The 72,089-nt window shown below is 39.2% G+C and overlaps 2 protein-coding genes and 2 pseudogenes across 3 annotated transcripts; 2 read left to right on the top strand and 2 right to left on the bottom strand.

Moving 5' to 3' along the window:
- Window positions 1-8,224: 8,224 nt before the first annotated feature.
- Window positions 8,225-11,767, bottom strand: LOC121753686 (beta-1,3-galactosyltransferase 7-like). Of its 2 annotated transcripts, none has more exons than XM_042148925.1 (11): window positions 11,530-11,767; window positions 11,330-11,429; window positions 11,079-11,140; window positions 10,812-11,005; window positions 10,686-10,749; window positions 10,153-10,225; window positions 9,951-10,071; window positions 9,773-9,860; window positions 9,561-9,686; window positions 9,138-9,247; window positions 8,225-8,832 (listed from the first exon to the last, which is right to left on the bottom strand). In XM_042148925.1, exons 1-11 carry the CDS (start codon window positions 11,616-11,618, stop codon window positions 8,684-8,686), a joined length of 1,176 nt encoding a protein of 391 aa, XP_042004859.1. In that variant the 5' UTR covers window positions 11,619-11,767; the 3' UTR covers window positions 8,225-8,683. The 2 variants fall into 2 exon arrangements, with proteins under 2 accessions (XP_042004859.1, XP_042004860.1); XM_042148926.1 differs by having other exon boundaries at window positions 11,549-11,753.
- Window positions 11,768-29,713: 17,946 nt separating this feature from the next.
- LOC121756529 lies at window positions 29,714-34,191 on the top strand (annotated as a pseudogene).
- A 2,210-nt stretch (window positions 34,192-36,401) lies between these two features.
- On the bottom strand, window positions 36,402-38,439 carry LOC121755142 (protein terminal ear1 homolog). Its single transcript, XM_042150420.1, has 4 exons — window positions 37,996-38,439; window positions 37,266-37,352; window positions 36,967-37,129; window positions 36,402-36,872 (listed from the first exon to the last, which is right to left on the bottom strand). The coding sequence occupies exons 1-4, from the start codon at window positions 38,394-38,396 to the stop codon at window positions 36,720-36,722; spliced, it is 804 nt and encodes a 267-aa protein (XP_042006354.1). The 5' UTR covers window positions 38,397-38,439; the 3' UTR covers window positions 36,402-36,719.
- A 13,694-nt stretch (window positions 38,440-52,133) lies between these two features.
- Window positions 52,134-64,395, top strand: LOC121754646 (annotated as a pseudogene).
- Window positions 64,396-72,089: the final 7,694 nt, after the last annotated feature.

Raw genomic sequence — 72,089 nt, 5'->3', positions numbered from 1 at the left:
TCTGATACAAAACATATGCTATAGCTGTAGTCAATAGTAATCGATCCTGAAACACTAAGTAAACGATTAGTAACTTCAAGACAATTATTAATGCAGTAACATAACCGAATAGAATCAAAGACTAAAGAAGAAAATTGAGTTTTGATATGGCTCAAGTTGCACCAGGTACAACTACACAGATCTATATAACCGGCCCTCAATTATCCAGCCAACTCCGATTTGCACCAAGGGAGAACACAGATCGACCGCAGTCAATCAAGGCAAGTCACACCGAAACCCTAGATCCACCACCGCACATCATATACTTAACCAACCGCTTCACACCGGCTACTACAACAACAACGCTCAACTCTCGGAAGATCTCCTTCCAACCAGAAACCTACAACCAGTCCAAAATACAAGACCAAAAACCAGAGGTTTCCACACAAAGCCACACTACACCTCACACCTTGCACTCACACCAGAGATGAAGGAAGAGATGAGAACTCTCAAGATTACACAGAGAGAAGGCACAACAATCTTAGGAAGAAACCCTAGATCAGAGAAGAAGAAGAAGAAGAAGAAGAAGAAGAAGAAGAAGAAGAAGCATTTTGTTACGGACGTCCTCCGTAACGTGACCGGCTATCTATCTTCTCGGACGGATAAGGTGATCAATCCTTCGACAAGCTCGAAGGAAGGCTCACGGATTTGCTGAGTCACAGACGTTCTCCGATCAGCAGCAAATAGGGAACAATAATTATACTAGATACTCAAGACAAGTTTAGGGAAAATATTATATTGATTGAATGAATAAAGTGATAACAATAACTCCTATTTATAATGCTACTAACTTAATGAACAAGAAAACAAAGATATAGAAAAAGATATGCAAATCCCTAATATATCTAAACTAAATATTAATAGTATAAGACTCGTATCAACTCCCCCACGGTTAAAATCCACCTTGTCCTCAAGGTGGGAACCACGAACCAAGGACGAGAGTTGAAAGCAAAAGCTTTAGCTAGACGTCTCCCCCTGGATCAAACACATATCGAGCAGCTGAATGTCTCCATTCATCACCTTTGTCAAAAGTCAACAAAGGAGACCCAATGTGGTCGGCAAAATTCCACGCCACAACGACAAGCTTGTCCACGCCTCCAAGAATGCTCAAACATGACGTGTCATTGTGCGGAGGGATCAACCTCGCATCGGTGTCGAGCGATGTTGATCGAGGATTCAGACATGTAGCATCCATAACATGCAAATCCCCATAGATAAAGGCAATCTCCTTCAAATGTATTGGAAAGGACGGTGCAACTTTATTTCCAACTAATGCACATAGATAAGCTCCACCATTTTCACTAAAACAATTCCCAACAACATCGGGAGATGTCATTCGAGCAGCATCGAGAGATGCGACGACCTTCTTCACTTCCTCAATGGAATCAACCTCCTCGTCGCCATCTAACAATGTTTCTTCCTCTCCACTGATATAGGGGCTGCACGGCGGAGAGATCATAGCTGGTGGAGACAGTTCATCTAACAATCCGCCTTCCCCTCCGCTGTCGTCGTCGGGGCTGCAAGACGGAACTGTTGGGGGCAGATTCGAAGATGGGACAGCAGCTACAGCGGGCAGTGACGCTGCTGCACGGCAGTGGCTTGTCATGCTCAAGCAAGATGACGAGCGTTGTGGTGGTGGCGGCGGGACAACAATGACAGTTAGTTGTGAGTTGCTAGATGGGTCGTGGTGGACATCAACGTCCTCACCATATCCAACAGAGTCACAATCATAATCAGGGTAATATATGGATGCGATCTCTTCATAATCCAGGTTACCCATCGACACCCCAGCGCCCGGCGGGTCCCAACAGGATGGTTGGCGAGAAGGCTCATTCTGCAGCTGCAGAAATTGACGAAGCGGGAACCCCCTGTACGTTGGTGGCGGTCCATAGTCGAAGGGATGATAGTGCTCGGGCAGTTGATAACGAGTTTGGTGGAGGTGGTACGGGCGGCGTCTATCCGGCTGATATGGAGGCGACGGTGTGTACCTGTCCGACTGGTGGTGTTGTGGCCGCCGGTACGTAGGCTGGGTGTAACGCCGATGCCGCTTGTCCCAATCAGCGCGTCGTTCCAAGTTTGCGACCCGGCGATCCATCTTATCGAAGCGCGCATTCAATTGCTCAAACCCTAGCGTGATCGGGTCCGTCGATTGAGGCCTACCTCCAATCTCGCCGATATTCCGCTGACGCGTCGGCCCCAATTGCAGTGTTTCAGTCACCGGCACTTCGGACTCCATTAGATTTCGTTTTCACAGATAATGATGAGTTTCGGGATGAAAGAATATGGAGGATTAGGTGTGGCCGTGGTGGTGGAGCTGCGGCTGATTGTTTTTCTTTCTTTTTTTTTTCTTTTTTTTTCGACGGGGGCTGGGAAATAATTTGGGGGATACGGATGAACGAAGACGGAGGATGAGCACGGGATGAAAGCACCAGTTGTTACGGACGTCCTCCGTAACGTGACCGGCTATCTATCTTCTCGGACGGATAAGGTGATCAATCCTTCGACAAGCTCGAAGGAAGGCTCACGGATTTGCTGAGTCACAGACGTTCTCCGATCAGCAGCAAATAGGGAACAATAATTATACTAGATACTCAAGACAAGTTTAGGGAAAATATTATATTGATTGAATGAATAAAGTGATAACAATAACTCCTATTTATAATGCTACTAACTTAATGAACAAGAAAACAAAGATATAGAAAAAGATATGCAAATCCCTAATATATCTAAACTAAATATTAATAGTATAAGACTCGTATCACATTTACACCGAGAGAGTAGAGAGTGAGAATGAGAGAGTAAAGTGAGGCGGTTGAGATCCAAGGGAGTATATATATGGAACAGAAACAACACCCAATCACATACTGACACGTAGCTAGGGTTAGGAGCTGGGTCAACAAAGATGGGTTGTGGATATTTGGCCTAGGACTAAACACTTGGGCCTCCTGCATATAGGCCACAATTCTACGGAGAAAAGTTTTTTAACATTATTCTCTTACTTAACAATTTCTCCATTTTAACTATTTATTATTATTTTTATAAAATAAATGCATAAAAATAATTGGGACTGTTAAAGCGGGATGGAGTACGATGTAAAAGTATTTCCTTGTATTTTTTTTATTACAAAGTGTTGATTAGAAAGCAGTGAAATGTTTTTTCGGGTTTCCAACATAAAATGTTGAAATTTTATCGTCCACTACTAATGGCATGAATTATCAAGCTCATAAATGCATATGCCCCACTCTCATTGCCGACTTTACACATGATGTCTCTCATTTCAACTTAGGAATTAGAAGTTCACTTCATTGATAATTGTCACATAGTATGCGTCCTTTTCTTCTCAATTTTTTAACAATTCTACAATGATGCCGCTTGTGATTTCCTATATTACGTAGAAATTCAGATCGCAAACTATGATTAGTATAAACCTTCCAACTTATGTTAACAATATAGTAGAGTGCGCGGCAGTAACAATTAAAATTTTTTATAAACATTGGTGAAATAAAACATAGTCAATCACGAAATTACATCTCCACCAATTACATCACACCATAAGAGTTATAATCTTGGTAGTTAACGACATCAAGATTTACATGCACAACCTTAAGTGCATTAAAACATTTAATTGGAAATTATAAGTATATTCTTAGTATCCATCTTTCGATATTGTATATTCTTGATCAAGGGGCATAGCCACCATGACCACCACCTTCACCTCCCCCTGCGCCGCCACCATATCCGCCGGCATGCCCCCCACCCGCGGACGCACTACCGCCACCACCACCGCCCCCTTCACCTCCACCATGGGCACCTCCTGCACCACCACCACCACCAGCACCTCCACCATTCCCATATCCCGAACCCGAGGCGCTTCCCTCCCCTCCGGCGCTCGCACCTCCCCCACCGCCACCATGACCCCCGCCGCCACCACCACCGTATCCTCCAGCAGCGCCTCCTCCACTGCCGCTTCCCTCACCAGCTCCTTCCCCTCCCCCATATCCACCGGCATGTCCACCACCGACCGCCGCACCGCCACCGCCACCGCCACCACCTGACCCTCCGCCGCCGCCATGAGCTCCACCAGCTCCGCCGCCGTATCCTCCACCCGCTCCGTGCCCTTCCCCACTCCCACCGGCGTAACCCCCTCCAGCAGAAGCAGAGCCACCGCCACCGCCAGTGCCGCTGCCGCCGCCGCCGCCACCAGCAGCACCACCGCCGGCGCCGCTACCGGCACCACTTCCGGCACCACCAGCGTAGCCATGATCCACGGCAGCTCCACCGCCGCCGCCGCCTTCACCACCGCCTTCACCGCCGCCGTAGACACCGACTTCGACGCCCAAACCAAGTCGGGCGGCGGAACATATTGCCTCAAACAAAACTATAAAGAAGAGTAGAGAAATAAATTTGTTTGCAGCCATGATTTTGAATTGTTAAATTGATAATTTAGTTGCATGCATGAGCACCTATTTATAGGCAATATGTAGAAAGGGTGCGAAAGTGGTCCATTAACCAATCACGATTGCTCTTACTAGTGAACTTTTGCTGTCTCCCACATCTGATTATCAAACTCCATTTTTTATTTTATTTTTTATATAATTAGGTAATTAAATAGTAGGTTTTAAAATGGATAAATTCTAGTAATATATCTCTCTAGTTTACTACTCCTATGGATTATTTCCTTTCTTAATTCTCTCTTAAATTTGACTATACCCGTATTAAATCTACAAACTTATACCCCTAATATAGCGCATTATTAGTAGTACTAGTAGTATTTTTTATCTACAAAATGGCCTAACAAAAAGTTTGAGCTTTAAAATTATGAGCCATCCATTAAAATGATCAGAGACGCGTTTTTTAGAGGAATTGTGAGTTTATACAAAGAGGTACAGTATAACAGTAATGTGTTTCTGGAAGACAAGACACTAATATACTCCCTCCGTCCCCGAATAAGAGTCGCTAATTTCCTTTTTGGGCCGTCCCCCATTAAGAGTCACTCTTTATTTTTACCATAAATGGTAGTAGGTCTCACATTCCACTAACTCACTCCACTCACATTTTATTATAAAATCAATATAAAAAAGTGGGTCCCACATTTCACTAACTTTTTCAACCAACTTTTCTTTACATTTCTTAAAACTCGTGCCCGGTCAAACAACGACTCCTATTAGGGGACGGAGGGAGTATGATATATAGAAAAAATGGCATTTTGTTAATCAGATCTTAACATGATCTAATTTATGCACCAAGTGATTAGTTTATAGTACTACATATTATAAGTACAACAATGTTTGTATGGATAATCATATATTTTTAAGGCTACTTGACCTAATTTAAGCACCAAAAAGAGTAAGGTGTGCTTTCCAGTGTAATGGAGTGTTTACTTAAACCATTTATAAGCTTTTAAAATATAATACTATTAAACATCTTATAAGTCGTAAAAATAAGCTCCAACATATAATAATTTTTCGAAAAAATAATAAATTCTTATAAGATATAATTAATTTATAATAGTAATAATATGATTTGCTATTTCTAACATTTACTCTTTTAATTGTATCTATCTTCATTGTTCTCTCTATAATTAGGATTTTTTTTTTCTCTAAATCCAGATACTAGGAGTCTGAGACAACTTATAAGCTCTCAATGTCTTATGAGTTCATGAAATTTTATAATATGATTTTGTAATTTGCAATATGTCGATACAAGCTTTGTTGGAATGAAGAGATACGTCAGATAGAAGGAAATAATCAAGGCTACAATAAAATATATATATATATATATATATATATTTAAGAAAAGAAGAAATTAAATCAATCTAGATCAATCAAAGTTTATAAAATAAAAAAGATTATTTACTTTTCTTGTTAAGGTGGATAACCTTATATAAAGAGTGTTGGATGTAAATAGAATTAATTATCTAATCCAATAAAAAAATTCCTTTAAATATTTTAGTGTCTTTTATTTTTCGGCATCCTATTTTTTTACTTTTAAATCAAGCTTAGCCAAATAACCACTGATTAAATTTATGAGGTGTAAGGTGGAACTTGATATTATTTAAAAAACTTATTTGAATAATTAAGTTTTTGAAATGGTATAAGTTTTAATGCAAAATTGATAAAGTATGAAAAATAAAAAGAAAGTGTGTTAATAGAAAATGAGTCTCACCTCATTATAGAGAAATTTTGTAAAACAAAACATTTCTATTTGGGCCAAAAAATTTATAATCTTGAAAAATTTTGTATGAAAAAAAATACCCAACGTGTAGTTTGAGTGCAGGTATGTTTGGAATTCAACTCAAATGTGGATATAGTACGAACCATAAAATTACGTACTTGTGTTACTAAGGCCACCCGCAACGCGTCACGCGAGTGGCTCGTAATCCGTCACGCAGGGACGAGACGGCGGCGAGACGCGTTGCAGCGTCCTGTCTCGTCCCCAGCCCGCCGAGCGTCCCGTCCCGCCGAGACGGATGGCGAGCCGTCTCGCCACGCGCCCGCGCGACGTGGCGCGCTCCGGCGCCATGCGTGACGCCCACTCACCGGCCTGCGAGTGGGCATCGTCAAGCTGACGCAATAAATTATTGTTTTTAATTCGAATTTAAAAAAAATAAATAAATAAAAAATCGAAAAACGGTAATATTACTGTTTTTTCGACCGTTTTTTTCTTTTTTTTATTTTTTTATTTTTTTATTTTTACTCTATAAATACTCTCAATCCATCCTCATGCGAACACTTCTCGCATGACGCCTCCCCAATACCAAGCTTATCTTGCCGGAATTGAGTTTATGGCAAGACAACTTGGTATTCCGCCTCCAGGTGGCTTCAGTGCACCTCCACCGCCTTCGGGGGATGATTCGCCGGCGGAGTAGTTTTTTTTATTTTCTATAAAATTATATTTTAAATTATGTAATTTTTGTTTTTTTAGGATTTTAATTATGTGTTTTTTTTATTTTTTTGAATTTTAAGTTGTATTTTTATTTTATGTTGTAATTTTATTTTATTTAATGAAGTGTGTTTTTTATTAATTGAATTTGTTGGAAATAAAAATAAAAAATGAAAATGAATGAATAGTAATTTAAGAGATGGTTAATAGACGAATAAGAGATATAGGGTTACAGGTTCTGTCTATTGGTTAGTAAAAAGTACAGTGGGGCTCAAGAATAGTAATTTAAGAGACGGTTAAGGGACGGATAAGAGACAGCGTTACAGATGGCCTAATAATGAATGAATTAAAACAAATGTATACATACTAATTAAGTTTATGGTACTAATATAATTAGTACATTTCGAAAAGAGTAATATTTTTGGCACTGAGTTGCATAACTAGTGGATAAGCACTTTTTCCCTTTACCACTAGGATATCATGATGGAATTCCAACTCAAATTTATTCGTTTCCCACATATATTATGGATGAATTAACATGATCACAGTTGCAATTTTTGACTTTTATCACTACTTACACATGTGCTATGTTGCCTTTGCCTCATTCTGTATGTTTTGTTATTTATAATGTGATATTGCTTAATCTTCAGCATTTATGTACTCAAACCATGGATGAATTTATATGTAATTCCTGAAAGAGTGATAAAGTATCCTTCCCACTCTATGTAAATACAAGCACCATCAAATTTTGAAATCACCAAGATCATATCAATTATCATCATAAGAAGAAGAGGAATGATTTGTTGACATCAAATACTGTCCGCAAAAAGGGGTTTAAGCTGAGTTTATTTAAACTAAGAAATTGAAATAACAATAAGTAAACTAAAAGTAGACAAAAGTTGAAATTAAATCAGGCAAAAGATATCTCCTAGGATATTAATTTCACTAACTATGAATAAATTTATCATGGCTATGATATCTTATGGCAACTTTGGGAATTACTTTGACGTTCACTAATGTATTATATACCTCCTTTCGGACAATCAAAATTGTTGATCACTCGTATCAATGAGTTAGATCTAGTGGTAGAGTGATAATGTCTGATACCAAAAGTCTCAGAGATCAAGTCCACCGTGACGCAGCCTAACAGGTCAAGACAGTTGTTCGAATGTGCAGATTAATTCAGTTTTCGAATTTAGAAGCAGAGATGGTCTAATAGGTCAAGACAATTTTTTACTCGTCCGGAGACAGGACGATGGATCCAAAGCCCATCCGTGGCCCCGGAAATGTCGTGAAAGAAACGTAGATGAATAGGTAACACCCCCAATTACATTAAACAAAACTATAGCCATAAAAGCAAGAAAATTCCAACCATGGTGCTTCCACAAATAGAGTGAAAACACCACCACCACATCAACCAACTGGGATGGCGAATACAGCCGGCGGTAACCCTACTAAATTAATAATCAACAAGAAGACCGTGTGCCTCTCGAGTCTCTAAACAATGTATACATGTATTTCACCTCCCATTTCAAAAAAGAAAAACAGAATCCAGTAAGGAGAAACGTCTTGTACTCAAATTTGCTCCTTGTCTATACATATTCAAAGAAATATCTTCACTGGGAAATAGAATCTTGCTGTGTGGTGATGGTATTGATATTTCTTTGTCTGCCTCAGCAAGTCAGCATTGCTACGGGCCTTGTACAGTCTACGTATATTTCCTTTTCAATTTTTTTTCTTCTCTTTTTCCTTTTGAGAGATCCTACAGTAAAGCATGCCAAAGGGCCTCTTCTCCTTCACCACATCGTTCGTGGACAAATTTGATCTTTTCTACTGATTTGCAGATTCCACTGCAGCTCCAGTCAAACGAGGCAATGCACACATTTCCTGCTTGTGCTTTCCATTCACAATCTGCACATTGGCAATGCGAAAGAATAAGACTGAAGTTCGAGTATATACAATATAAGTCTTGAGGCATTATTAGTCGAGAAGTTTTTTTCGTCTGATATTACACAGAATCCTCTATCAAATTTTTTTGCATCCCACTAGAAGTTTCTTACATTTTTATTTATTTTCTTCAATTCCAATTTCTTATAGTTTTGTTTATGAGGGTTGACTATATGTAGTTAAAATCACAAAATATGTAATTTGGAAGATCCGAACCAAATTAAGCTCTCACATACCGGATGTAGAGGAGAGGTTAAAGAAAACAATACCTGGCGGAGTACCACAACACATGTTACGCTCGTCAATGTGCTCGACTTCAAGGCCGATAAACCAAGAACCAAGTGACACATCTTCATTGGCATACTTGTGCAGTATGTGCCTACAAATTGCAATTTTTTTTCAGTGTATTGTATAGTTCGAAAGCAAAATTAAAGCTCGACTACAAAACCACACATCTTCATATGCTTATCACGGCATCTATAAACTAAATATAGAAAAAAAACGAAAAACTTCAACTTCAGAAGACAACAAATTATTTTAGGTCTTTTTAACTTCATCAAGAGTATACACGAACAGTTTCGTTTCAAAACATGTAGGTTTTGTTACTCTAACTTTGTAACATACACTCGTTGATAACTCACATGAAATGAAATAGAGGTGAGTAGGTTAAACCAGTAGCAGGAGGTTCTTACTGGTTAATCGAGATGTATGTTGCCAAATCCTTTGAAATGGCATAAATCTGCCCTGTTGCATGCCGGAAGTATTTATTTCCCTCTTCTCCAAATTTCCAGTACTCAGGCTCATGGTACTTAACCGACCTGAATAATGAACATATCCACTTATTAAGTATCCTAAATTAAAAGACAAAAAGGGTAATAGTAATTCATTGAGTCTTAAAGATTACTTCTGAGCTAGAACAGGTCCGGATTTCATACAACCGATGTAGACTCTGGGTTTGGACCGATGACGAGCAAGAGTTGCAGCAAATGTACCTGTGGGATCGAAAGCTTAATGAGCACACAAATGCAAGATAAGGATTTTGAAGGAACTATCTGAAATGAGGAACGGTAGGTAGCAATTACCCAAATTAAGATGAACATCATCGTCCACCTTGACATAAAAATCAGCATCCCACTTTGCAACCGCAGTGACAAAGAAAAATTTTGTTTTTGCCGACAACTCATGATATCCTTCAACATGCTCCTGCAATATTTTATGATGTGAAGAAGGTTTCCAAGGAGCAAGAAGAGAAAATAAGAGGGTGTCTGGCAAAAATGTTTTTACCAGCCTCAGGAAGTCCTTATGTTGAGCTTCTTCAGAGTCGAGAGCTCTATCTAGTATACTATTAGAAGTTGCACTGGATCAATAAAAAACACAGAGATTCCCCGTTAGTTCATTTCAACTTTTATAATTTCCCACATTTGAAAAAACAAAGATGATTGAATATTAAATATTGCACTTCATTCATCTCCTTCAGCAACTAGAAACAATACCCTCTCTTCACAATGCCTAATCTGTGTCTATTTTTTGTGACGTCACCAATTCAAACGAACATAGTAAAACTTTAAAGATAACTTAATTGTTTGATACCCGTGATCTAGGATTACAGCCTAGGTAAGAATAGCAATCAATGGGCTTTATTTCTTAACCTCACTTCACATCGACAAGGTCAAGGTTAGAATTAAATGAAGAGGAAATAGCTTGAGGCAATGAAATCAATAGGTAATTCTATAAATATTGCAATGATTTTAAGGAAGCATATACAGAAAGAAAATCCAATGGAAAAGTTTCCAAGTTTACAATTGGCAGCAGCATACCTATGCCCAATCATAAACCTCACAACAATCCCCTTCTCTTCTTCTAACCTGCGAAGTTTATCACCTGAAAACACAAGTAATCTCAGACCAGTTTCTTGAAGAATATAGTAATTTCAGACTTGTTACCTCGAGGCATCCAAGTCTCACGGACAGAATCACGCCTTTTTCGACTACTGAAGGCCGTGTTTATACCAATGACCATGAAGACCTTCTTCCTGACAGGCTGTTGATTTGCAGTTGGGATCAGGCCGTCACCTCTACTCGCACTTCTAGATGCAGATAGCTCCATATGGAGCATTGAAATCGACTTGTCTAATCCCCTGAAACGACCCCACATTGAGATTTGACCATCACTTAGGTCTATTACTTGTAATATTAGGGAAGGGGGCTCACTGGATTGCTTCATGTGTTTTATAAACCTCCTTCATCACATCATTGTCCTTATCTTCTTCCTTCTACAGATGCACATAAATTCATACAATTAATTGAATGCATAATTTCACAAAAAACTAGAGAAGGGGAGATTTGAATCAAAAGAGCTTTAGCAATCAGATTGTGAACAGCTAGATATAACTTTAGCTGATCTAATACCAAAAAATGAATCTTTACACCAAAATATCAAAAAGTGAATATGAAAATTGAACCTTTTTCTTAGTATTGCAATCCTCGGAGACGATCTGCAGCTCTTGATCCCTTCTTTGCTGAGTTATGAGCTGATTATTCGATTCCAAAGAACCCCAAAATCTGCACCCGACCAAAATCACACACACAGAATCCGTTACAGCTAATTTTCAAAAAAAAAAATTGGAAAGGAAAGTAAGGATTTCTGGCAGCAAAGACGTACTTGTTGGTGAAGAGCATACCGATGAAGAAGAAAGAAATGGAGAAAATAGGAATCCATTTCACTGAAACCTTGGCAGTTTTACTCTTCATCACAAGAAGGAGAAGAGAGAAAACACAGGATTGGAACTGAATTCCCGGATAAATAAACTCAGAGATTGTGGGAGAGACGTGCGCCGATGGAGGAGGGAGAAAATGGAGAAGAATGTTGATGGAAATTCAGGAATAAATCACAAGAGAATAGTAACGTGGAATAAATATATTTGAATTGTTAATGTTGACGCCGGTTTAGACTTTGGACTTGGTGAATGAAACTTGGGATGTTTGGCCGAAATTAATTGGGGGTTTCCAAGTGGTAGTGTAGTAGCAAGATTTGTCAAATTTAGGGTTGGAACGGTACGGTATACCGCGCCGAAATGGTCATACCGCATACCGTACCGTACCGTGCGGTATGACCAAAAACCATACATTTACTGTACTATTTTTGTCGGTATACCGCAATTGCGGTATACCGAAAAGTCGGTATATCAAAATTTAGATATCGTTACAGTACCGCTTTTGTCGGTATACCGTACCGTGATTTCGGTATACCGCAATATGCAGTATATCGCGGTATACCGTGATTTCCGGTATATATCGCAATTGCGGTATACCGTGTTATTTGCGGTATATACCGCAATTGCGGTATGATGCGGTATATATAAAATGCATACCTTTACCGTACCTAAAACTGTCGGTACGGTATGATACCGTACCGAAAAGTACGGTATACCAAAAATTCGGTATTTTCGGTGTTTTTTCGGTGCGGTATTTCGGTATATTTTCACAGCTCTAGTCAAATTAATTAACTATTTGATTCTAATTATCTGAATTCATCTTATCCTATTGGGGTAGGGTAGCCTATATTCGATTTTAAGTGTCTAGAAGAATATGGGATTAAAAGGTATGAATTGTGAACAAATGAGAATTGTATTTAAAATAAGAACTATATAAATTAATTTTATTGTTTGGATATCAAGATTCGAGGAATCTAGATTATATTTTATGTTACTGAAACAATTTTTTTTCGTTTAGTTTTGTGCAAAAAGAGGATTATTATCAAAAGAGTAGGGATTTAGAGACATAATGTCTCTATGCCATAATACCCTTATGTTATCTTGACATAATTATATTTTATATTGTGACTAATTTACCCTCTTGTTATTTTAGCAACATAAATATTAGATTATGAAGTTTAATTAATCGGCACATGCTTATCATGCTTGCATTCAATGTATTCATAATTTTAAATTGAGTATTTAAAGTCTTACTTAGAGTATTCATACTTTTAATTAGAGTACCATTAAAAGTATATTTCGTAATTTTACAGAAATAATCATATATTTTTAAAATATAAAATTAAAAATGATTGTTCTTACAAATATAATTTATTACTATTTTTATAAATAAAAGTTAGTATGAAAAATATTATTTATTAAAAACTGTTTTATAAACTGCATAAGGGGATTGATAAGATATGTATTTTAATTTTCATAGGGAATTTTAGTTTGGGAAAAAACAATACAATGGGAATTGATCAAATGTGCATTGTAATTCGTACGAGACAAAAAAATATGCTATTTTTCGGGTCAGTGATAAAAAAATCAAATAGGGAGTATAACTTATTTTATAGTTAAAACCACTAAGATATTATAATTATGAAAATTATTTAAAGTATTATATCTCTAAAATTTAAATAGTACATTTATTTATTTTTAATTAGTTTCATACTTATTTTATTACTAAGCAATATGAAATATAGAGGATGAGATGTGATGAATTTTCTAATTAAATTATGAAAACTCTAAAGTCAATTTATATAACGTATATAGTGTAACACATTGTAAATGTAAATATGATAAGATTAATTTTGAAAGATATATTTCGATAAATTAATTATTTGATGAAAAAAAAGTTCATGCATGTCTTTATTAATTATTTGCATGGTATATCTTCAATTAACTTATATTATTAAATGTTTTATTAGTTTGTATTTTATATCTCTTAACATTAGGATAGGTTTTATTAATAATATTAAACCAAATAATTAATTAATTAAGTTATCATTATTTGCGAATTACAATCACAATCAAGTTTCAAATAATAGAATTGTGAAATAGAGATTTGTTGTAACTAAATGTAATTAAAGAAATGTTAGGAGTATGCCATAATTATAGGGATCTTAGCTAATCTCATTCACCTAAATTAGAAGAATTGAACGTTTTTTTCATATAAGGACAAGAATGTACATATACAAATTGTAAAGTTAAATAAAAATATAAAACAATCTAAAATGACTACTTTAACCTCATTATGTCTTAGACATTATGTCTCCAAAACTTTTTTCTTATCAAAATATCATTGTCTTTTTACACCTGAAAAATGAAATCAACATCATCCAACATATTAAAGCATATCAATCTACAATACAAAATGGAGTATATTAATTTTCTTTAACATCTATATCAATAAGTTAAAAGTTATTTGATAAAACATGATATTATATAATTAAACCTGACTTTTACACCTGATTTACATAATTTAAACCTGATTTACACCGACCTAGAGAATAAAACTAAAACATAATAGTATATTTATCAACAGAATATAAAATACTATTTTTAATGGGTCACTCGAACCCGAACTCAACCTAAAATTATCGGGTTTCTAATGGGCCAACCCAATAGGACACAAACTCAATAAGGCTTGACCCATTAATTTTATGCGTGTTTGCATCAGGCTTTTTGTATCATGTCGAAAGTTGTCAGTTCTACAACATAATTTCTTCTCTAGTTTTATCTAATATGACCTTTATATCATCTTGCAGAAAAATCTGTTGATTGGTTCTCATTCTCTTTTTTTGATGATTGTTATGTGAGCTTATAATTAACTGTATATACACTGAAAAAGGATGGTTTACCGATGAATCACCGATGTTAGGAAATCCCTTGATAATTACCGATGGTAAACAGTGTTACCGACATAATTATCGTAGTTTGTTGCTCAAAAAAGTTACTGACGAACATTTTCCATCGGTAACACTATAAGCCAAGGAAAAAATAGGATTTACCAATGAAAATTTCCAAAGGTAAAGTTGTTTGTTGTAAATGACATTTTTAGGCATAAGAAATTTGAATGCATGAAATTATTAACATTTTCCAGGAGGAGTGAAGCCCATCAACCCAACATAATTTTTTTTATAGTTTTAATATTGTAGTTAACATAATTACTTAGCCTTTAGCAAGCTGGTTACATTTTTGTCTTTTGGAAAATCCTAATTATCGAAGATTATCCCAAAGACATGACCTTAGGTTGAAAGTTGAAACTCTTAGGTACAATAATATTAAAATATATTTTAAGATATATGAAAACTGATTGTTTAAGTTAAAAAATTTATTTTCGTAATATGGAAAATAAGGAAATCTTAATGATTCTTTTAATACTTTTACTATATAAGTAATGGGTAATGTATAGAAATATTACTAGTGGAGTACATAATATATATGCACTCGTGATGTAAATTTTTCGTAACAAAAAACTAATCATCTATCTGAGCTTTATTTCGTGGTGAGTTATTGACATTTGAATTAAACGTTTGAAAGGGGGTCATTTGATTTTTCGTAATAATGTCGTTGGCCTTGTGTATAGTTAGAAATATTTGGATGGATGATTTGATCAAAAAAGTAATACTCCCTCCGTACATAAATAAATGTCTCATATTTGATCGGCTCGAGTTTTAAGAAATTGTTTGACTTTGTAAAGAAATGTTGATAGAAAAAATTAGTGGAATGTGAGTCCTACTTTTATATACTCTGTATTAGTTTTATAATAAAATATTAGTAGAATGAGGGGTCCACCTACCAAATATAGTAAAAGTGAAATGGGACATTTATTGGTGGAGGGACGAAAAATGAAAAATGAGACATTTAATGATAGACGGAAGGGAAGGAGTAAGTTGGATTGATTGCATTTTGTAGTAGACTAGTAGTATATTTTTATTGTAAGATCTAATTTTTCAGTGAGTATGGGGCAACAAATATTTAATTAACGAATGCAAACTGCTTTTCTAATCTATACATTGACATGTGGGATATTTGAGTCGATTAGATTATCCAATGTCTTTTGTACCCATGTTGGAAAAGTAACTTGTTTGGCTGCAAAGAACATTATCTCTTTAATTTTTCTAATTCAAAGATATCTTATCAATTAATGAAAAACTCACATTTTCAGGAATTGTAACTTGTCACTACCATCTACTCCTAGCCTTATTTTTACTTCTAATCGCAGAATCATGCAAAAACTGGCTTCATAAGATTTTGTTTTCGATCAAAAACAAAAATTGCCACTCTTTTTCTAGCCACTCAAACGGGCCCTATATAGAAAAAATCCACACGTATCCGAATACAATTTGAAATGAAAATGGGGTGACACTGTGACAGCAAAATGTCGTCACAATGAATGCCATTTCTGAAACAGGTTTGATGGAAGAAACTCTATCCCCCTCACTATTTAAAAGGTACTAGACGATACATACCAAAGAGGAGAACTCAATCCAAAAAACTAGTCTCACAATCGAAGTGAGAATTGAGTCCGTAACACACCTCCATCGAATCCTTCCAACAAGATTTAGGTAAATTTCAAAATGCGCATCTTCAAAATAGATTATTTTATTTTATGGATTTTTTCCCTCCTTCAAATTTATGAATACTTCTAGTACATATGGTTGCTGCTGAGGGGATACCACCTCTTTCATGGTCTTGTTATTGCGAGTTACCTACAAATCACTCATCAATAGTTAACAGTGCAATTAGGTAATACCAAAACAAGGAAAATCATGGCTCAACAGGTCTAGTTTTATTTGTGATAAACAAAGATATAATTATATTTATTGGTGGTCAGGCAAATTGTTTGCATGGAAAAATCCAAGAAGACACAAACAAACCGCCATGGCACTACCCTGCATAAGTTATCATCTCGGTGTAAGCAGGCTTGCGGGAACACGCACTCGAGAAATGAAAGAGTGGGACAGTGTTGTATGCTCCATCTGCTTAGGGCATCTACAGTGGGGCGGACGATAGTCCGTCCGATGCATCGGGCTGACTATCATCCGCCATTGTAGCCATGCGGACAATGGCACATCCATCGTCCGGCCCTATGCTTTGTCCGCGGACGATAGGGCTTCGACCACGCATCGTCCACGGTATCGTCTGCCCCACTGCGGGTCACGCGGCCGATGCAACGTGTTTTCCCTTTTTATTTTTTTTAATTCTTCAAAATTTATTATATATATACACCACAACTTCACTCTTCCATTCACTCCACTCTTCCATTCTCACTCTTTCATACACTAAAAATGAATCCCGGTGATTACCCAAGTCCGAATAGTCCGATGTTCAGTGGTGGTGCACGATGGTTGGGTACAGACCCCTGATGAATACCGGCCCTTTGACTCCAACACCCAGTACGATCCCGATTTCAGTACGGATTCGTACGGGCTGTCAGACATGGAGTCGTCTCCCACCCGTGCCCACGCCCCACCCCGCCGCGCCGCCTCCTCTGCCTCGGGCTCCGCCACCAAGAAGAAGTGGAACAGGCAAAGGGACCAGAAGTTGCCGCCTCCGGAGAAGAATGAAGAGTTCGCCCCTGGGAGGACGAACTACAACCCGGATGAAACCATCGTCTTGGTTAGGTGTTGGATTGATATGTCGGAGGACCCGGTGTTTGCCAACAACCAAAAGCAAATCGCGTAGTGGGAGCGCATCGCTGATCGCTACAACGAGGCCAAGCCAGCGGCCGCCTACAAGCGCCATAGGGAGTAGCTCCGCAAGCACTAGGATCAGGTGAAGAAGCAGGTCAATTTGTTCTCGGCGGAGTACGAGAAGTCCTTGAGGGAGCAGGGCAGCGGCGAGAGTTTGACTGATGTGCGCGATAAAGCGCTTGCGTCATACATTTCATTGTACGGCGATTTCAAGCATTACAACTCCTGGCTCCTCTTGAAGGATAAGCAGAAGTTCCAAGGAGGGATTATGCCCCTATCGGCTGCGGCGAAGAGGATGAAGAACACCGCCGCCGGTGATTATACGAGCAGCGACAGCAGCGCACCTCTGATGGACCTCAACTAGCCGATGTACGAGGATGAGAGTTCCGGCACACCGATGTCCTTCCGGCGTCCCATTGGCATCAAGGCTGACAAGGACAGCGGCAAGGCGAAGGAGACATCCTCACAAGCCGCGGCCCCGGACCCGACCCCAACCCCGGCCCCGACTTTCGGCTGAGGGACATGCCTACGCGGAGTTGGTGGCGGCCGCCAACCGGAGGACGTTGTTGGACACGCACCACGCCCTCATGCAGTGCGAGGACCCGGGGAAAGCCGAATACCCCAAGTGGATGATCGATGATCTGCGCCGCAAGCTGAGAATGAAGGATTAGTAATGTAGGATTTAGTGAACTTGTTTTTTATTTCTAACTCTTGTAATTTTTTTTAAATTAGTAATGTAGGATTTGCTTAGTGTTTTTTTATAATTTTGCATGACATATTTGAATACATAAAAAATTAATTAACAAAATAGTAGTGAAAACTATAAGGCCATCCGCAATGGCGTCTAGCGCACCGCCTAGCCGAGCGCCGGCGCTAGGCGGTCCATTGCAACCGACCAGCAGATTTCGGAATTAAAAACCGCCGAGCGCTCGGCGGTTTCGCGGCGCTAGGCGGTGTGCTGGGCGATCCGCTCGGCACTATTGCAGCGCTCGGATCGCCTAGCGCACCGCCGAGCGGAATTTTTTATTTTTTTTTTTATTTTTTTATTTTTGAAACACTATATATACGCGGTTTGCACGTCATTTTCATTCGCACCACTTGTTTTAACGAGTACTCTCTCTATCTTAATTTCTGTACAAGATCAACACCGAGAAATGAGTAACGCCGGTTGTAGTAGTGGTGGGGATGCTGAGGAGTACGATCGTATAATGAACGAAGCGCTAGAGGCCTATACGAACCGTGAGATTAATCGATGGATGCAGAGGGCCTTGCAGCCGGCGGTACCTCGACCTCGCCCAGTGGTCCACCGCCGAGAAGTGATTGATCGTGATCACGTAGCTGCACATCAGCGCCTATACGAAGACTACTTCGCACAGGAGCCGCGGTTCAACGCCAACCATTTCAGGCACCGTTTTAGGATGAGCAGGGCCCTGTTTATGCGTATTGTTAACGCTTTGGAGCATCGATATCTGTATTTCCACTTCAGGCACGATGCGGCTGGCAGACCCGCCCACACAGCTATTCAAAAGTGCACTGCGGCAATCCGGCAATTGGCCTACGGCGGCGCGGCAGACATGTGGGACAGTACCTCCACATCGGTGAGTCGACTGCCCTTGAATGTATGAAGTATTTTTCTCTGGACGTGATTGAAATATTCAGTGATTAGTACCTTCGAAGCCCTACCCCCGAAGACTGCCAGGATCTTTTGCGGTTGCACGGGGAACAGCATAGGTTCCCGGGGATGTTAGGCAGCATAGATTGTATGCATTGGGAGTGGAAGAACTGTCCCGCTTCCTGGAAGGGGTTCTACACGACCGGCTACAAGGGAAAGAATCCCATGATGATCCTCGAGGCCGTAGCTAATTATCGGCTGCGGATTTGGCATGCGTATTTTGGGATAGCCGGTTCGAACAACGACCTCAACGTCCTCAACTCGTCGCCACTTTTCAACAAGCAGTGCCAAGGTGTCGGTCCGGCCATCAGTTTTGTCGCCAACGGCAACCAGCATGATATGAGTGTTAGGGTTTTGTATACTAGAAATCACCTTTCGAGTGATTGGATACTGTAAAACTCTAATGGTTATTTTTCAATAAATGCAACAGATTATTTTTGTCATAATGTTGTTATGTTTTACATTTAATGGTTGTTTATTGCATATTTAAATGTATGAGCAAACGTAACAAAGATTTTTGATTTTGAAGAATGTTTTGTTGATACCTTCTTTTAGAAGAAATTTAATTTCAGTTTCTAAATTGGTTTATGATGGATATTCGATTTCTTTTAATGACAACTGCGTTATTAAGAAAGATGGTTCTTATATCTGTCGTGGTATCATGGAAAACAATCTGTACACAATCACTTCTACACAGTTTAATAATCGCAAATCAGAACTCAATACAACATCGAAAATTTCAAAGAAATGAAAAGAACCTTCAAATTCAATGAACGAAACGTACTTGTGGCACCTTAGACTTGGTCATGCCAATGAAAGGAGGATCCATTCTCTTGTTCAACAAGATCTTATCAAAGGTCTAGAGGAGGAACCTTTTCATAAGTGTGAGTCATGCTTAGAAGGCAAGATGACCAAGAGGCCTTTTAAGGCTAAGGGCAATAGGTCCAAGGAAGTACTTGAGCTCGTTCATTCCGATGTATGTGGACCAATGTCAATTGAGGCAAGAGGTGGTTTTCGATACTTCATCACATTTATTGATGACTTCTCGAAAATTGGATATGTCTACTTGATGCGTCACAAGTCAAAGTCTTTTGACAAGTTTAAAGACTTTAAGACTCTTGTGGAGAAGTATCATGGGAAGAATATCAAATGCCTACGATCAGATCGTGGAGGCGAATACCTCAGTGCCGAATTTTTGGACTACTTATCGGAAGTGGGAATCCAATCCCAACTGACTGCGCCGGGCACGCCCCAGCAGAACGGCGTGGCTGAAAGAAGGAACATGACCTTATTAAACATGGTTCGATCGATGATGAGTTATGCACGTCTGCCTATTTCATTTTGGGGACATGCCTTGCTTTCCGCAAGTCACATTTTAGACAATTTACCATCAAAATCCGTACCTAAAACTCCATATGAGTTGTGGACTGGGCGTAAGCCCAATCTAGCACATCTCAAGATTTGGGGTTGCCCGGCTCATGTATTGGAAAAGGATCCAACTAAGCTAGGATCTAGGACGGAGGTATGTTTGTTTATAGGATACCCCAAAGGAATGAAAGGTTATGAATTCTTTAGTCTCCGAGATAAGAAAGTCATTGTGAGCACTCACGCGACATTCTTAGAGGAAGACTATGTAATGAATCATAAACCCAACAGTGAAGTGGCTTTTGATGAGCTAACTTCAGTCACAAGTTCCATTAACCAAGAACAAGTACCAAGTGTACAAACAATTCCCGAAACTTCAACTTCTACTCAAAATATTGTAGTGTCGCGCCGCAGTGGGAGGGTCTCACATGAGCCCAACAGATACATTGGTTTGGGAGAATCTATGGATCACTCCTCGGACAGCAATGTATTAGATCCCTGGAACTTTGCGGAGGCGCAGGCAGATATCGATCATTGCGAATGGGTAAAAGCAATGGATTCGGAACTACAATCTATGATAGACAAAGACGTCTACGATTTGTCCGTCCTACCCGAAGGTTGTACTGCCATTGGGAGCAAGTGGATATATAAACGTAAACGTGAACCCGATGGACGAGTTAAAGTCTTAAAAGCAAGACTAGTGGCCAAGGGGTATACCCAAAAGGAAGGCATCGATTATGATGAGACCTTCTCCCCAGTGGCCATGCTCAAATCGATCCGGATACTGTTGTCTATTGCAGCTTATATGGATTGGGATGCATGGCAGATGGACGTTAAGACTGCATTTCTAAACGGCAGTCTTGAGGAGACCATCTACATGGAACAACCCGAAGGATATGCCATAAAGGGCAAAGAACACATGGTTTGGAAGCTTAAGAAGGTCATTTATGGCCTCAAGCAAGCATCCAGATCGTGGAACCAATGTTTCGATCAAACTGTTTGCAAGTTTGGATTCGAAAAGTGCCCAAGTGAAAGCTGCGTGTATAAGAAAGTTGATAAGGGGAATGTGGTGTTCTTAGTTTTATATGTAGATGACATTCTTCTAATTGGAAACAATAAAAAAATGTTGTCATCAGTTCGAACATGGTTATCAAACCAGTTCGAGATGAAGGATATGGGAGACGCGGGACACATCCTCGGGATCAAGGTTCTTCGGAATCGAGAGAAGAAGATGTTGTGCTTATCTCAAGAATCTTAAATCGAAACAGTACTTAGTCGTTTTAGCATGCAGGACGCCAAGAAAGGTTTCTTACCTTTTAGACATGGCATCCATTTATCTTAAGAGATGTGCCCTAAAACGTCGTCTGAGATACAAGCAATGAGAAGGATTCCATATGCTTCGGCAGTTGGAAGTCTCATGTATGATATGCTTTGTACTAGACCAGATATTTGCTTTGCTGTTGGCATGGTGGCAATATATCAGTCGAATCCGGGCCAAGGACATTGGACTGCCGTAAAGAACATACTCAAGTACCTTAAACGGACTAAGGACTATGCTCTAGTTTACAATGCAGCCGAGCTCTGTCCTTTGGGATATACTGACTCAGACTTTCAAGCTGATCAGGACTCGAGAAAATCTACTTCAGGATATGTGTTCACCTTAGGAGGTGGAGCCGTAATTTGGAAGAGTGTGAAGCAGAAATGCATCGTGGACTCGACCATGGAAGCCGAGTATGTGGCCGCTTCGGAGGCTGCAAAAGAGGTTGTATGGCTCAAGAACTTCCTTATGGATTTAGGTGTGGTTTCGAATCTGCCCAAGAGCATCACCATTTATTGTGACAATTCTGGTGCTGTGGCAAACTCGAAAGAACCTAGAGCTCACAAAGCGAGCAAACACATAGAGCGGAAGTATCATATCATTAGAGATATAGTGCAGAGAGGAGACATAAAAGTGGTCAAGATTGCGTCAGAGAACAACCTGGCAGATCCTTTTACAAAGGCTTTGGCGGTAAAACCGTTCGAGTGCCACGTTGAAGGGATGGGAGTTCGACTCATTCAAGACCTCAACTCGCTTTCAGTATAAGTGGGAGATATTTAAGACGTGTGCACTACCATTTTGTATACTCGAAAGCTGTTTTGAGTATAAGTGGGAGATTGTTAGGGTTTTGTATACTAGAAATTACCTTTCGAGTGATTGGATACTGTAAAACTCTAATGGTTATTTTCCAATAAATGGTTATTTTTGTCATAATGTTATTATGTTTTACATTTAATGGTTGTTTATTGCATATTTAAATGTATGAGCAAACGTAACAAAGTCTAAGTCTTTGTTTTAGTAGACCGGTTGTGGGCGTCGTCCAATTTAAGGTAACACGGTCAGTTCTAAACAAAGAAAAATAAGAATTTCACAACCTAGATAGGCCTAGACTACCTATCGCGAAAGGTTGCAATGTCAGTCCGATTATTTCTAAACCTTATTGAAATAAGATGACGTTGGTGTGGTATAGCACTGAATGGATCTAACAGCAAGACGAGTCTTTATGCTATCTACTGAAAGACGAGGTCTTGATAATTAATTTCTTAATCAATGTACGTTAGCATTGAGCATACGATATTGAGTATCCACTACTTTGACTTACCAAAGGTGCGGGTTTTTCGTAACCCAACGATCCAGGTATATTGGGTAGTGGTGATCATTATCTAGAGGTGCTAGGATTCCTATTATGTTGAAACGTGCGCGAGGAGAGTCTCGTTTGATAACATCCACAAGAGGAGCTCGAAACGAGGTTTTATTATTCGGAACCTAGCTAGTTGGAGTTTGATTACTCTATGAATAATAAATAAGAGTTTCTTGCTAAGTCCACTCTTGGAATTCGAAATATGTTAATTAATTAAGTCTATAGCAGACATTAATTAATTAATGGATGTTTCCATCTTAAGCTCGGAAAATAAATCAAATACAATTAAAGGAAACCCGGAATACTTGTAATTTCGGATTTGGAAGGCAGTGCAATATTACTTCTGTAGTGGCTGCTCGTAATATTCCAATATAAGCTTATATTAAATTGTGGGTTCAATTTAATTAGTAAAAAGCTAATTGGGTGAGGCCTGTTCCAGATTCTTCCTTAGATCCCTGACTGGGCCCAATATGTGACTTATATAAATAGGAGAATAAAGGAGACAGAAAACAGAACAATTAATTGCAAAAAAAATTTCGTCCCCCCCCTGAGAGAATTTTCAAAAATTGTGCTCCCTCCGTGAGATGAGTTCTGTCTTCCATTATTCGAGTCCTAGTACTTTGGTGAGATTTGCCCACACAAATATCATCGTATAGTCCGGGACACCAGTCAGAAGATCCGAGGTCTTGTATTGAAGATCTTCACGTGGAGACGGAGCAAGCCATCATCGATTCTTGATTGAATCAACGAGGTAAATTGGCTAATTCCGTAGTAAGCATGTTTTAGGAATTTTATGTGCTAAAGCATGTTTAATTCAAGTTATGAGCATGATACATGTGATAATTACGCGAATAGATTTTGTCTAAATAATCTGCTAAATAGATCAAATTCATGTGATCCGTTTTGTCTGCACGCTTCCGCTGCCAGCCCCTTCAATGAGCTACTACTTGGCGGATGGGATATACCCTAGGTGGCCCGTCTTTGTGAAGACGATCCGATGCGCATCAGATGAGAGGAAGGCCTACTTTGCGGCACGGCATGAGTCGGCGTGCAAGGACGTGAAGCGCGCATTTGGTGTGCTCCAGTCTCGATGGGCGGCAGTTAGGGGTCCAACGCGTTTGTGGCATGTCGACTGCATTGTTGATATAATGTACGTCTGTATTATCATGCACAACATGATTATCGAAGATGAAGGTGTACAACTGACTAGTTGGACCAACGACGATAATGAAGCCGGTCCAAGCCACGGCGTGGCGGCCCCCCAACGTACGGAGTGGGGTACCTCACGATGAAGCCGGTCGCCTCTAATCACATGCCGACATGCGCCAAACGGAGGCTCATATTCGACTCCAAACGGATTTAATTGAAGAGTTATAGGCGCGGAGGACTGCACGGCGTTAGTTTTTTTAATTATGTAATTTTTTTAATTAATGTACTTTTTTTAATTAATGTACTTTTTTTTAATTAATGTACTTTTTTTTTAATTATGTATTTTTTTAATTAATGTACTTTTTAAATTTGTAATAATATTATTAAATTTTCTCGTATATTCCGTATTTTGTGTGATTGTTAATTATTTGTTTTATATAATTTTGAGTGATGTGGCTAGGCTATGACTAGGCTATTTGGTTGTTTTGATGATGTGGCATGAGGATTTTTAGTGTTGATGATGTGGCATGAGGAGTTTGTGGCTAGGCTATAGTTGGGCTATTGCTGGGCTATTCCTATTGTGGATGGCCTAAGGCGTCCCACTGCAGGTGGAAGGGTAGGAGGATAGAATGCTGATGTGGCGGAGCATAGAGCGTCCCATTATGGATGCTCTTAGAGTCTCCTCACAATGCGGTCCTCCTGCTCTGTTCCTCGTATCAAAAGGGTTGCCTTCAACAGTACAGTAAGGCCTCAAACCTTAACACACAATCTTGGCAAGTGTTGGATTTCGTTAATTCCACAAAACGAGCCTGCGCGCAAGAGGATTGCTCGTTTGTTGGGACCTACAAGGAGATGAAGAAACACGTAAAGGTGTGCCCTCGAAATGGAAAAGGCTGGAGAGATCTTGAGCACAATCAGAGCAGAGCTAGTACGCCTGGGGCAGTGGTCCTCGGTGACTACGTGATAGAGGGGAACTACAATGATGATGTGCTATTTGAGAACACGTTTCCAAGTCACGGTGGTGGGTGGAGTGACTCCCCGTTTGCTCTTGATAAGGGTTACATGATCAGACTTGCCTCAACAAGGACTGGACTGGACTGGCCGTAACATCTCCCAGATTGCACGGCCGGGTTATTGTTTTCGAGCCAAGCGAGGAGGTCAAGAGATCGCAGGTAATCTGTTACGTCATACTCGGACATTTTGAGGCTTGTAATCTGTTACGTCATGCTCAGGGTTTGTCTACACCGAAATACCTCTTGCTCCTCATTTTTACCCCATTTTCTTTGCTTCGCTTGGCCTGATTTCTTGCAGTTTTTCTTTTTGTGTATTTTATTTACTCCCAAAGCATGTTGAACTCGTTCACTATCGGGTCATGTTGAAGTTTATATACTAAAACCTATCAAGGTTTTACCCCTCCTAATTTAACCCAAAATGGACTTTCTTAATCAATTTAAACATTATACTCTCCTTGGTCTTTGTGGTGGATGTCATGTCATAACTCATATGTGTTAAAAATGAATAATATGACTATTGATTATGATTGGAATGAATATAATTTTATTTCTAAAAATATAAATATATTTTGGATAAAATATAGTAGTACTACTTATTTTCTAGAATTTTCAGTAACTGGTAATATTATTTACTTAATAAATTTACTTTTAAATAATTAAATTAGTATAACATATGTGTTACAAATTTGTTAGTTTTTATATTTTTGAATTCGTTCATGAATTATGAGTATATTAATATAAGTGTAATTGGTTGGATGAATCAAAAATTTTGGATAAAAATGGTATTTTCTCAAACTTTATAATTGGTCAAAAAATCATAAATTTCATGTAACATGTCAATTTTTCACGGAGCGTTACTCTAAAAATCGTTAGAATCAACATGCAAAGTTACATTTAATCCTATGTGGCATACTATGTGATGTCAAAACAACGACGTTTATTTGGCAGGAAAACTATGAACTTAGCGCTAAATCTGGCACTTATCTTGAACTTTACAAGTTGTGTAAAACAACCATCAACTTTTACATAGCATGCCAAAACAAATTTATAATTTCAAAGGTTTGTAGTTTGTGGTTTTTTCAACAAATCGAATTCCGACATGTACACATAGATAAGTTGATTGTCATGTCGCCGATGTCGGTTTCCCTTTGGCAATAAACTCATTCTTCAAAAGTCCATCAATTTAAATACAATCAGTGGTCGCAATCCCATTGTTGCATTTCCAAGCCCCACATATTTTCTTTAACAAGCACTTCAATTTCTTCTGCGCAAAATTAGATAAGTCAAGATTTTGTTCTATAATCTTAGGTTCATTTTGTATAAAAAATTACTTACACAAAGATGAAATGTATCTATTCTTCCATAGCTCCATTTGGCTTCACCCTCAATTGATTCATACTTCCATAGGCTCTTCTTCACCCTAGAGAATCCACAAAACAATCTTCTTATCCTGTCTCTGAATCTCCGCTTCTGTGCAATAGCAAACTTAAACTAAAAAAACATGAGAATTAATAATTCTATTTTGAAATAAATTAGCATAATGAATACCTTTGATTTAGGGGTGAGATTGTGAAAGGGTTTTGCTTGGGCACTGTGGGTATATGAGAGGAGTTGTGCACGTCGATCACGTCGGAAACTGTTGTTCCGATGGATTTTGTGATGAGATCGGAGAATTTTCGATTCCACATAAACACTGATCATCACTCCCCTCCTCTTTTCCACCATTTTAATTCTCTACATCAATCCACATTATTCATTTTCTTTTCTGTTTAATTTTTTATCACTCACAAGATACAGTTACTAATTCAGATGCTATAATTTCGCCTATATATATGTTGGTTTAGGAATTTGTTCAATTATCAAAGTGGTGTTGATGTTAAATTTCTTTTATTGCTTAACAGAACTTACTCAATGTGTCCTTTCTTCATGAAGAGTATGTGATTTAATTAGATTGTCATAATGAGAATTAATATGTAATTCATTTTTTATTTTTATTAATTAAAAATTGTATTACTAGTATTTTATGTTTAGATATTTATTTGTATTGTAATCTACTCTTTTTTTTTCTCCCAACCTAGCTACTTCCTCATATCTCTCATTCATCTCCCATCCTCCCTCATCCCATCAAAATCTCTCCATTCTTTTACCATGCTAAAGCCGAACATAATTCAAAGTATATAAACCACACAAAAATTTTCTTTTTCGAAAGAATGGTGATGTACTCTGGAATTTCATTCAAAAATAAAAATGACGGATGATTCTGAGTGTGATACAAAAAATTTAAAATAGGACAAGAACGAGTAGATAAATAAAAGGGCAAATTTTTAAGTTGCAATATGAGAATGCAACGATTGGGACATAGAAAATAGTACTGACTTTGTTCCATAGTAGTGAAAGCATTTTTTTCTGGTATGGAGATTAAGAAAAAATTGTGTTATGTGAGTTAGTAAATGAAGAGAGATTAAAGTAAGTGAGAAGAAATGCGTTGACTTTTATTAAAAATAAAAATGACTCTACTACTATGGAATATATCAAAATTGAAAAATGACTCCACTACTATAGAAAGGAAGTATAATGTTGTAAGGTTTTTAGAGAAAAGAGAGATAGAGAGGTAGAAACGCTTTTATATCCCTTCAACATAGTATTATGATTTTTTGGACAAAACATAAATTATAGGAGTAATTATCCTCGATAAAAAGTAAAGTTATTATTTTATATAGTTATTGTGTCAAAAAAATATTTTCCTACTCGAAATTATATGGGCATGTGTTGTGCCACTGATAAAGTGATTAATTTTTAAGGCCAAGAGTCTCGAGCCGGATCATATACTACAAAAAAAAAAGTTGAATTATCAACTGTAGAAAACTCTTGGTAATTACTGAGGGAATTAGAATATGAAAAGATTCATTATCAAAATTAACAAAAGATATAAATTAACCGACATATGGAGAAATTCTAGTGCAAAATCCACATCGACCTAGGTTTGCCACATATTGTCGAAGAACTAGGGATTATGTGAGATAGACGAACAAGAGAGAGATAGGAGAAAAAGAGACTAACAAGAGATCGAGTGAGCGTGAATTTGATTAGAATCAAGCGTAGTGGGAAACAAATCCCAAAACAAAACTGAAAAATATCACTTGGAGTACATAAAATCGTCAATGTTGTTTTTACATAATCTTTTGTAGATACTCGTTGATAATTGAACTGATATTCATAGGTTACGAATGTAGCCAACTCTGAACCATTCAGTCTCAAATCTAATGGCTAGAAATCGTCTTTTTAATGTACTATTGAATGCTGGTATTTCTCTAGTGTGAACTTACATATACCGAATAATGAGGTAAGAGAGAGCAATTTACAGTTGAATTCTAATTCGTTATAGACATATAAATCACACAATAATATAAATATTCTTAAATCAAAATTGAACCAATGAAGCAAAAATAAAAAAAAAAACAAGAAATCAAAACAAGAATACGGCCATATGATATCCCATCTTCATAGCCTGAGGAAATCGCATTGTTATAAAGGTTAACTTTCCAAATCAGAGAAGCTATTGCAACACTTTCACCTGAAAAGCAAAGCTAGCCAAAATGATCAGTATTAGTACTATTGAAGGATTGGCCGCCATGTTCGACTAACGGAGCAATCGATCAATGAGTCGAGTACTGTATGGTATGGGTGGGGTACCAAACGGCCCCTAAAAGATAAATGAGCCTATAAGAGCATCCACAACCGTGCTCTTGCCAGCGGCACGGTTGTGGGTCCGGCCCCACTTTTTCTGCCCACTCTCTGACAAGAGCACAACACCCACAGCTATGCTCTTCCGCAAGGACGAACACAATTAATTTAAAATTCAATTAAACAAAAATATTTCCATAATACTAAAATTCATTAAAAAACCACAATAAATATTACAAATTACAAATAAAATAAAAAAGACATAATTAAAATCCTAAAAATTAAAAATTACATAATTAAAATACTAAAAATTAAAAATTACATAATTAAACTCCTAAAAATTAAAAATTGCATAATTATTGGCTAATATTAAAAATTAAAAAGGTGTAAAAAACGGTAATAAACGGATATATTTTTTTTGGAAAGTGAATTTTTTTTTAATTTTTATCGGTTTTTTTAATTAAAAATCGATTTTAAATAAAAAAACATTTAAAGGCAATGATTATGCCGTTGCCCAATCGCCCAACTCCACGCGTCCTGCTCGCTGGCGCGAGCACAGCGGGGGCGAGACACCACCGTGCCAGCGGCGCGGACGGACGCCGACTCTTCCGCCACCATTGTGGATGGTCTAATGTTCATGCTTGAGCTTTCACTTGACTAATTAAAACAAACTTTAATTGGAGTTTAGTTTATTAGCCAGTTCGAAACAACAAATAATTTGAGTAGTAAAGTGTTAGGTATTGAATCGCCTTTAATAGTACAACACAAATCATTAAACACTGGATTATTTTAGAACTTCTAAATCATATACTTCCTTTAATTATAATCCTAAAAACCCGTAATAATTTGTTCTTTCTAATTAAACAAAATTAATGATAAATAAATATACATACATTTTGTTGTTTCTCATTTTTTAGTATACCATCTTTTTGTTTCTATAACTGACAATGGTGGGCGGGGATCGGCCGGCCGACGACGAGATGTTGGAGGCGGAGCCGCAGCAACAGCCGGCGCCACCGGCAGATCAAATACCTGCGGCGGTCGCTTCATCCAGTACAACATCTTCGGCAACGTATTCGAGGTCACCTCCAGATACAAACCCCCAATCATGCCCATAGGAAAGGGCGCATACGGCATCGCTTGGTAACCGAAAATCCTCTATTTCTTCCGTGTTTACGTTGTAGCTGAGATTGATTTTTATGATTTTTCTTTTTTTTTTTGTAGCTCGGCTGTGAATTCGGAGACGAGTGAGCACGTGGCTATTAATAAGATAGCTAATGCTTTTGATAATAAAATCGATGCGAAGAGGACTCTGCGTGAAATCAAGCTTTTGCGTCACATGGATCATGAAAATGTTAGTGTGTTTTTTTTGTTTACTTTTTCTTTGGGAGCCGGGAGCTTCAATTGAATGTAAGTTTTCCTTTTCTATGACTTTTATTTGTTTTCTAACTATTGCTGGCTGTGCATTTTGCTTCTTCGATCTTGATTTGGGTGGTTCTGCTACTGTTTGATGTATGAGTTTTAGTAATAGCTGAAAAATAATTTCCAAATGAAGATGATTATTGTTGAAAATAGTGAAAGCTTGCTTTTTTTGTTTCCAGAAAGGAACATCTTTCCTTCTAACTTTTGTTCAGTAATTATGCCTAACCTTCCCAATTAATGGCTATGGACCTGTGGTGAGTATAAGCTAACAAGTTTTCCTTTTAATGTGTGGAAAAATTGGAATACGAACCATAAATGTAAGTGTGAACGAGTGTGACACGGATGGCTGATTAGCTGAATAGAACAAGTCTTGTATGAACTTTATTTGTCCATCATAAGTTCTTGGCTTTTCTTTTGATTCATGATAAGAGATACAGTCAAGCTTTAGTGTCCTTTTTAAGAAAGACTGGCCCTTTTTAGTTACTCTTTCACCCTATTGTCTTCTTTCTGGATAGGATTTATCAATATATATTGTACAGCTTAATAGTTTTTTCTGTTACTGTTGTAGCTAGAGATTAAAATCAGTACTATACTCTCTATTCCTTAGTTTTAAAGAAGGAAGTTCAATCTTAAATAAAAGTGTTACTAAATACTACCTTGATTACTTTTGCAAAAATGATGAACAGGTAGGAGTATGAGATGACTTTTTTCTGAACTACTAATTGTTAGTAGTATATTTACTGTATCTTCAAGTTGGAACTTGGAATCATTCCTTTTACCTAATATAATGATGCGCACAAACAATTTAAATTAGCTATATTACAACTATGAGGAAACGGAGGGAGTACATTTAATAGTTAATATCAAACGATATTAATAGTTTAAAAGGCAGCCTTAGTTTCAAAAGGCAAGGTTTTTTTTTAATTGGACAAAGGCTGTTAATTAGGTTGTTATTGACAATATCAAAGGGCACATTAATTAGATGTAAATAACAATAAATATGAGCCTATCTTCTTTCTTTCGCACACCATCGCCCCAGCTGCGCCCCTTGCACCCTGCTCACCTCAGCACCTTGGGGCTACAGCAGGCGCGCCCCTAACAATATTAATATAGACCAACTCCCCCATGTCAATCTGCAAGTCACTTCTATGTTTGTTAGCTTCCGTAACCATCCTCTGTAGTGCTAGTTCTAAATGAAAATGAAGTTTCTCCAAAATTGCATCCCTCGTCCGTGAGACCTCCCCAACCGATTGCACTCTAACTTCACCCAGTGTTGTTAAAATCGCGCTTGGGGCTCTGGGCGCTTGAGGCGCTGCTGCCATCGCTCCTAGGTGGCTGTGGCGAGCAGGGTGAATGGGGCACAAGTGGGATTAAAGTTGATTAATAAATAGTACTCCCTCTGTCCATCTTTTAAATAACTATTTTGCCATTTTGGGTTGTCAACAATTTATATAGCCATTTACTTTATTCCGTTTTTAGTATGCGGACCTCACATTCCACCAACTTTTTACACTCGCAATCCAATATAAAACTAATACTTTAAATGGGTCTCACATTCCACTCACTTTCTCCATTTATTTTTCTTCACAAAATCAAACAATTTATTAAAACCCACCCATGTCGATTCAAAATGGCTCTTTAAATGGTAGACGGAAGGAGTAGGAATTTAAGTTGATCACTTTCCTTTCACTTTATCTAGCTTTTATTATGTTGGTCGATATTTTCATAGCCATCTTTCATGCCATAACTTTCTGCACTTACAAGAAAGATGAAAGATTCTCTATTAGACCATTACCCACTTGGAGAACTTCCCCGCCCCTACCCGCCCTCTTCCCCAACTATGTACTATAGTTGTATGTGCTTGTGCCTGTGAATAAGTTGGTGTTTCCGTATTCTTATATATAAACCAAAGTTGTAGTTGTGGTTTTCATGTAAGGGTTAAGGGATCAGGATTGAAGAAAAATTAGGGGCTGACCTGTGTCTGTGGTGGCACTTAGTTTTTTGGAAGAAATTTATGCATTCATTGTTAGAGATTTGATGGCAAAGTAACTCATATCTTCATTTTTGCAGTACTTTTTGTATCAAATCCTCCGTGGGTTGAAGTACATACATTCTGCAAATGTTCTACACAGGGATTTAAAGCCAAGCAATCTTCTTTTGAATGCAAATTGTGACCTAAAGATATGTGATTTTGGGTTGGCACGAGTCACATCTGAAACTGATTTTATGACTGAATATGTCGTCACATCTGAAACTGATTACACTGCAGCCATTGATATATGGTCAGTGGGATGCATTTTTATGGAATTGTTGGACTGGAAGCCATTGTTCCCTGGTAGAGATCATGTGCACCAGTTACGCCTGCTCATAGAGGTATCTCTCTTGTGTATCTAAAATCTAATTTCAGATAAAGTCAAATTTAGTTCAGTGGATTATATTTGTGAGTCATTCTATTCCCTAGCATGGGGTTGCCTTTTAGTATTTGTATGTGAAAGTATGACTATCTTTCTTTTGCCTTCTGGAAACTGCACATACATCTTAGATTTTGCATCTTCCATTGAAATAAAGAATATATTGAGTTGATTCTGTAAATAATGTTGCAGAAGAACTTTGCCTCATTACTTTTTTAATTAAAATTTTCTCAACTGTAGTCACTCTTCGAGATCAATTTGTTCAATTAACAGTCAGCCTGGTGTTGCATGTCTATTGCTATCGTCGTTGCATTTTTCATCTGCTATGAATGTGGGTACATTAGGTGGCCGTGTAACATGTTAGGTTTCGTTGAAGGGGATTTGCTCGTCCATACTTACTCTTTTGTTGGAATGAATGCATTTGATTATCACCTATATATATATTAGTTATCCGTGCTTTTGGAATGCACTTATGGATCATATCTCTTGGAAATTAGAACTGCGACTCTTTGAAAACCATGTCAGGGTTAGGCTCCGTCAGGGGGGGAAGATTGATGGATTTTACTTATTTGTACTGATGTCTGGCTTACACGCCATTGATGCTGTATCACTGCTGTCACGACGTATTCTTAAAATTCGTTTCAAGCTAATTACTCATCTTAAGTGTGACTACTTGCTTGCTTTGCAGCTGATTGGTACTCCAACAGAGGCTGAGTTAGGTCTTCTGAATGAAAATGCAAAACGATACATCAGGCAACTCCCTCCTTATCGTCGACAATCATTCACCGAAAAATTCCCTCAGGTGAACCCCCTTGCTGTTGATCTCGTCGAGAAGATGCTGACATTTGATCCTAGGCAATGGATCACAGGTTAGAAGCTGTATTAATCATCGTATAAGGGAGCACGTTTACATTGGATGATAGGTTAGATAGATTGAAAAAATTTGAGTTTGTTTGATTCTATCCAATCTATTGCCCAAATCAAACACTTCCTAAAAGTAGTAGTAATTGTTTGCTTCACTCTCCATGTTGCCTTAATCAAATTGTTTCTTGTTGTTTGTGGTGAATATCCGCCGTGGCTTCCAGTTGAAGGTGCATTAGCCCATCCGTACCTGAACTCACTCCACGACATCAGTGACGAGCCCACTTGTTTGAGCCCTTTCAGCTTCGACTTTGAGCAGCACACGCTCTCACGGAAGATCAGATGAGGGAGTTGATATACCAGGAGGACTCGCGTTCAATTCCGACTACCGGCGCACGTGAAGAAATTTGTTGGTCTGAGATTCTGTATTTAAGGAGTAATGAATGATGTATGTGTTTTTTATTGGTTAGGCTCAGTGGTGTACATACTTGTCCATCCCAAATCTGGATGGCTTCCATTTTTAGAAATATTTAACGATGCCATAAAACTACCATTTGATGTACTCGTGTACTGCTTCAGACATTAATAAACTCATTTCAATTTTCAATTTTCAATTTTAATACCCCAAAATCACAAGACTATATTGTTCTCATAGCATCAGCAATGGCGCCCGTCCCGGGGGAATTCCGACCGACGTGCCGTAATTCCGCGGCGGATGTCCGTCATTGTGCATGGTATGCACGGATACGGAATTCCGCCGAGGACACCGCAGTTCCGCAGCGTTTACGCGGAATTCCTTCGCGACGCCGCTCGGACGTCCGCCATTGCGTTGACTCCCACGGACGTCCGCGCAGAATTCTCGTTTATTGCATTAAATGGTTTTTTTTAATTTCTATAAATACGTCCCGTTGAACTTCATTTAATTCACACCACTTGTATTAACGAGTATCTCTCTCTCTAAAAATATCTTTCTTTCGAAGAACAATGAAGCACCACGATAGCAATTCCCCCGCCACTAGCGAGTCACCGGCGCCTTATTTTCCTGTCGGCAGGAGTGCCGGAATGCCGGGGAGTGCTGGAATATCGGGGATGATACCCCAATCTCAAATGCCATCGGGAATGATGTCCGGGTACTACAACATGTACTAGCATTGGTGTCGGGAATGATGCCCGGAATGTTGCCCCAAATGCCGGGGATGATGATGCCCGGGATGATGCAGGGATCGCATGTCGCTGCGGGGGGGAGTAGGCAGGGGGTCCCCCAATCGCCGGTGGACAACGTCTATCGGCCCTATATGGATTTACTGTCGACTGACAACCCGACGAGTTCTCCTCTCGAGACTCAGTTCACTGGCAATGACACGTTCTCACTCGAGGAGTTGGGGCTTTCTCCGATCTGGGATTCTCCCACCGACGCACCACCGGCGACAGTGAGCAGGGGGAGGCCAGGGCGAAGGAGGGGCAGGGGACGGGGCGTCCCAATGTACGGTGGTGAGGAGGGGGCCGCTGAGGTGGGGAAGGGATCCAGCGGGAACAGGAGGACCGTCTGGATCATGGACGAGTGCGTCGCGCTGGTGAAGGCGAGGATCAGTATAGTGGAGGATCCTTACGTCGGGGCGAACCAGCACATCGACCGGATGTGGTGGCGCATTAGCCAAAGCTACCTTCAGTTCAAACCGCCAGGGGGAAAGGCTCACAGCGGAGAGCCAAAGCTACCTCCAGTTCAAAATGCCGTCGCCCGGTTGGGCAAAAGTCCGCGTCGCGGATGGCGAGGGGAAGCACCAGCGGATCCCCGAGGCCCAATCGGCAGCACCCGCCCAAAACGATCCCGAGAACCGCTCATTCGCCCGCATCGCGGCACATGAAACCTTGTTACGTGCAATGGTTGAATGGCGCCAATCGACCGACCCCCATTACAAGCGGTCGCTTAAACCCCTGATCAACAGTATGCAGCGCGATTTGGGGTTCAGAGACATGTCGGACGGTGACGGCGAGGGGGGTGGCGGCGGCGGCGGGGAATACGAGGAGTGAGAAGCCTGTTTTTATTTTAATAATGTAATTTTTTTAGTAATTATGTATTTTTGTTTTATAATGAAGTATGTTTTTTTTAAATAAAGTTGTTGCATTTTCTCCGTATTCGTGTCGACTATTTAATTCCGTAAATTTCTTACTTTCGGAAATTGTTTAATTTATGAATTTGTGAATTTTTTTAATTGTGTGAAGTCCTTCGAGATGTCCGTCACTGTGCAGTGAGAATTCCTTATTACGTGGCAGTGCAGTAGGAAGTCCGTATGACGTTGCAGGAGGTGTTTTTGAGAATTCCGCGGAGAATTCTGCCGGGAATTCCACGCCATTCTGATGCTCTCAACTTAAGTGTCTTTTTTCTGATACTGTGGTGAATTCAGCCTTTTCGTTTAATTTGAGCCTTTTTTGTTGTTTGGAGGGAATTTGTGATGATTACTATGATTGTATATTAACGTTTTCCTATTCACGTACTAAAATTACAAAATTAATAAGAAGAAATTTAAAATTTTAATAGAATTAAAAATAAGTATATACCATCAAAATATTTAATTTGGTATCAAACCATACAGTGGATCCACCCATGACCCGCAACACTCCCGCACCAAGTACTACTGCGAATACACTTTTAAAACAATACATGAATAAATTCAGGACTTTTTAATTTATTAATATTTCAGACAAAAAGAATAAGAATGGTATTATTACAAGTTAGTACAACCTAATAGAAGATCGAATAGCAATGAACCGAATATTGTTTTACCAAGAACATAAACAAATAATACCAAGACTACAACACATTATAATTTTATAGGATCAAACACATAGTGCATTCACATAAACAACAGTAGGTTGCTAATATTACAAGGTCAGGAGATTTCCAATTTCCAGCAAATAAAACAAAACAATGTTTCCGTATCACCCCACAAATTAATTCAAAATTTGAGGGAGATTACGAAAACACAGCCTTGTCAAATCACTGGACAAATATCCCAACCATTACGCAAGCAAATCACCCAACATTTTTCCTACAAGCAAACTCCATACCCACACACAACAACCTACATTACCTAAACCTCATCATGAGGGAGACACTCTACTAATTAGTAAGAAACACTAATTAACTCATCACTTGGTTGATCAGTCTACCGACGACCACCGGAGAAGTAGCGATGGATCCACCACGCGGTGGATCGAACACCACAGGCAAGAATTCGAGATTGTCGCAAGCAAAGGTGGAGCTCTCGAACCTTTTCACCAGCCTCTCTTTGCCCTACAAAATCATATGGTACTTCAATTAATTGTGTATCAAACTGCAGATAAGTAACTATAATTAAAATTAATTAATGTACACTTATTAATTGTACCTGAATTCTTGCCCATGTTATGGCACAAGTTTTCCTAGAAGTGAAGATACCCTTGTCCGTTTTCAAAGGTCCCCATTTGTAACCCTGAACTATTTTCTTGAACTTCAAAGCATCTCCACCCTTTGTGAAGTTCACGAACGCATACCCAAGATTGTCCTTACTCCTATCAATTCCAATTTAATTATGAGAAAATTGGAGTCCAAATCATGACAACATTATTTAAAGTGGAATATTTCCATCATAATTGCAAAATAAAACAATAATAGTGATTTATAGCAGCAATTAAAAAAACAGGTTACCTAAAATCCATTGGGAGATACATGAAATCATACTCCAAAGAGTGTGGGGTGCAGTAGCTATCCAGAAACTCGAGCATGAACTCCCTCCTAACACATTTACACAATCATGAAAAATCACCAAATTATAAAATTATTCTTAGTTGATATGGAATTTAAAATTTGATTTCAAAGACACTGATCCTGAAGAGTAAATTCATCTTCTAAATAATGAGCACCTACAAGCTAGGAAAACCTGCATTAAATCACTTGCGTCACATAATTAAAATTCACACGGTGCATGACATATATAACAGGTGGCATAGAATTGGAAATGAAGAGTCTCGATCTCCTAAAATGCTAGTAGTAATCATTTCTTATGATAATAAATGACATTTGAAACAGAATATTTATGAGATTGGAGATTAAGCGGCTACCATTAACCATCATCGGTATTACCAAAAAAAGGAAAAATTCACCCTTTTAATTTATTTTTATTCCAGTGAAACAGAATTTTCCTCAAACAGTAAAATAGTGCATTATGGTAGAAATAAAGCCAAATTAGCATTTATGTCATTACAATTTTACTAGAACTCTTTGTCCTAAAATCCCAGAATCGTTCCAGGAAAGCAATTTGTAGGTGTCGGAAAAAATAATGTTTAAACTTACTGATACTAGGGTTGCAGCTATTGACTAAAGTGACAAATTTATAGAAAGTGAAAATTGAGATAAATAAAAATGAGGAGAAATATACCTTAACTGATTAGGAATGTTTCGCACCATAACAGTGGTTCTTGATGAGGATGATGAAACGTGATGAGTGAGAAGAGAAGCCTCTTTGTTCCTGGCTGGCTTAGATACACCTGATTTGAAGGCTTGTTTAACCATGGAGCAATCCAATTTCTCAGAAGCATTCCTCCCCTGGCCGCAAAAGGGGATGGGCGGCGGAAAGGAGTGGTAGATGAAGTGAGGCAATGTGCGTTGAAGGTAAGGCATGGGATGGTATTGATAGCAGTGAGGAGGAATATGCCATAGCAGTTTGTGAGGAGGAGAGGGGATATGGTTGAGTCTATTTGGGCGCCATTCTTGAGCTTTAGGGTTTAGTGGTGGTGTAGGTCTCAACGGTGGAGAACTCTTGCAAGATTTGAAGCACATGATGATTATGATGTTAGAGAATCTCAAAATTGGATGTGATGACAAGGGTTTGAGTTTTGTTGATGGTGGTAGTGATCATCGTTGGTCGAATATATAGAGAGAGATTGGGATGAAATAGAATTGATTTTTAGTTGTCCCAAGGAATAAAGAATGGAGAATAAAGAATGGAGTAGTAAATAATTAAGTGAAGGAGGTGATAGACAATAAAAATATTTCCATCAAACAAGACAAATTCACACGATTATTTTTGGTAAAAGATCACAATATTTTGTTATTTATTTTTACACTGTTTCGAGTAAGAAAACGAATGACTTACACTGTACAAAATTAATAAAAAAGTTAGTTAAAATATCATTAATAAGAGAAACTAGCCTTAAATAGATAAAAAAATTTATTTTGATGAATATATTAGATTTGAAAATATGACTGTTTTTCAAATAAAATTAGTGTAAAACTATTCAAATAAAATTAGTGTAAAACTATGTTGTCCTAATACGAACTAGTCTTATTTTCCTCAATTTTAATAATTTAAATTAGACTTTAAAAGTAATATAGGTAAAATATATTTCATCTATCCTATAAGAATATAATATATTTTTACTTGGGCATAAGTTTAATATCTGCTTAATTAATAAAATAAAAAAGAAATAAAAAAGTATTAAAATATTACTAGTGAAAAATGAATTTCAAGAATTTTTAAAATTAAAAAAATGCACTTGGGGAGACCACTGTGATCAATTTTGGTGTTATGTGGTAATTCACCTTCAAAACACATAACACCAAAATAAAAGAGATAATTAAACATAACTCATCATAAATCAATCTATTATTCTTAAATTTCATTTTCAGTCTTTATTAGTTAGAATAATTTTAAATTTTATAGTTTGTATATATAATTAGGTCATTTGAGTTTGTTGGATATTGATCAATTAAAGTAGTTTTAAAGTCATTTTCGAAATGGCTCCAAAGACACAAAAGCCAATATCACATAAACATGATTAAGGCAAAAACCATTAAAACCGTTACATGCATTTCATATTTTTCACATTGGTCGAATACTTATATTTTGGTGTTACATAAGTAACTAATGATGTTTAAATTATACTACTTCCGTTTTATTTTTTTATTTTAGTCCATCAATAAATAGCAGTCTCTATTCGTTTTACTGTAATTCCTGCCGAGGCTAATGTGACTAATATTTTGGGGAGACCACTGTGATCAATTTTTGTAGCGAATTACCACGACTCAACTTTAACCAATTTCTAGCAAGATTGCCGTGACTAAATCAAAACCAATTTTCTGATGAGCATTTTTAGAAAATTTGTCAGAACCGAGTTACGACAAGAGCATTCTAATATCACAATTAACTGGTTATACTACAAAGTATAATAAATAGAGAGAAAATAATTGTTTATTCTTATTTCCATTTTAAAAATTAAGAATGGCTATAAAATACCTCGTCTCATAAAAAAAAGTTATGTATTGTCCTGTTATCCACCCATAAAGTTTTATTTATTTTCATTCTTTAATAAATGATTTTTTCTAATATAATTAGGTGGATTAATTCTCTGTTAATAACAATCCAATCATTTATTTTCTCTTTTTCTTTTAATTTCTATTGTCGAGTATAAACTCAATTATAAATGTTTATATAGTCATTTAAAATTGTCTGTAACGTATTTAATTACTATAAATCATAAATAATTTGCGTAAGGATATCATAGTTTTAATGAGATGGATCAACCAAAACGTGATGGAGAGAACAGTACAAAAATCCAGAAAGATAAATGTTGGGATTACAATCAAATCAAATGATGGCCTTCATTAAATGCGAGCGATGTGACAAATTTTGATTTGATCTTTGGCGGCCAAAACCTCCCACTTTCCATGCGTAATGTACAACAGCCTTTACGGCACAATCTACGAAAAGTAAAGCTACGTGGCCATAGCATCCTTAACACGGACCCGGACTAAGGCTCCAATTCCTCTCCACGTCATCATTCCCCAAATTTGAATCTCATGCTACAACTGCTATAATCCTGCAAGCCCCAACCCGGGCCACAACTAATAAATTGCATTATTCATAACTTCAACCTATTTTACTCGTAAATGCAATACGTTGAATAATTCAAACTGAGAAAATACATTGTTTAGTAGAAATTAAAATTACAAATCTTAGACAAAGCAAATTAAAAATCCAAGAAAATGAAAATACAAGTCATACATTTTTTTTAAAAAAATGATAAAACTACTACTTCTTCATTTGTGCGCGAAGGTAGGCGATCATTTCATGGTGAAACTCGAGATCGAACTCCAATATTGTCGAGGTATCCCTCGATGTCAACTCCGTCAACTGGCTCATCCGTCAGGTAATACTCATCTCCGACATAGAGTCGGAGATCTTATCCAAAGATTGATTGGGCGGCGGTAGCGGCATAGCGGAGTAGCTCGCAATTGCCTTCCCTTCGATTTCCTCTTTGCCGTCTTTGTTCCCATCGGACGGCTTTGAGTGCTAGGGGATGAGAAGAAGACATCGTCGTCCGTCACGTTGAGGTCGATCGTCGGACCTCCTTCGCTCGAAGAGTAGTTTCCAGCGGCGGAAACTTTGGTTCTCTTCGGCGCCCCACTTTGAATTAATAAAATATATGTTTGATTACAAATAAGTGCATGTTTGATTACTAAACAATTTTATAATAATTAAATAGTATAGTTATAATTTTCAAAATAATTAAATTACGTAATTAAACTATATGGTTCAATGTTTTCTAAATGTAGGCATTAGGAAATAACTAGGAAAAAATACATTTTTTTCATCATGCCTTAGAGTTGGATCTATTGATTTTCCAATCAAGTCAAAAATGAAGAATGAAATTTGAAGTCCAAATTTTCGTAGTATTGGTTGGATACAAATATACGAGTACCATTTATATTTGAAGATACAAATATATTATATTCTACTACTACATAAGTATTTAATATTTAAGGGTATATTAGTCTTTAAAAAATTGTAACTCTCTGAATGCATAAATTACACCGATTTAGCATTAAGTACACAAAATTTTAATAATTTTTTAATATTATGGCCGGCCATTTAGCATCACTCAGTTTATCAAACCCCATCTAATTTATTTAATCAGACACACATTTAATCTTGAATAAGTATGTACTTATTTGTTAGAACATCAACATTAAGAATCTGGAAATAAGCTACGTTCAGAATCTAATTTTATCATGTCACATCAATATCTTTAATTGGTTAGTAAAATTTGAAAAGGATGAATTAGGGATTGCAGTGGAAGTGGATAATACCCATGTCCGTTCCTTATTAGGGTGTCCACTATGAGCATCTCCTATGGCGCCCCTCCGGTAGGACGTCCGGTCGGACACCGGGAAGGGCGACGGGACGTCCGCCGTTGGGAGGTCGGAGGTCGGATACGGACGTCCCGTGAGGACGTCGGGTGTCCTCGGACATCCCGGCGACGGGCGGGCGGACGTCCGCCACTGTGGCTTCAACTCGGACGTCCGGTCGGACGTCCCGTTTTTTTTTTTTTTTTTTTTGAAACTCTATATATACGGCTCGTTGAATTTTATTTCATTCGCACCACTTGCGTTAATAACAAGTTTCTCTCTCTACATCTATAATCTCAAGTATATCTAGAATGTCTAGTGAAAGTGATAGCGAGAATGAGTTGGAGGTCGCTGTTTCAGGTGCTATACAGAGGCTGCTACAACAGAGGTTGCAGCGGCGGCAGCAGGCGGCGGTACCTCGGCCGATCCATCGTCGAACTCAAGTACCCCGTGACCACATTGCTGCACATATTCGGTTGTATGCGGACTACTTCGCTCCGCAACCGCGTTTTGGGGAAGCCTTATTCCGGCGACGCTTTAGGATGCATCGTCCGCTGTTTCTGCACATCGTGGGTGCTTTAGAGAGTAGATACCTGTTTTTTAGGATCAGAGAGGATGCAGCTGGCAAACCCGGACTCACGCCCTTGCAGAAGTGCACTGTCGCAATCAGACAACTGGCGTATGGAGGCGCGGCCGACATGTTCGACGAGTACCTCCACATTGGCGAGTCGACAGCAGTCGAGTGTCTGCAAAATTTTTGCGCGGGCGTGAGAGCGATATTCGGGGAGCGGTATCTTCGGAGTCCGAGCCCCGAAGACTGCCAGATGCTGATAGATATGCATGGGTCGGTGCACGGGTTCCCTGGGATGTTGGGCAGCATAGATTGTATGCACTGGGAGTGGAAGAACTGCCCCGCCGCCTGGAAGGGGATGTACACTACCGGCTTCAAAGCCAAGCATCCCACGATGATCCTTGAAGCTGTAGCTGACTACCGGTTGTGGATATGGCATGCTTATTTTGGAGTCGCCGGGTCCAACAACGACATCAACGTTCTCCAATCGTCGCCCCTGTTCAACGATCAGTGCAATGGCGTTGGTCCCGCCATCAGTTTCGTCGCCAACGGCAACCAGCATAATATGGGGTACTATTTGGCAGATGGGATATACCCAAACTGGCCTGTCTTTGTGAAGTCAATCAAGCATGCGACCGGACAAAAGAAGACATACTTTGCGAGCCGTCAGGAAGCAGCGCGCAAGGATGTGGAGCGGGCATTTGGTGTGCTCCAGAGTCGGTGGGCGGTAGTGAAGGGTCCTGCACGGCAGTGGTATATTCCCAACATCGGCGATGTCATGTACGCATGTATCATAATGCACAACATGATTGTCGAAAATGAAGCTGCGGAACTGACTCAGTGGACCAATGAAGATGATACGGGTGCAGGTCCAAGTCACGGCGTGGCCACCGCGAATGTGAATATGGGGGTACCTCATGGAGAGGTCGAGCGGCTGCGTGCATTTGCCGACATGCGGCAAACAGATGCCCATATTCGACTTCAGCAGGATATTATCGAAGAGGTTTGGACTCGGAGGGGTTGACGTGATAATGTATGAATTTTTTTTTATTAGTGTGTAATTTTTTTTTTCGAATCATGTATGTTTTTTCCGATAAAGTTGTTAATTTTTCCCGTTCGTATTCTCGGTCAAATTTTATTTCCGTAAACGTAAATTGTTTTATTTGTGAATTTATGATTTTTTTTATTGCGGGATGTCCTAGTGGGAAGGGCGATGGGAAGGGCGGATATGCATGGGATGTCCTAGTGATGTGGCAGTGGGGTGGGATGTCCTAGTGACGTGGCAGGAGGTGTTTTTGGGATGTCCTAGTGGATGTCCGAGTGGGATGTCCGCCCACTGGAGATGCTCTATAAGCGGACACGCCCAATAGCCTCGTCCCAGTTTTTATCCATAGCCCCAATTTTATTGTCCATAGCCCTAAAATTTTATGTCCGTCACTATAGTGGACACCTCCAATAGCCCCCAAATTTTATAATCAACTTTCATTTTGTAATATTTCAAGTAATTATGAACAAATTTATCGGGCTCTTAGTGGATTAGAAGAAGCCGACTATATGAATTAAAAATAAAAATAAAAATAAAAATAAAATACAAATTAAAATTAAAATTAGAATTACACACTAAATTAAAATTAAAATCACACACTACATTAAAATTAAAATTTGTATAGATGTTGTGTTTGAATGGCGTGAAAATAATAAATGGAGTGGGGTGTATTTATAGGTGAATTGAAGTGTAAAAAAAAAATTAAAAATCGCATGCAACCGCCGCGGCGGATATCCGCTACTATAATAGCCGCGGCTATAGCCGCGCCTATACCCCCACCGCCGCGTCCTCGCCCCACTCGCGGCGAAGCCTCGTCCGCCGCCCTCCCCCCCACCAGCCGCGTCCACCCTCGCGGCGGACACCCCCCACTATGACCTCCGCGCCTACCGCCCCCACCGCCCCCCTTCGCGGCGTCCGCCGCGTCCACTCCATAGTGGACGCTCTTAATAGAGGCATTTTTTTTCCAGTACGGAGTTTAAGAATAGTGTATTAAATGGTTGATGAAAAAATTTAGAAAGAATAAAGTAAAAGAGATGAAGAGATAATAAAGTAAAAGGAAGAATCACTTTTTGTCAAAAATAGAAATAACTCAATTAACTTGAAAACTTCCCAAAATAGAAAAACAAATACTCCCTCCGTCCCCGAATAAGAGTCGCTAATTTTCATTTTGGGCCGTCCCCCATTAAGAGTCACTCTTCATTTTTACCATAAATGGTAGTAGGCCCCACATTCCACTAACTCACTCTACTCACATTTTATTATAAAACCAATATAAAAAAGTGGGTCCCACATTCCACCAACTTTTTCAACCAACTTTTCTCTATATTTCTTAAAACTAGTGCCCGGTCAAACAACGACTCCTATTAGAGGACGGAGGGAGTATTTAACATGGTATGGACGGAGTACCTAGTAAAGGATGAGAAGAAAGTTAAGTCAGTCTTTTTCAATTTCCAACAGCCTAATAGCCTATCTCTAATTTATAACCTACTACTATTACTCATTTTCAAAAACAGAAATCATTAGAAATAATTGTCTTTGTTTAAAAAAAGCTGTCTTTTTTTATAATATGGGATAATTGTGTTGGTTATTTTAGAAATAATTAACGTGGCATAGTTAACGTGGCACGACGCACGAGAGCATCTCCAATGGCGGAGAGCGGGCCGGCTAGCCGATTTCCGGTGCTCGCCGGTCCGCTCGCCGAACCATTGGAACCGGCGAGCGCCTTTTCGGTGAAAAAATCAGCTAGCGCTGGCCGATTCGCGAGCGCTCGCCGCCATTGCAGGCTCAGGACCGGCGAGCGTTCGGCGAGCGAATTTTTTTTTTTTTATTTTCGAAACACTATATATACCCGATTTGCATGTCATTTTCATTCACACCACTTGTTTTAACGAGTACTCTCTCTATCTTAATTTCTGTACAAGATCAATAACGCAAAATGGAGAACAACAACGAAGGTACTCTAGTGACGAGCGGATCTCAAACTCCCCCGGTACCCGTGAGAGGCGGATGGGGTCCGATGCCCGGGTACTACAACATGTACCCGTGGCAGCAGATGATGCCCGGGATGGCACCCGGGGGAGTATGCCGGGGGGTTTGCCCGCTGTCCACCCGGGATGCAGATGATGCCGGGGTGGGGTCCCGGGATGCAGATGATGCCGGGAGGGATACCGGGGACGCGGGGGGGGGGGAGGAACGTCTATCGGCCCAGTTTTGATTTTTCGACTGATTCTTCACACACGTCGACCCCAACGGAGGCTCAGTTCACGCAAAATGAGACTTTCTCCTTAGAGGAGTTGGGGTTTGATCTTCTCGGTGTTCCGGAAACTCCCGTTCAAACGGGGGGAGTAGGGCGGGGTCGGGGCCCCGCAAAGAAGAAGGGCAAGGGGAAGGACAAGAGGGTCGGCCAGTCGTCGCAGCCGGTTGAGGATGACCCCTCGGTGTGGAGAAAGTGGACGGACGCGAAGAATGTCGCGCTTTCCAAGGTGTGGGTTAGTGTCTGTGATGATCCTCTGACTTCGAACAATCAGAAGATCGTCAACATGTGGGCCAAAATTGCTGCAGCCTAGATGAGATTTTTCCCGGAGATGAGGCCGCGCACCGGGGAGGAGTGCCGGAAGGCGTGGGACCGAATTAGGGCAAGGGTCTCCCGATTTTCGGGCTTGTACGCTAACGCCCTCCGCATGCAGAGTAGTGGCCAAACGGAGGATGACTGCAGGAGGATAGCGGAGAAAGCCTTCCCCCAGCCCGGGTTGTATAAGGAGTTCACCTACTGGAACTGCTATGAGGTGCTGAACGACTCCGAGAAGTTCCGGGCAGGTGTCGACGCTGGCTGGCCGAAGAAGCAAAGACTGAACTATACCGGTGATTACAGCGGCAACAGCGGTGGTTCACATGACCTCCCCGAGGGTGCTCAGAAGCTCCCGTCCCCGCCATCGTTCGCTCGCCGAACTCGCCTGGTTGGTCAAAGGCGGGCGCAACGGGAGGCGAGGGGGGCCCCGGGGGGTCCCAGGAGGTACAGTCAGCATCCCCCCTTGGCCAGTCGACAAAGGATCTCAAATTCTTCGCGCGTCAACAAACGCGCACTCAGATGGCCAAGACGTTAGGGCATCCGCAATGGGCGGACGATGGCACGCCCGATGGCGCGCATCGTCCGCGCCATCCATCGTCCACACCCATTGCGGGTGCGCGCCATAGGGCGCGGACGATAGTCTCGCCCTATACTTCGGTCGCGGAGGATAGCGCGGACGATGACCTTCGTCCGCGCCATCGTCCGCCCCATTGCGATGGCCGCCGCGGACGATGGCCATCGTCCGCGCCACGCGGTTTCATTTTTTTATAAATACCGTTCATTTGTAACATTTCATTTCACTCGATTTCATTTTCGAAACTTACGATTACATAATTACTACGAAATGGATTCAAGCCCCAATAGTCCTACGTTTAGCGCAGGGCGCATTGGCCGGGTACAGAACCCGACGATTATCGTTCGTTCGACACCAACGCCCATTACGATCCCGATTTCAGTACGGAATCGTATGGGTTGTCTGACATGGAGCCGTCTCCGCACCGCCCAACCGCAGCGGCCGATCCCGACCCCGCCGCGACCGCTTCCGCCCCAGCCAGAAGAAGCGGAACCGGCAGCGGGCGCAGAAGTTGCCGCCTCCCGGTGATTGCGATGAGTACGCCCCCGGCCGTACGAAATACAACGACGAAAACTCTCACCTTGGCCCGGTGTTGGGTAGATATATCGGAAGATCCGATATTCGCGAACAACCAACGACAGATCGCGTACTGGGAACGCATCGCGGACCTCTACAATTCGGTGAAGCCGTCGACCGCGTACAAGCGCAAGCGTGAGCAACTCCGCAAGCACTGGGATCAAGTCAAGAAGCAAGTGAACTTGTACGCGGCGGAGTTCGAGAAGTTCACGCGGTCACAGGGGAGCGGCGAGAGCGCGAGCGACGTGCGCGCTAAAGCGCTGTTGTCGTACCGGTCGATGTACGGTGACTTCAAGCACGAGACCATCTGAGCGCTCTTGAGGGACAAACAGAAGTTCCAAGGTGGAATTCTGCACACTGGTGCGCCGAAGAGGACAAAGACCACTGAAGCTGGTGATTACACGAGCAGCGGCAGCGGCAACCACCCGGTTGACCTCAACCGGACGTACGTGGATGAAGGGAGTTCCGGCACACCGGTGTCCTTCCGGCGTCCTCCTGGCGTCAAGGCTGCGAAGGCCAAGGGGAAGGCAACCGCGACCTCATCGTCGACCGCTGCAACCCAAGCTCCGGTCCCGGTAGAGCTCCTGACCCAGACGGCCACCGCGTTTGAGTCGTTAGCAACAACGTCGATGGCAAGGACGATGTTGCAGACGCACAGGGCCCTCAAGAAGTGTACCGACCCCGACGAAGCCGAATATCTCCGGGCGTTACTCGATAAGCTGCGTCGGAAGTTGGGAATTGGTCCGACTTAGTTTTTTTTATTAGTTCAATGATGTAACTTTTTTTATTAAAACTTCGTTGTTTGTTATTTAGACCGTTTTTTATTTACTCGTTACTTGTTATTTGAAAACAGTTAAATTAATTAAACAAAACAATAAAATGATGATGTGGCGCGCCATAGGGCGCACCTTAGGGCGCCCCACTGCAGGTGGGGAGGTAGGAGGATAAAACTGCTGACGTGGCGCGCCATAGGGCGCGCCTTAATGCTCTTAGCCGAATGGCGGACGGCGACGGACCCCGAGGAGAAGAGTTTTCTTCACGCAATGCTCGTGAGCATGCGTGACGATTTGAAGACCGGTGGGCACCGGGGGTTCCGGCGGATACGGAGGCGGCGGCGACGGTGACGGTGACGGTGGCGAGGGGGGCGACGGAGACGAGGAGTGAGGCGGAGGTCGTGTTTTTTTTAAATAATATATATATATTTTTTAAAATTAATGTATTTTTTATGTAAATTTTTTTTAAATTAATATATTTTTTATTGTACTTTTTTTTAATTTAAATAATATTATTGAATTTTCCCGTATCTGTGTCGTACATTTAATTCTGTATTTTATGTGATTGTCAACTATTTGTTGTATATAATTAGGGGTGATGTGGCTAGGCTATTGCTGGGCTATTTGCTTGTCCTGATGATGTGGCAGGATGATTTTTAGTGCTGATGATGTGGCAGGAGGAGTTTGTGGCTGAGCTATTGCTGGGCGAAAGCCACTCGAGATGCCTTGAAAACATGTGTGGGTTGATTAAATAATACCCCTTCTTCACTTTAGGAGTCCCAATTTATCATTTTTATGTGTCTTATTTTTGGAGTTTCAGATGAAAATCTTCATAATTGGTAATAGGTCTTATATTATCCTAACTTTTTTTCATGCACATTTTGTTATAAAACTAATACTCTGTATATGAAAGCAGAACCCACAATTCAATATCTTTTTTCACCAAATTTTCCTTTACATTTCTTAAAACTCGTACCGGACTCAAATGAAACTCCTAAAATAGGACGGAGGGAATAATCCCTTCCATCTACAAAATGTGTAATTATACATTTTTAATTGAATATATATTTAAATGTATAATTGTTAAAAACAAGAGAGAGATAGAATAAAAAAATAATTAAAATATTATTAGGGGTGAATGACTCATCCTAAAGTATTGGTTTAAAATTTTATATTTTTGACTTAGATTATTTTTGGTGGAGGTTGCAAAATGTTAAAATTTATCTAATTTTTCATTTATAAACTTAATATAATTTAGGTGGACGGCTCAATATGATAAAACTTGTTTATTTGTTTGTTCACAAATGAAGTAATTAGTAGTAATTGATAATCAACCACATGTCAAATAACGAATACAGAGTTTGAGAAAACATAGGTTAGTTAAATGTGGAGTAAATGTCAAAATTATTCATAAATATAGAGCCAGAATATGAATTTAGTCCAAAACATTCACTTTTTGAAACTCGGTTCCTAGACATTTGAAATCGTTGTCGAAGTGGTAATTAATTAACTTAATTAATATACTAATGCATAATTAATTAAACAAAAATAAATAAAATTTTTTAAAAATGCTAAGAAATTTCAAAATCGACTCTTTCTCTCTTTTTTTTCCATCTCTTCCATCTCTCATCCGTTCTTCCTAAATCGGACTATCTCTCTTCTTCTCTCCAACGCTCAACGCTGTCGCGTCTTTCTCTCTCCGCTCACTCCTCCACAACTCGCCGTCATCGTGTGTTTCTCCTCATTGTTGCTGTCCAAGATCAAAATCGTCGCCGTCCACCATTGTTGTCGCCATCAACCCCCATCCATTCGGTCCTCCTCATCTCTCTCTCTCAATTTTCTTTTTCGGTTGTCCGGCGATGTTATCTCTCTGCCGACACCGTCGCTGTTGCCGGAAGATGTTTTTGCTTCCGTTGTCTCTGCCTGCTCGTTGTCAGTCGAGCAGTATTGCTGCTCCATGACCTCATCACCGCTGCTCTTGCCTCGGTCCAGCCCATTGTCATCTTCTCTCCGTCTCCCAGCTCCACCATCAATGCCCTCTCTTCTCTCCCTCCTTCTCAGTCAATCTTACTCAAATTCATAACTTTCTCTAATCAATTTATGGAACCTTAACTGTCCGCCGCTGCTCAACAATTCAATCTCTCTCCCCTTAAAATTTCTACCGTGGTACTGCCTTACGTGTAGAGATGTTTGTGGTTGATTTTGGCGAGTCGAGGAAATGGAATTTGTGGGAGGTTTTGACTTTTCTCCAAATCCAAACCAATTTGAATTTTTGTCCTTCGAATTAGTCAGTGATCTCCTCGCCACGTTCCATAGTGATATTCATGTGTTTCCCCTTTTCGGGGCTTGCTGATCTTGAGGTGGCGGGTGCTCGAGCTGATTTAGGGGCCGATATAGGTGTCGCCGGCGGCGGCATAGATTTCTGGAACAGAGGCCTCTATTTTGAATTTTTTTGATTTTATTTTATTTTATTAAATGATTATGCATTATTAATACTAATTAAGTAAAAAAAAATTGTTAATTGGGTGCTGACCGTCAGAAATTAACGGTTCCGTGAAAAAAGAACTACTTCGACAACGATTTCAAATGTTTAGGAGTCGATTTTCAAAAAGTGAATGTTTTGGACTAAATTCTTATTATGACTGTATATTTAGAACCAATTTTGACCTTTACTCCTAAATGTATCACTTACCTTCCCCTGTTGTATAGATCTTGTATGCATTTGAATGCATTTGGGCAGATTATATTGCTTCCAGAGTGCTTAAAAACTGATTTAATTTGCTGTAAACAAGAAATACTAATACATAAATCAAATTTGATCAACTATATGAAATAATTGAAATTTTCAATAATTATGACTAAAGCAAAAATAAATGAAATATACTCGTGCAGTTCCAATATCAGACGCTGGCAACGCCAAAAATGTGTCAAAAACATTTGACGTTGGAATGAATTGAAATTTGCGTGGTGCATACATCAAATTGGACCAACTAACTGTATGAAATAATTGAAATTTTCAATAAATGACAAATACAAAAATAAATGAAATTTACTGATGCAGTTCTAGCAATAGACTTCGGCGACGCTAAAAACGTGTAAAAACGTTTTATGTCGAAATGACTTGAAATTCGCACGGTGCATATATCAAATTGGATCAACTATACAAAATAATTGAAATTTTCAATAATCATGACTAATGCAACCATAAATGAAATAAACCAATGCAGTTTTAGCAAGAGATATCGATCATGCCAAAAATATAAAAAAATATTTTGTGTCAGAATAACTTGAAATTTGCACACTGTTTACAATTCTATCTTTGCCAATCTTCTGTCACATATATGGAGGATGGGGGATGGACCTCTGCTCTGTTAAAAAAACAGAACATGCCTTCTTGTGCTTGAAACGCATCAAACAACAAATGAAACGCAAGATAGGAAAAGATGTGTGCTGCCTTTTAGAGCATCATTAACCCAGCGGGCCGGACTGCAGTTGGGTCCCGGCCTGCGTCCTGCGGTGTTGGAGGAGAGCAATTTCCGGCCTTGGCCGGTCCCGGTGACGCAGTCGCTGCCCCGGGCCGTGCCTGTGGCCCGTCCCGACATCGCGTTAATCGTGCCCGTGCCACACCGACAGCGTCCCGGCCCGGCGTTGGATGTATTCCGGGCCGAGCCGCAAGTCCCCAACATTTATTTATTTTATTTTATTTTTCATTTTATTGCCTATAAATACTTCATTTGTGCACCATTCTTCCACACTTTGCCCATTTCAATCCTCTTGTATTACAATATTTTCGGCTTCTATGGAGTGGTTTAACAGCGATGAACGCTAGATGAACTAGTTCGTCTAGCCAACAATTGGTACGTGCCGCCATCACCCAACCCGGATGCGACGCCTAGTCCGGGGGTGGCTACCAACATGGACTTAACATAGCCTGTTAGCACTGATGAGTACGAAATCAATGATATGGATCCCGCTGAAGGGAGGGGCAAGGGCATGGTTGCGGATGATGAGGGGCCGAAGAAGTATAGTCCGCAGGAGACATTGTGGCTGGCCAAGAACTTCGCCGACGTCTCCGAGGATCCTATCATCGGCAACCAGCAGAGCGGCAAAATGTTCTGGCAGCGGATTGCGGAGAAGTACAACGCTGGTCGTCCTAGAGGGTCGTTCGAGCGTAGCTACGTGGAGCTACGCAAGCATTGGAGTCGGGTCTAGAAGGAGATGAACAAGTGGAATGGCAAGTGGACCAACGTAATCCGGATGTGGCCGAGCGGGCACAGCGAGATGGACCTCGTGGAGAAGGCCAGGGCGGAGGTCTTCGCTGACAGGAAGAAGCATTTCAAGTACTTTGACGTTTGGAAGATTGTCGAGAAGAGCCCGAAGTACATCGGTGGTGCAGAACCGACGGAAAGTGGGGCGCAGAAGAGAACCAAAGTTTCCACCGCTGGAAACTACTCTTCGAGCGAAGGAGGTCCGGTGATCGACCTCTACGTGACAGACGACGACGTCTTCCACTCATCCCCTAGCACTCAAAGCCGTCCGATGAGTCTCTGGATAAGATCTCCGACTCTATGTCGGAGATGAGTATTACCTGGCGGATGAGCCAGCTGACGGAGTTGACATCGAGGGATACCTCGACAATGTCGGAGTTCGATCTCGAGTTGCACCATGAGATGATCGCCTACCTTCGCGCACAAATGAAGAAGAAGTAGTTTTTTTCTTTTTAAATTTTTTTTTATGACTTGTATTTTTATTTTCTAGGATTTTTAATTTTCTTTGTTTAGGATTTGTAATTTTTTTTTTCGACAGACAATGAATTTTCCCGGTTTGAATTGTTCAACGTATTCTATTTTACGAGTAAAATAGGTTGAAGTTGTGAATAGTGCAATTTAATAGTTGTGGCCCGGGATGGGGCTTGCAGGGTTAGAGTAGTTGTGGTCTGAAACTCAAATTTAGGGGAATGATGACGTGGAGGGGACTTAAACATGGTTAGTTAGTTTTGTAATCTGTCCAACTTATCAACATAATAGGAATAATAATTAGAGATTTAATACAATTAATCACTCCAAAAAAATAATAGTTAATTACAATTCTTCCAACAATTGCTCATGGTTTAAAAAAATGTGTCTCTCAATATTCTACTTTTTTATTGTATTCTTTATAGAACATATATAAAATAAGCCCATATTTCAACTTCACAAAAATGTTAATTTGAGCTTCGAACGGTCAATAAATATTTAACTTTTACGAAAAAGAATCAATATTCTTTTGGTTTTATTCTCCATTGTTACGTTAGAATGCTTCGAACAATAAAATGCAATTCGCTAATTTGATGGAGAAGAGTGGTGATTTTTTTTCCTATGTATTTTTCATTTTTTTGAGTAATAAAAGTAATAGTATTTAAAATAATTAATGGAATGTTATAATTTAAAACTTTCTGTACGAATGTGAAACATTGATGAAACTTTTTGTATGTATGATGTAATTGGAATTAAAGGTGTTAGTAGGAACTTGATGGATGTATAATTTTGAAACACTAGGTAAACTTTTTGTATGAAATACATAAACTTAATACTTTTTGTACTAAATTAAACAAAGATGAAACATTTTGTATGAAACATATAATTATCTCGTATTTGGAACCAAAAGATCATAGTTTTTTCGTTTATTAGATTCTTTAACTTAAAAGAATCAGGACCCGACCCGACCCGACTGGTATAAAACAAAACTGGGAAGCAATAGCTTATGCTGAAGCTCCCGATCTGGTGGTTAGACCATCCACAATGCCGCCCAGCCGACCGCCCAGCCGAGCGCCGGCGCTGGGCGATCTGCTTGGCGCTATTGCAGCGCCCGGATCGCCCAGCGCACCGCCTAGCGCGAAAATTATTTTTTTTTTCCGAAACACTATATATACGCGCTTTGCTCGTCATTTTCATTCGCACCACTTGTTTTAACGAGTACTCTCTCTATCTTAATTTCTGTACAAGAGCAACAACGCGAAATGAGTAACGCTGGTGGTGGTAGCGGAGGGGATGCTGATGAGTACGAACGTCGAATGGCCGAAGCGTTGGACGCCTATACGACCAACGCGATAGACCAATGGATGGAAGCGGCCTTGCAGCCGGCGATACCTCGACCTCCCCAGTGGTCCACCGTCGCAGTGTGATTGATCGGTATCACGTAGCTGCACATCAGCGCCTATACGAAGACTACTTTATCATGCACAACATGATTGTCGAAGATGAAGGTGGCGATCTGACCAATTGGGTCAACGACGATAATGAAGCCGGTCCAAGCCACGGCGTGGCCGCCCCCAACGTACGGAGTGGGGTACCTCACGATGAAGCCGGCCTCCTACAAGCACATGCCGACATGCGCCAAACGACGGCTCATATTCGACTCCAAAAGGATTTAATTGAAGAGTTATGGGCGCGGAGGATTGACCGCCGTTAGTTTTGCTTAATTATGTAATTTTTTTTAATTAATGTACTTTTTAAATTTTATTAATATTAGTGAATTTTCTTGTTTTTGTGTCGTAAATTTAATTCCGTATATTGTGTGATTGTTAATTATTTTATTTTGTATATATTTGTTAATAGTGATGTGGATAGTATGTGGCTAGGCTATGGCTGAGTTATTGCTGGGCTATTTGCTTGTTTTGATGATGTGACAGGAGGATTTTTAGTGCTGATGATGTGGCAGTAGCTAGGCTATGGCTGAGCTATTGCTGAGCTATTGTGGATGGTCTTAGGCCTACTTCTCTACAAGCGTACTTCTCTACAAGCTTCAGTTTATCTCCAATTTCCTCACCTCTAACTCTAACCTCTGTATTTCGAGTTCGTATATCTACTCAAAAGGTAAATACTACTCCAATCTTTAATTCGTACTTGTCTAATTTTATAATTCACGCACTTGCGCCGCGGAAATCTTGGTGTGGCTTTTGAAATATCGAACTACCTTTTGTTAGGGGGCATAGTTCAGTGACTTTGGATTTCATTGCTGTTTTTTCTTAAATCATTTTTGTGAGATGTGTCTCAGAGCTGCAGCTTTAACCTTTTTTATCAGGCCTCGCAATCGATTGTGTGATGAAATGTGATGTTTGTTTCCCAAATAGATTTTGTATTTTCTGGCTTTAGGAAATTGGGTTGTGGAAGAATGGGAAAGACAATAATAATAGAGTGCTAAGCAAAATTGGTGCTTTAAATTCTATGGTTAGTTCAGCTGTTTTGCTAAAATTGAGGTTTCAATTTGGTCCAAATGAGCAGGGCACTGGATGGCAGTCATTCCTTGTGGAAGTAGGCGGGTTGCGCTGTGGGGTGTTCAGCCTCAGTTTGTATTCGGATCCTCCGCTGTAACTAGAGCATCCGCACCTACTCATTGGTAGGTGTTTTCTTTGTTGTTTTTGGAAATCTTTAGGCAGGGGCGAAGGCAAGAATTAAAATCAAGAGGGGCAAAATTATGTATAAGCAAATAATTAAATAATTGAGTAGGGGCATTTAAGAAGGAATTCAAACAAATATACAAATTTGAAGAAATATTAGTATATATACAAATTTTTGAGGAGGGGCAAATGCCCCACCAAAGGCCCAAGTGGCTACGCCCCTGTCTTCAGGGTTAATGATTCCTGGGGCCATTCGGTGCTTGCTAATGGCTTTGTGCTTTCTTTTCCTTTTATAGCTAGTATTATAATATAGTATGTTTTAAGTGCAGTTCTTTTTTTGGCTCATCCCTGGGTAGTGTGTTGAGATTTAGGATTAGAATATTTTGTAGAATGTGAGACATTAGAGTCCTGCTGGATCTCCACTTCGAATGCACGACTAGTTACTTGCTAGGCCATAGTTATGCTGATTTGAAATTCCAAATAACTATTTGTTGCCATCTTACTAACATCTTTCTGTCTCCCTCACTTTAATGATCATGCTTCTACTTTCTACCCTATGTATATGTGCCTCATACATGTGCACCCCTGTCGCACTATTGAGACATGTGTGTTATGTCTCAGCCCTCTTTTGATAATCACGCTACTTCTCTTCCCTTTGTTACCTCGACGTGACACTGTGGTCCCATGGTCATGTATACTAGTATAATTTGTCTCTTTCTCTGTCGTTTAGCCACATCTCAAGGAGTCAATCTGTGAATATACCTGGAACATTCTAAGATCTCTTTTGGGTTGATTGCATGTTTTGAGGTTTTGTGGAGTTCTTCCTATCATTGTGGTACATCCATAAATGTGTGTTTAGTTCTTTTATCTTTTTTTTATTAGTTTTGTTCTTGCCGGGAGAGGGGGTCACTATTAATTTATCCTAACAAAATTCGTCCTCAGATTCTCTCTCATCGATCACCTCGTTGTCTATTGTGTGCAGTTCGTCCAAAAGAGCCGGATTTCTAAGTTCAACAATTTTATATCAGAAATCCTTGGGTGAACATTTTGGTTTAGCATCATACGCCAAACAATGCCAGAGAAGAGGTGCCCGCCTTGTTGTTCGAGCTGAACGAGTGAGTTGGCTACTGTTTTATGGTTTTGTAGTCTATTACAATTAGTTTTCTAATGCACGTTAATAGTATTTTGCTATCTGTTGGAGTTGACTAGTTGGCCCGAGGAGAACCTTAATTCCCCACATCTATCCACATGCTCAAATCTACCATCAATTACTAAAGTAAAATGAAAGAAAGTAAAGAAAGAAAACCACAGGAAACTACACATAAACCTCTAATTTTTTGCTGACATTGTTATGCCATGAAAAGATCAAGTAAACTGGCACAGCTATCCTACTTGCGAATTGCAACAATTTTTCTTTACCTTAAGGGCATCCGCAGTGGTGCGGATGTCCCGGAGGAATTCCCCACGAAATTCCCAAAAACACCTCCTGCCACGTCATAAGGACTTCCCACTGCACTGCCACGTCATACGGACTTCCCACTGCACAGTGGTGGAATTCCCCTGCGAAATTCCCGACGGAATTCCCACATAAAAAAAACCACAAATTCACAAATTAAACAATTTCCGGAAGTAAACAATTTACGTAATTAAAATTTCGACGAAAATACGGAAAAAATTTCATTAAAATAAGAAAAATACATTTCACAAAATAAAAAAAATACATTTCAATAATTAAAAACTACATCAACGATGACCCCTACGCTGCCACACTTCTTCCGCGCGGTATATATAGACATTACAAAAAAAATGAAATAAAGCGGAATTCCGTTGGGAGTCGACGCAATGGCGGACGTCCCCGCGGAATTCCGCTTAACGCCGCGGACCTGCGACGTCCTCAGCCCAATTCCGTATCCGTGGCGGGCACGCCTAATGGCGGACGTCCGCGACGGAATTCCGGGACGTCTGTGGGAATTCCGCGCGGAAGTCCGCCATTGCGGATGCTCTAAAAAAGAAAATGGGAACCATTCACATCTTGTCACGTATTTCCCATATATATATATATAACCTTTTCTATGCAGGATTACTACTCTGTCCTTGGCGTCTCAAAAAATGCAGACAAGTCTGAGATCAAAAGTTATTAGTGTTATCTTGACTCTTTCTTGTGGTTTACTGTTTACTTTTGCTTATCTAGCGAACTTGTTGCCCAAGCTCTGAGCAGAATATCTTGATTTTATGCTGAACTCAATTCAAGAATGGCTACCTGTATCTCTGCGTACCATTTAAACATGTCTTTCCTTCCACTGACCTTCAGATCCTGCACATCTTTTTGTTGGACCATGATATTTGTGTTTGAATAATGCATACTCTTGTCTAAATGAGTCTATCGATTCAACGACATATTTTAGTCTATATTTTTTGGTGACCATCAAATCTCTAATTCCTGCCATGTTATTTACTTCTCTCTTGACTTCTCATGTTTGGGAATCGACATAAATATGTTTAATTCAAACTCTCTATATCATCATTTGTCAATGTTTTAGCCTCCCATTTTATAAATGTTTTTGGTACATGTTCCCTTCATTATTTGCAATCCTCTCCATTTAGAATTATAAGCATGCGCTTTGTATCTGAATAATACTCCCTCCGTCCCTGAAAATTTGTCACCTATTTCCTTTTTCGTCCGTTCCTAAAAATTTGTCACCTTTCACTTTTACCATTTTTGGTAGTGGACCCTACATTCCACTAACTCATTCACACTCACATTTTATTATAAAACTAATATATAAAAGTAGGACCCACATGCCACCAACTTTTTCAACCCACTTTCTATTATATTTCTTAAAACCCGTGCCGGGTCAAATGGTGACGAATTTTGGGGGACGGAGGGAGTAATCATTAAGAGCTGAAGGCCCATTTAAGTTAATTTTACATCACAAATGCCTGTTTTAATTAGTCAATCTGTGTCCTCATATAATGCTATTGAACTAGTCATTTTTTTGCCTAAATTGCTGTAGTGATCTGATGTTAGTTTTTTCTTAAGCAGCATATAATATAATTTATATCTCATTTGTTTTACTTTCTTCTTCAGCATATCGAAAGCTTGCCCGTAACTATCATCCAGACGTGAACAAGTCATGACACATCTTTTGTTTTTATTGGCTTTTAAAAGCTTTTTTCATTTTCTCTATTTTGTTGGTTATAAGTTGGTTTGACTTTGTTTTTCAATGTTCATGTTCAAAATTTGCTTGTCTTTGGTTCTAAAGAAATAGCATGTCTTTTGCTATTGTCATTTTCTTTGACCTTTTCAAGGAATAAGCTCTGAAACTGATGTAGAAATGATTATGAAAGTGAAATACTAAATTTCTGGCATTGAATATTTAAGCTGACATTAAAAGCCATTAACATGTGATTGTGTTGCTAAAGGATGTTTGTTTTAAGGTAATGCTGCAAATAATACTATCGTAATCAACAGTAAAACAATCTTCATCTATTGAGATACATGCAAGGAAAGTTTCCTTGTGAGAACTCTGCTAGATTCTCATCAATGTGATTATTATGCCTTTCTTATGTTTGAGGTTTTTTATAAATTATAATGATGCGAAACTCTGCAAATTTAAAATGTTCATATTAAGATGTACATCTGAAACGCAGAGAAGCTGGTGCAGAAGAAAAGTTTAAGGAGATTAGTAATGCTTACGAGGTAGGAATCTATTCCTTGTAAAATATACACACTTTACGTATTTAACTTGAGCATTCAATATGCATCATTTTTCTAAATAATAAATTCTGTGACAGGTTTTATCAGATGATGAGAAACGTTCCATATATGACAAGTATGGTGAGGCCGGGCTTAAAGGTGCTGGCATGGGTATGGGGGTAAGTTATGCCGCCACTATTGGAATTCATTAGCCATTAAAATAGTGGAACAATAAATACGGTTTAGGCACAACACACCCTAGCTATTAGGCCAATTTTTAGATAGTCCATTTAACATATGCACTACAGTTCTCAATATTTTTTTATTGAAGTTATCAAATCATATATGCATAACAGTATTAGAAATAGATGAATGGTTATTCGTAAATTGTAAGAGTAAGCTATCAATATAATGGAAAGTACATATTGGAATTGTTAAAGGATGTTTATCTATAGTACATGTAACTATATATAGATTTTTTACTTTATAATTATAAAAGCATGAAAAGTAGACGTAGAGGGGCATAGTACATTAGCCACCTCCTATTGTTCTAGGTGAGGTGCAAATCACCCCTTATTGTTTGACATCGTTAGTTCGAGGGTGGTTATTTGCACCTAAAAGAAATCTCCTTCTTTATTGTTTTTACCCCAGTGAAAAGAAGAAATTCAGTGTAATATACTCGATCTAATATTCTAACTGATACGCGTATTTGTGTACCTTTGCACTAAAGAATGTAACCAAAATCAGAGGTTACTTAATGGTGGTTTGTTATTGTTGCAAGTATTCTAACATTTGTCTACTTTCAATGGCAGGATTTTAACTTCCCATTCGATATATTCGAGTCATTATTTCGAAGGCATGGGTGGGATGGGTGGTATGGGTATGGGAGGAAGGGTATCCCACAGTCGAGCCACCGAAGGTGAAGACCAGGTCTACAATTTGGTCCTCAACTTCAAAGATGCAGTGTTTGGCATCGAGAAGGAGATTGAAATATAACTCGTCTTGAGAGCTGCAGCACCTGTGATGGTTCGGGGGCGAAACCCGGGAACGAGTTCGACCAAGTGCAGCACGTGCGGAGGTCAAGGGCAAGTCGTAGCATCCACGAGGACACCACTAGGTGTCTTTCAACAGGTCATGACTTGTTCGACTTGTGGTGGAGAGGGAGAGATATCGACTCCCTGCAACACGTGTGGGGGTGAAGGCCGAGTAAGAAAGTCAAAGCGTATCAGCTTGAAAGTCCCAGCCGGGGTGGATTCTGGAAGCCGTTTGAGGGTGCGTAATGAGGGAAATGCCGGACGTAAAGGGGGTCCTCCCGGAGATCTTTTCGTCTCCATTGATGTCCTCCCCGACCCCGTCCTGAGAAGGGACGACACCAATATTCTTTATACATGCAAGGTTTCTTAAACAGATGCCATCTTAGGAACGACAACCAAGGTACCAACGGTTGATGGAATGGTCGACCTCAAAATTCCGCCAGGCACGCAACCAGGCACGACCTTAGTCATGGCAAAGAAAGGCGTGCCTCTTCTTAACAAGAGGAACATGAGGGGAGACCAGCTCGTCAAAGTGCAAGTCGAGATCCCGAAACGTTTGAGTGGTGACGAAAGGAAACTCACTGAACAACTGGCTAGCCTAAAGAAGGAGAAGGCTCCCAGCGTGAGGTAACTGTTTTTGCTCGAGTAATAGATGTTGTATTTGTAGGATTATAGCCATCTATAACCCACATTTCTACCTCAGAGAGTCTACATGAGAGCTAAAGGATGCTTGAAATTTTGGTGCATATGTTTTTGAACAAATAGCAGTCAACATATACATAATATATTTTGCATGTGAATTTGCATTGTGTTTTAAGCAATACCAAACTAGAAAACACCTTCAAAAGTTGCATTAGATACATATGCTGAGGATAATTCAACAAGTTTTCCAAAGAGATGTGATGATCAATGTAAAAGCCATCATCACCCACTTGATCCCATTTGCCCTCAATCCACTTGCTGCTGCACACACTAATTTGTTGTTATGGTATGAGCAAACAGAATGGTTCCTGCCAAGAACAAGATCGAATTCTAACTGAAATAATTGTGACATAGGTATGTTGATAAGATTTATATATATTGGCATGGAATGTTGTTTTTACCTGGAGGAGCAGAAGGAGACGACGTAATCGGAGGCCGAGCAGGTGAAGATGCTGCTGGGATCGTCGTAAGCATAGCTATACGCGGTGGGGCACGCTTTCTTGAAGATCTTCGAATACGACGTCGGTTGGCAGGTCACCGGATTCGCGTACAGCCCTTTGCAGCAGTACTCGTCTGTGCTAAACACGTCGCACGCGCTCCTGCACCCCACCACGCGTCCCCCTCCTCCCCGCACTGCCAGCTCCTTCGGGCAGTTCGGCCGGAGGTCCCCGTCACACCCGGCGGCACTGCAGTTGCCGCCGCTACCGTTGATAGGCGTCACCGTCATCGGCAGGTTGAACCCGTCCACCAGGCTGACGTCGTAGAAGTCTGGCGAGGCCAGGGTGAACTCTGCCAGAGATGCAGGCGTGTTGCCGGAGCCGCCACACTTGAAGCTGGTGCCGCAGCTGCCGGTCTCGCATGATCCGTTGCCGCTGCTGTCGAACTTGCAGCCGGTGCGGCCCCATATGCGGCCGGACCAGCTTACCGGGGCGGTGAATATGCGGGACTCCCCGGTTTTTAAGGTGAATCCGCCGCCGTTGAAATTTTCGCCGGGAAATACCGCCGGCCAGATCGTTTGGCGGCAGTAGTTGACGATGGTGAAAACTCTTGCGCCCTCAGAAGGTTTCGGCCCTGCAAATCATGCAAACTCATTACAAAAAATAAAATTATTATTTAATTCATAATAATATTGTTTTGGTAATTTTATTGCATTGAATCATATAATTGAAACGGTTAAAATGGCAAAATGAATATAGCGGATGTATAAACATAGTACATAATATTACTACCTGATATGAAAATAAATGAAACCAGAAGTAATGGAAAAAAGAGATTTTTGTCGAGTTCCATGATGTCTCTAAGTTCTGTTTCAACAATTATAGTAATTTGTGAAGATTAATGTGGACCATGATAGAACCATATATATACAAATATTTCGTTTATGAACTGTATGTAGATGTGAAAAAAATTATATATTTATATATATTAAAGGGAAGAATACGTGCGGTGAAAAGCAATGGCAGTAGAAGTTATGAAAAGATTTATTTGTGATAAAGGGGAGAAGCATTCTTATGCTAATTGTGTTGCGTCAAAGTTTAGTATATTCCATTCTTTCGACAATCCTATGACGTTTCCCTGTTCATCATTAAAACGGAAGGCAATGTTTCTTATAATTCTCTACTTATCTATAGTAAATTACACTGTCTTTAAATCATAGTATTACAAAAATAACCCCACATAAATAAAATCACCATCATTAACTCTATGGACATTGTTCTAAATTGATCTAACGTATCACCAACTTTGTATTCTGTTTGTTATTTTCCACCTTAACCCAAGTAAAATATCTTCAGCGAAAAACTTATTCTACGTTGTCAACCGTGAAATGTTTATGATATTTTAGGCTACTTTTTTTTAAGTTCGTGGCAAGTAAGATAAAAAGTAACGTACAAAATCACGTTAATTTAGTAGTGCCAAATAGGATTAAAAAATGCACATAAGTCAGTCGAATATGGTGATTGACCTGCCGTGTGAAATAGTAACAAATACTCCATTCACTTAAGAGCCTTGTTTTGCCATTTCTGTCCGTCCCAACTTAAGAGTCCTGTTTCACTTTTACCATAAATGGTATGTAAGCCCCACATTCCACCAACTTATTTTACTCACATTTTATTATAAAAGTAATATATATATATATATATATATATATATATATATATATATATATAGGGTAGTGTTAATCTCCTTTTCCTCTCTTAGATTTAAGTTTCTTCTTAATTGGAACCGTTAGATTTGAGGAATGGACGATCAGGATGAGAAGCTTACTAATGATCCCGTCGTTGCATTATTAAGGCCTTTTTATGCATTATATGGGTAAATTGGTAAATGCACAGTACCAAAACCGCCCAAAAGCGGAATGTGCGAATTATAAGAGGGATTTTGCTATTAGCTTCATCTACTCCCTCAATTCATCACTGTAAATTGTCTTCCCACATTCCCACCACTTTCTAAACCCTAGCCGCCACCAGAAGCAACCGGAAATCTACAGAGAGAGCGCGATTTTTGTACGTTTCACCGTCCAAACATTATTCCCGTAGTGCGCGACCATCTCTGTTTTCAAACTCAGCTTGGTCTCGATTTGCTGAAATCATAAATTCGTTTTACGTTTTTGTTAGGGTTCTGCCTATTATTGGGTGTGAAATTATTTTCTAGTTTGCCATGCTTTAGTTGCAGATTTTGTCGACGAAATCTTAGCGGTTTTTTATATTTGTTTCGTCTCGCAGATACATTATGATGAAGAGAGGCCGACCTTCAAGATCTCAACCAACGCTGCTGAAGGTGAGGGATCTATTTCATTTGCGTGTAGAATTTCTGGTATTGATGTACATCATTTAGTATTCCATGGTCCATTCGTCGGCGGTTTTTTGGTAAAAGGGTGGTAGGTGAATGTAATTTCTTGTGCATTAATTGATTGATTGGGTACATTATTAGTCACTGTTTACACATTATTCGCCAAGTATTATCCATTATTTGACTGCTTCTGTATACGGGTGATTGGGTGAATGAATATTCCTATGTGCATTATTTGATTGAATCTATACATTATTTAACTATTATTATTCATTATTTATCAATTTATAGGTATTATTTGACTGCTTATGCACATGGGTGAATGGGTGAATGCAATATTCCTGTGTGCTTTATTTTATTGAATGTGTACATTATTTAGCTAATAGTTTACATTATTTATCAAGTATTGGGTATTACGTGACCGCTTGTTTATATGGGTGAATAGGTGAATGTCATATTCCTTTGTGCATTATTTGATTGCATGTGTACATTATTTATCTATTTTTATACATTATTTATAAAGTATTATGCATTATTTGACTGCTTGTGTATATGAACCTAGTTGATGCAATGTAATATTCTGTTGTGCATTATCTGATTGCTTCTGTACATTATTTAGCAAGTATTATACATTATTTATCAAGTACTATACATTCAATTACTGCTTGTGTACATGAGTGAATGGTGCATTAGCTAATGTAAATGCAATATTGATAGTTTTCGTTATAATCATGTTCTGATGTTATATGTTGGATAGCAGTGAAGCAGCTTAGATTGGACATCGACGAAGTGGTCGATGATGTAATTCCAGATGGAATTGTCCAGAAATTATGGAAGAGATTAGCAGAGACCGGGACAAGTACAGCTCATGAAGAGCCTGAGCATAGGAAACCAGGGTGGTGGAAGGTCGACCATCTATACAGCCTCAGATATGGCCCCTGATAGGGAAGTGCTGAGCAAACTAAAATGCTGTATACAATCATAACAAAAACATATCAGGAAAAATTACATTACAGTACATATATTGTACATCACTGATTAAATAGATTACATTTTACAATATTATTTGTACATTACATTTATCGATTGATACTACCCCCTAGCCGATATGATAAATAAACCCCAGAGTAAGGACTGATACTCGTGGACTTAGTTACGGTTGCGTTGCTTAAACCATACTACACCCTATCCCCAGGGATTGCTAAACCCTTGGGGAATAATTGAAACGTGCCCCAAACAAGCAACCAGTGCCAATCGTAAACTATTCGTAAAATTTTATAACATAAACAAACAAAATGGTTCAGAAAACATTTACATTGCAGTTCACAAGTCGTCCATTATATAGTCAATAACATGCATTACCTAGTACAATTTGGTGCATTATGTGTATCGGCTTAAACTACCACCCTAGCGACGTTGATAACTAAACCATAGAAGAATGACTGATACTCGTGGACTGTAGTTACGGTTGCGTTGCTTAAACCATACTACACCCTAGCCCCAAGTTTTGCTAAACCCTTGGGGAATGATTGAAACGTGCACCAAACAAGCAACGAATGCCAATCTTAAACTATTCATGAAATTTATAACATAAACAAACAAAACGGTTCAAAAAACATATACATTGCAGTTCACAAATCGTCCATTATATAGTCAATAACATGCATTACCTAGTACAATTTGGTGCATTATGTGTTTCGGCTTAAACTACTACCCTAGCAACGCTGATAACTAAACCATACATGACGGACTGATACTCGTGGACTTTAGTTACGGTTGTGTTGCTTAAACCATACTACACCCTAGCCCCAAGGATTGCTAAACCCTTGGGAATGAGTGAAACGTGCACCAAACAAGCAACGAATGCCAATCTTAAACTATTCATGAAATTGTATAACAAAAACAAACAAAACGGATCAGAAAACATATACATTGCAGTTCACAAATCGTCCATTTTGTAGTCAATAACATGCATTACCTAGTACAATTTGATGCATTATGTGTATTGGTTTAAACTACCACCTTAGCGACGCTGATAACTAAACCATAGAGGAAGGGCTAATACTCGTGGACTTTAGTTACGGTTGTGTAGCTAAAACCATACTACACCCTAGCCCCAATAATTGTTAAACCCTTGGGGAATGATTGAAACGTGCCTCAAACAAGCAAACAGTGCCAATCTTAAACTACTCATGAAATTGAATAACATAAACAAACAAAAAGGCTCAGAAAACTTATACATTACGGTTCAAACATCGTGCATTATATAGTCAATAACATGCATTATCTAGTACAATTTGGTGCATTATGTGTATCTGCTTACTCTATGGTGCACTAAATAATTTAACTCAACAATATGGTTTCATTGCAACGTGGAATAGGGAGAGAGAAAGAGTTCGGCGATGGATTAGGGGGAGAAACACGTTTGGTGGGTGTGATTTTAGAAGATAACCGCCAAGATCTTCAAAGGAGAAAATCATGGAAGTTACCATAACAAATAATTTAGTAATTCCCTCTTTTATCCTTTTCGGTTTTTTATTGTATTTAATTTAATTGTAAAAGCCAATAATTTAGGCCTAGGATCTTGGAAATAAATGGTGGAGATTAAGAAGGAGATTGTATTAAATAGGTGAAAAGGATTTGAATACAATCCTATATATATATATATATATATATATATATATATAGGGTTGTGATCAATTGAGATTTTTTATTCTAATTGAGAATTGAGATGCATTATTAGCCACTCATTTTTATTAAATGAGTGGTCCAGAATTTGCCACATCAAAAATATTTTAAGATTAATTAATTAAAAAAGGTCAAAATGGTAATTTAGTAAAAAACTGTCGCTGCTTTAGCCCCTTCTCCAGCCCCAATTCCTAGGGTTTCTGCTAAAGGAAGATCACATAGATCTTTCTCTGGATCCAATTCATAGGATTTTCGGTAAGAGTAAATCTCACATAGTTCCTTCTCTGGCACCGTCGCCGGCGCACAAGGAGAAATCTGAGAGTCCGGCACCAGCTCCGGAGGTCTTCGACGGTGCAGCTGATTCATATTCGGACTGGATGGATCCGTCTACTGCAGCGGAGCTCAACCGAAATGAAGATTTTCTGAGCAGAAGTCCGTCGCTGGCTCCTGAGACTGAGGGTGCGGAAAATCTAGTAGCATCACCAGTGCCGTCTCCGGAAACGCATGGCATCAAATTGGTGCTGCTAATTCTCACTAATTGGGACAATAAAGGTCACTCGATCAGCCGATTACTTTTGAGTTTTTTTTATAAAGTATTTTAGATTAATTAATTCCTTTATGTAGAGTCAGTAAGCTATTTTTCTGCTGCAAGCTTTGAATAATTTGGATAATGTCTTGTGTATTGATTCACATAATTTCGATTATATCTCTCGTCATAATTTTGATTCACATAATTTCGATAATTTCGATTATAAGTGTTATTTTTTAGTTGTTGACAATTTAATACGAGTTGTTGACATTTGATATTATGGCTATTGATATGTGAATTATAAGTGTTATTTTTTAGTTGTTGACATTTTAATAGAGCTGTTGACATTTGATATTCTGGCTATTGATATGTGATTATAAGTGTTATTTTTTAGTTGTTGACATTTTAATAGAGTTGTTGACATTTGATATTCTGGCTATTGATATGTGAATTATAAGTGTTATTTTTTAGTTGTTGACATTTTAATAGAGTTGTTAACATTTTAGTGTGATTGTGTGTGTGTGTGTGTGTGTCCAAGAACTGATGTTTTACTATGGATTGAATTGAAATTGTTTTGCTTGGACAGGTTTAGGGGTAAAGAAGCTGATGCTTTGTAGCTTCTTCTAGCAAATAGCTTTTCTGTCTGAATTTGTAGATTATTGTGGCAGGTATTAATTCCAAATTTCCTCCCTTAAATAAATGAAAAATGAAATTTTGCTTGATGTTTGATGCTTGAATGCTACATTAATTAAGTCTCTCATGGCTTTGAATTAGTAGCATCTAATAAAATCTCACAGAAATTGGCTTTGAAGAATTTATGGATTGTCTCGGAGTCGTCGGGGAGCACGGGCATCTCGTAGGCGGCGGCGGCCGACGTTTGTGGAGATGAAAGGTAGGAACATTGGGCCTACTGTGATTACGTATACGACTTTGATCGAAGGGTGTGTTGTAGTGGAGAGGGTGGATGATGCATAAAGGTTGGTGGAGGAGATGAGAGGATATATGATTAAGCTGAATGTTGTAACCTATTCAACCTTGTTGTCGGGCCTGTGTGATGCAGAGAAGATGTCTGAGGCTCGGGCTTTGTTGAGGGAGATGGTGGAGTAGCACATTCCACCTAAGGATAACTCGATTTTCATGAAATTGATGCTTGACTAATGCAAGGTGGGTGATTTTGATGCTGCAGTTGATGTGTTACAGTTGATGATTAAGCTGAGTATAACGGAAGCAGGGCATTACGGTGTTCTGATTGAAAACTGATGCAAGGCTGGTCAATATGATAGAGGTGTGAAGTTGCTTGAAAAGCTCATTGAGAAGGATATCATATTAAGGCCTCAGAGTACATTGTATATGGAACCGAGTGCTTAAATTTTGAAAGGTCAAAAAAAATTTTCACTTAAGAGGAGGGAGCTTGTGCGCCGGAGTTCGGGAGCGCGTGAACATGTACGCGCTGCTTAGAGTGACGAATTTGAGCGCCAAGAGTAGTTGTTGCTTCATATCTCTCTGATTCAAGCTTCATGGCTGTGAAATTGACCGATTTTGCTTTTGATTCGGAAATGTGGGATTGTTGGAAAGTTATAGATTTGTTGTTGACTAGCTGTTGACATTTTTTACTATAAGTTGTTGACATTTGATATGCAGGCTATTGACATGTATTGTATGATCATGATGCCAGAACTTGTTCAAATAAAAAAATTAAATAAAATAGTTGTTAGTATTTTTTAATTACAAGAACTGTTTTTGAGTTGTTGACATTATATACAAGTTGTTGACAAGCCGTTGACATTTGATATACAAGATGTTGACATTTTTCTATAAGTTGTTGACAATTGATGTGCATTCTATTGACATGTATTGTATAATCATGATTTCAGAACTTGTGTCAAATAAAGAAAATAAGAAAAAAGAGTTGTTTTTTAATTATAAAAATTGTTTTTGCGTTGTTGACATTTGAATACGAGTTGTTGACATTCATTAGAAGTTGTTGAACTGATTGACATTTGATATATATTACACGTTGCTAAGTTCAAAAGTCAGAAACCACAATAGTTACTTTAAAACCCATCCAAAAAATAAGTTAACATCAAACATTAAAACCACTTTTTATTCACTTCTTATTTTGTCCATGTTTGCTTTCTATATCCAACGCAAATCACACTTAACCTCAAATGACAATACTAATCCTAATAAATTATCACATCCATCAAAATTATTCCATGTTTTATTATTCACATAGTGAAAGAAATGAATAATATATTATTTGATATTCATTCAACCCTGCAATTGAATGCAACTAGTAGATTATTAGGCTTAGTTACGTGGATGAAATCATAAAGCAACACCGAAAAATAATTGTTGTTTAATGGAAGGCTAATTACGTCATTATGCAGTTGCGTTAAAGCTTCAGTGATCGACTGTAGATTGTTGAACCCCTTTTCCCCAATTCTACTCACACTTGCAAAATTCAATTAATCGATCAACAGATTATGCGACGAATTATAGCATACTCTCCGAATCTATGTGTTTTGCATGTTTTGCATAAAACGCGTAGTGATTAAAGGGTGAACAATTATTTGGTTGTTGATTTGGTCAGACCGGAGCTTCGATGGCAGCCACGACAATGGCAACGGTGGTGGGGGCGGTGGTGCTGCTGTACTACGTGGTGAGCCGCTGGATTTCGGCGGCTGCTGAAGGGGAGGATTCTGCCGGTGGGGATTGCTCGAAATCGAAGAGCAGATCGCTGAAGAAACGGCTGTTGCGGGTTAGGAGATGAATAACAATGTTTGATTGATTTTTGAAGATTTGAATTGTATAAGAGTAATTGAAGATTTGCAGAATTGTATAAGAGTAATTGGGAGAGAAATGAATGTAAATGTTCGAGAGGGTTTTGACCATAATTCAAAGAGTTTAGAACTGAAATGACAAAAATACCCCCTTGTTGACATAAACTAAACGCTGTTGACATCGCATGAAAATTGTTAATGAGTGGCTGAGATTGCATCTCAATTCTCAATTAAGCCAAAAAATCTCAATCTAACAGGACCATATATATATATATATATATATATATATATATATATATATATATATAGTAGTGATATAGGGCAAGTGCCCCCTAGTTACATAACTAGAGAACAAATTACAGCCACAAGATTAAGAAAATCAAGGGCTAGTATTAATACATTTAATTTTAGAATTTAAAGGAGAAATTAGTTCACTCTCTCATAAATTTACTCCACGATAACAAAGCGGGGTTATAATGGTCATTGACAAATTCAATTCTTTTGTCAATTCTCAGCGGAAACATGGCTTTCTCTCGGTCTCTGCAACCTCCATCGATTAAATTTGCAAATTCAACCTACCAGCGAATCAAAGTGGTATTATGGAGGCGATTTCGCACATTAACGACGGAGAAATCGCGGCGGAGGATGGAAGGATGAAGATCGTGGTGAGGAAGGAAGATCTAAAGCAGGTGCTAGAGGCGATCAGGGAAAATGGCGGAGGCTGGGGGAGGCGGACGGCGGCGGCGGCGCCGACGAATTTATCTCTAGAGCATCGGCTGAATTTGATGCGTAGATGGCAGATTTTGAGGGCGGCGAGTAGAAGCCGGCGTTCGTGGAGGCCAGTTCTACTTCTACAGAGCATTCCTGAAGAAATATGATTTCATTATTGTATTTATTTTGTTATTTCGAGTTAATTTAGGCATATTTATTCATATTTTTGTGGAAATGCCTTGGACTATTTTTTAATTTTATTTTAAGGCGTTTCAGCTGGAAATGAATCATTATTTTTTTGTTAAAACCGCATAATATTGTGTATATTTTACTGACTCCATGAATTACATGAAAGACGACGGAATTGGCTCTTTGCTTAACAACAGTGAAGTAAAATCATGCTAATAGTGATGTGTTTTGTTAATAAGAGTGAAGTAAGATCAAGCTAATAGTGATGTGTTTTGTTAACAAGAGTGAAGTAAAATCAAGCTAATAGTGATGTGTTTTGTTAACAAGAGTGAAGTAAGATCATGCTAATAGTGATGTGTTTTGTTAATAAGAGTGAAGTAAGATCAAGCTAATAGTGATGTGTTTTGTTAACAAGAGTGAAGTAAGATCAAGCTAATAGTGATGTGTTTTGTTAACAAGAGTGAAGTAAGATCATGCTAATAGTGAAGTAAGATCATGCTAAGAGTGATGTGTTTTGTAAACAAGAGTGAAGTAAAATCATGCTAAGAGTGATGTGTTTTGTAAACAAGAGTGAAGTAAAATCATGCTAAGAGTGATGTGTTTTGTAAACAAGAGTGAAGTAAAATCAGAATAAGAGTGATGTGCTTTGTAAACAAGAGTGAAGTAAAATCAGAATAAGAGTGATGTGCTTTGTAAACAAGAGTGAAATAAAATCAGAATAAGAGTGATGTGCTTTGTAAACAAGAGTGAAGTAAAATCAGAATAAGAGTGATGTGTTTTGTAAACAAGAGTGAAGTAAAAGAGTGATGTATTTTGTAAACAAGAGTGAAGTAAAATCAGAATAAGTGATGTTTTTTGTAAACAAGAGTGAAGTAAAATCAGAATAAAAGTGATGTGTTTTGCAAAACAAGAGAGTGACGTGTTTTGCAAAACAAGAGTGAAGTAAAATCAGAATAAGAGTAATGTGTTTTGTAAATAAGAGTGAAGTAAAATCAGAAAAAAGTGATGTGTTTTGTAAACAAGAGTGAAGTAAAAGAGTGATTTGTTTTGTAAACAAGAGTGAAGTAAAATCAGAATAAGAGTGATTGTTAATTTTTAGCTATTTATATATTGATAGCATCACATGTTTAGTGAATCTCAAGTCTCCACTGACCAAAACCTACAGTCTTTCCCTCCCTCACTCTCTCTTCTTCACTCACCTATCCTCTCTCTCACTCACGTTTTCCGGCGGATAAACCGTCCAATCCGGCGATACAAAGCTCAATTTCTACAAAATATGATTCGAAGAGAATGACGAGTCATCTTCGGCTCTTGATTTCGCCATGTCACTGTCGTCGTGCTCAGACTGCTTCTCTGACCTCCTCTTTGGCGAGGCCTCCAGTAGTATTATCTCCTCCGGTGGAGGATATTTCTCGCCGGAATACTCATCGAACTTCGATTCTCAGGCATCAGACGCCGCGGAGTACATCTCCGGGCTGTTGGAAAACGAGAGAGATCTAGCCGGAATCAGTATCTGCCGCGCCGTCGATCAGCCGATCTTAATCAGTAGCTGTTTTCGACAAATTACCACTTCTAAAAAATGGCACATCAGCAAAATCGAAAGACGACCTCGAGCATACTCCCGCACACAACGCCATCAAAATCAATTCAAACGCAAACACTCGTCAACTGCATAAAACCACATATTGAGCTGAATCAGTAAATTCTCAGCTCAAAACACAATCAATTCAATAGCT

Source organism: Salvia splendens, chromosome 11, assembly GCF_004379255.2.
Source record: "Salvia splendens isolate huo1 chromosome 11, SspV2, whole genome shotgun sequence".
Lineage (NCBI taxonomy): Eukaryota > Viridiplantae > Streptophyta > Magnoliopsida > Lamiales > Lamiaceae > Salvia > Salvia splendens.
Note: the sequence above shows the minus strand (reverse complement) of the source record. Positions and strands in the feature narration are given on the sequence as shown.

Bases quoted from the DNA above. Each gene is read 5' to 3' on its own strand.
- LOC121755142 (XM_042150420.1), bottom strand. From the start codon at position 38,396: ATGTGCTTCAAATCTTGCAAGAGTTCTCCACCGTTGAGACCTACACCA. The intron at 37,130-37,265 runs GTAACCTGTTTT...TGGAATTGATAG, and splicing joins TATCTCCCAATGGATTTTAG to GAGTAAGGACAATCTTGGGT. The intron at 36,873-36,966 runs GTACAATTAATA...ATGATTTTGTAG, and splicing joins TAACATGGGCAAGAATTCAG to GGCAAAGAGAGGCTGGTGAA.
- LOC121753686 (XM_042148925.1), bottom strand. From the start codon at position 11,618: ATGAAGAGTAAAACTGCCAAGGTTTCAGTGAAATGGATTCCTATTTTC. The intron at 9,861-9,950 runs GTAATTGCTACC...TCGATCCCACAG, and splicing joins TGATGTTCATCTTAATTTGG to GTACATTTGCTGCAACTCTT. The intron at 9,248-9,560 runs GTAAGAACCTCC...TGCAATTTGTAG, and splicing joins ACATACATCTCGATTAACCA to GCACATACTGCACAAGTATG.